General features: G+C 34.4%; 1 protein-coding gene and 2 long non-coding RNA genes across 3 annotated transcripts; 2 read left to right on the top strand and 1 right to left on the bottom strand.

The window, feature by feature from the left end:
• Nucleotides 1–6421: 6421 nt before the first annotated feature.
• On the bottom strand, nt 6422–25999 carry LOC121727183. Its single transcript, XR_006035622.1, has 3 exons — nt 25881–25999; nt 7791–7794; nt 6422–6433 (listed from the first exon to the last, which is right to left on the bottom strand). It is a non-coding gene; the product is annotated as an uncharacterized LOC121727183 (long non-coding RNA).
• A 2077-nt stretch (nt 26000–28076) lies between these two features.
• Nucleotides 28077–61920, top strand: LOC121727127 (sodium- and chloride-dependent glycine transporter 1-like). The gene is made up of 12 exons (XM_042114806.1): nt 28077–28103; nt 32480–32627; nt 33878–34156; nt 41917–42133; nt 42660–42774; nt 43871–44050; nt 44908–45097; nt 57106–57305; nt 59012–59143; nt 59467–59601; nt 60740–60892; nt 61677–61920. Exons 1-12 carry the CDS (start codon nt 28077–28079, stop codon nt 61812–61814), a joined length of 1914 nt encoding a protein of 637 aa, XP_041970740.1. The 3' UTR covers nt 61815–61920.
• Nucleotides 49031–51304, top strand: LOC121726935. The gene is made up of 3 exons (XR_006035592.1): nt 49031–49042; nt 49091–49096; nt 51245–51304. It is a non-coding gene; the product is annotated as an uncharacterized LOC121726935 (long non-coding RNA).
• Nucleotides 61921–72089: the final 10169 nt, after the last annotated feature.

The raw sequence follows: 72089 nt of genomic DNA, 5'->3' as shown, positions 1-72089 counted from the left end.
ATTCTTACGAATCTGTCAAATCCATGTAAATTTAGAAATGCATCTACGCGTCGCGTTGCGGTCTGAATCAACCCTTATGCGTGATGTCAGTTATCAGCCGCGCGCGGATTTGGTCACCAATCAGTTATAAGATAGGTCTACCAGAATCTCATGGCAAATTTGGATGGGAGATTTTCAAAAAAATATCCTTAATCATTGGGTATTTTTTTACATTTGCATGTATCACACACAGAATCAGCCGATATAAGGAAAAAAAGTATTAAACGTTTTGCTCCAATTTCCCCAGTATTAGTAGCGTCAATTTCTTTTTTCCAGTTTTTGCCATCAGATTCTGGTAGACCTATAATCACCATACACCCGTATGGTGAAAACCTTATTTTAATATTATGCTCGTGGCCACGCGCGTGTTGCCTGCATGACAGGAAAAACATCTACTAATAAAAAGTACAATGCTGCAAATAATAAATATCTTTAACTATTTGTAATTATACCTCTAATATAACACTGAATACTTGTTTTAATAATTTCACCAACACAACTTTCCGAAATCAATTTCGCCGTCAAATATGTAAGGAAGTTTCGCCGAGCATAAAATATTATAGTCGGAATTAATATTGCACTGATAAAGACATACCGAACGTTAATATTAAAGAACTTGCATCCAAAGCTCTTTGAGTCGATCGCATCCAATAATATACTACCAATAAGAACGTGTCAAAGGAAAGGACCTTTGATTTGGAAATAAAAAATACCTATCAAAGCTTATTGACGGGATTTCTATTGTTAGACTTGTGAAGGGGTGTCTGACTGATCTTTTTTAGATTTTATAAAATACCATTGTCATCTACGAAATTAAAAACTGTCGTTTACATGATGTTCATCGTTTTATAATGCATCTAAAGTATGATATTGTATTTATTATTCCAATTAAAAATTATATCAAATCATTACATTCCTACAAGGATGATTGGCGTGTAGCCGAAATCTATATATTAACTAGCTGTCCCGGCAAACGTTTCTTTGCCATATAAAGTATTTCGCCTGTTTTATTGGAGTGACTAAATAAGTATGTCACCATGGCAACGTCCATCGCTATCCCGTCGCACAAACAATGGTCGCGTTAGTCTCGAGTTGTAATAATTTACTATTATTTATTCAACAAATGCACTTATCCATATAATAAGTACCCAGTAGCCGATTCTCAGACCCACTGAATATGCATATAAAATTTGGTTAAAATCAGTAAAGCCGTTTCGGAGGAGTACGCGGCCTAACATTATGACACGAGAATTTTATAAATAAGACTAGCTGTTGCCCGCGTCTTCGTCCGCGTGGACTTCAGTTTATAGCGCGCGGTGTCAACAAAATTGTTGTTAAATTTAAAACCTTTTTAAAACCCTGGTACCCCTTAAATCAAAATACCCAAAAACAGCACATAATATTTCATTATTTTAAATTAAACTTTATTTATGCCAAATTTTAAAGCTTATTTAGCCCCCCATTACACAACTTTACCCACAAACAGCTATAATTTATCATTCATAGGTTTAAGGTTACGTCACTGCATAGTGCATACTGCATAGATAAAGTACTGAGTAGTGACTTATAGAAAATCGTGTAAAACAATCTAAAGAATCGAAAAATATAATTTGGGATGGTACCACATCTTATAGAAACTTTTAAAAGCAAGCGATAGCGCGATGTAAATTACTCTTAGCGCCATCTGTTTTGAATTTTTGGAATTAACTTAATTTAAACAAATTTACGCATTTTCACCCCCTTACAACTCTTTTTTCCAGTTAAAAAGTAGCCTATGTCCTTTCTCAGGCTTTAGACTATATGTGTGCAAAATTTCATTACAATCGGTTCAGTAGTTTTGGCGTGAAAGCCAATATATATATATATTAGTATATATTAGTATAGATTATACGCGAGCGAAAAACTTTGGATCCCTTTTGACGAAAAATACGGAAACGTAGGTGAATGAAATTTTGTACAGTTATAGTTTATATGGTGAAGGAGTGCATCGAGCTAATATTGTTTTGAAATTATGCTTTTATCATACATTTTTAGCAAAAAAAACTACAACACACACACTAGGAGATTTTGATTGACAAGCCTATACACACGAATTGTACCTACTCTTTTATTTATGGTTGAAGTCTATTGTCAAATTGACAATAGATTTACGATTTTTTAATGAATCTTAAATACTGCATTAGACAATTATTACTCGGCCAGTCTGTCATCATTTGACTTTATATCTGTCTGTCTGTCTGTCCGTCTGTCTGTCCGTCTGTCCGTCTGTCCGTCCGTCCGTCCGTCCGTCCGTCCGTCCGTCCGTATATCACAGACACTTTTCTTCGAAACTATAAGAGCTACATATATACTATTGAAACTTGGTAAGTAGATGAAGTCTGTAAACCGCTTTAAGATTTTGATACAAAAATGGAAAAATTGTTAAAAATTTTAGGGGTCCCCATAGATACAACTGAAACAAAAAAAAAATTTCATCTAACCTGTGCGTGTGGGATATTTATGGATAGGTCTTCAAAAATCATATTGAGTAACTAATATCATTTTTTTTTAACCTGAATAGTTTGCGAGAGAGACTCTTCCAAAGTGATAAAATGTGTGTGTGTAGCTGTAACTTCTAAAGTAGGGGCATGATAAGTAGGGAATGCAAATCTCGCGAGATTGGGGCTCAAGCGAGATCCCGCGAGTTTATGAATACAATACCGCGAGATCTCGCCAATTTCGAGATCTCGCGAGATTAGCAGTTTGGTGGGTTTTTTTGCAAATAATCACAATATTTGAATAAATTACGAAAAAAAAGTAATAAATATTATAAGTAGTAAACTTTGACATACGTATCTACTATCTATCAAATAACAAATGAAAGAAACAGCCAGTATTCTCTTCTAATGCGCTTTTATAATTTTTTTTGTAAGAAGCTTCATTTTGATAAGACGAACAATCTTTTTATTTGCGATAAATCTTGAAAGTCGTAGCTGGGCATTTTCAAAAAAATATGTACCCCTGGTTTTTACCTTGTCCCTTGACTTCGCTACAGATAATTTGTAAAAAATTACATACTAACATTTTGTAATTTTAATGTAGGAGCAAAAACAAGTTTTCTTTTATTAAAATACATTCACGTTTGTATAAAATTTTATTTAGTATGAGATTTATAAGGGTTTTTAAGTACCGAAAACTATTAAATTCACCTGTCCCCTTCCCAGAAGTTGTAACAAAATCTTTAATAACTATTTTTTTTCTTAAAGTAAGTTGCTTAAAAACATATTTTAGATTCCTAAATATTTAATGTATCAATTGAATGTCTTGTTATTGAAAAATCTAACATAATTTAACTACAAATTAATTAAAATTATAAACATGAAAAAACGACCCGACCGGAATGTTCTGTTTAATGACCGTTTTTTTTTTAGTTTTATAAACATACTACAAAAATATTTTCGGCATTAAATGATAGCACTATATTTCAATGTACATCGAGAAACTCCAATTTGAATTTAGTAGTTAAAAATCTGCTACAAGACGCGGACGCAGGTTGGACGGTTCTTCAGGAACGGTTTATTTGTTCAGATAAGTGACCATATTTTGTAAGCATTATTATACTTTCTCCAACTGTTTTACTGTTGACACGTTGCAAAATTAGCTTAGTATTTAGTATAAAAAATGAAATTGTGATAACTGTTATCGGTTATTTACAAACACTTTAAAAGTAAAAGAAAGTAATATTACGTGACTTCCGATTTGTGACTTTTCGTATAGTCACATATAATGGAACGGACAAGTCATAAGGCTTAGTTCACATTTTAAATAAATTATTTTTTTATTCACAGATTTTATTAAGAAAATTGGAGATTTTGAAACTGGTACGATTAAGGTACAAATATATTTTTTATTACTTATGTGTGAAGGTGATGCCGCGTTAAAGTAAAAAACCGTTTTGGATATGTTTTTGATTGCTAGTTTTCTATGAAAGGCCGGCCCGGCCTCTCACAGAAAACAAGCAATGGAACAGCAAAAAATGGAAAGGGCGTAAGTGACAAAATAGTTTTGTCGCGTAATTTAAAAACCATAAATACATTTCATATAAGCTATGGGCAAATTAAAGTGTATGTTTGAACCAATCCATGTACATTTTTGGAAGCTTAAATCACTCTCCTCTGTTGGAAAAATTGGAATCCCTTTTTTACACAGGTCTATTTGATTGATTATTCTGTGTTATAAAAGTTGACCAATACAAACACATGATAAATACTGACAATGAACTTTAATTTCTTAGCTTTAGTCATTGAAAAATCGATATCGCTACAGCCAAATTATCAAGGCGTCGCCTTTACTTAACAATAACAAATATACTATTTAAAATTTAAGTACCTAAAAGTTTATTTTTTAAATAATTTTGATTTTATTTCCACTACTTTTCTATAAGTAAAGTTGAAAATCATTTTGTGTCATTGATATTTTTAGATTTATAATAACTAGACATCGGATTATATGCATTCGCATACTTGCATATGCAAATGCATATAATGTCACTTTTTAGGCGATAGTACATATTTTGGCAATTTTTCGTTGAACATATTTCGGTAGTTTAACTTCCATGGGCATTAAATTGGCAATCGGAAAATGTTGGTAGACAATTATTATTGGCGTATAATAAATAAATAAAAACTAAAGTCTTTATTTCAAGAAATTAAAAATCCTGGATTTTATGAAATTATAAAAATTGGCGCTTTTATTAATGTCACTACCGGAAAAGTCTTCAAAAAAATAATAAATTTTAATATTAAGTGACTTTTGATTGTGCATATTTTGTGCATATTGCGACCACTTCTAGTGCATATTTGCATGCATATTTCGTCACTTTGTTCGTGTATATAATTCGATGTCTAATAATAACTTAGGAATTCGTAGACATGTGAACACATCTTTATGATTATGAGATGTTCGTCCCTCTAATTAATGAAGTTAAATCTATGAAATCAAAGAATTTTTTACTTTTATAAGTAGTGCAACAGTAAAAATGTTTAAATAAAAGTTTTTTGTGTTATAAAAACTTCTTTAAATATGTAAATATTACTTACTCATGTAAAAAAATGAAAAATAACCTAGTGGGTAGGTCACATAGTCACACTATGGATTAAAAATAATTGCTACTCTTGTTGATCCTTGAAATTATCTATATTGTTTTTAATAAACAATTAAATATGGATTTCACTAGATTAAATAAACGAAGAAATCCACTTATTGCTGTATTTTTTTGTATTAAATTATATTATTTTACATTTAGTCGCACAACGGAATCTGTTTCGTCGAAAATTCGATTTTGTTTCAATAATATCAGAATAATATAACGTTTTCGGCGTTCTTTTTAACTTATTCCATTAGTTCAATATTTTTCCTTGTATATGACATTCAAATAAAGGTAAATAAATGACCTTAAAAATATAGACATATTTTTGCAAGGGTACATGTTTTTTTGAAAACGCCCAGCTAACAGAGATAGAAAGGATTTCATACTTTGATTTGATGGTTCTAAAATATAGATTATTCTATTTGTAGGACAATATTACCTTTAAATTATATAACTATCAACTTGTAATTGTTGATGTACAATAAAGTGTATTGTGGCATGTGAAGTTATAATTTGTATCATAAACCTAATATGCTGAAGTGTAAATAAAATACAATTTGAGAATCAAATATTGTTTTATTTAAAATAAATCAGACAATCGTTTAAATCTCAAGCTACTTTTTTTAAGTACTGATTTATTTTATATTTAGGCAGACATAAATTCAGAAGAAAATAAATAGTATTTAATAAACTATATGATTTTAATTGTGAATTACCATCATTCCACTTAGAATCTGGTAAAATGTCATAAAAATCATAATGTAGCTAAAAACTGAGCTGTCAAACCATGACTGTCGCGCGTCCGGGATCGGGGTCGACATCAGGTATTTCAATGACAGATCGCACGCAAAAACGTATACAAAAAATCTGCTGGTTAGGGTTCCGTTTTAGGGTGCCATAGTAGTCCAAGTTTTGTTGATTACAGAACCCTAAAACGGAAACTATATTTTAATCTATTTTGATGAAATTTGGCATGGAGATACTAATTTGAATCTCGGGACAAGGAATGCTTTTTGTCCGGTTGTGCGGTTCCCACAGAATATACTTTTAAGATTTATCCATCTATTCAATCGATGTACGGGAACAACTATAAACTAAAGTCCACGCGGACGCAGTCGCTGGCAACAGCTAGTAACAAAATATATTTCCCGTCTGTGCCACTAGGATGGTTATGGTTTTCGAGTGTCGGCTGTCGCGCGTATATTTTAAAAGCATGGAAACCTCAGCTCTTAGGGTTGATTCAGACAGAATTATAGAGTATACCGACTTAGAACTGAGGTTTAAATTTTTAAGTTTGACATATTATGACAAAAGTCGTCGCTAGGATCGTTACCTACAAATTTAGTTGTTGTTTATATTTTGGCACATGCAAAGAAAACTGTCAGAATTCAATTTCAAAATGTTCATTTTAAAAATAAATTATATCAGCCAGCGCGTCAGCCCTTAACTTATCCTGGCGAAACCCGAAAGAAATGACAGGCATTAATACACGTCCGTCTCTTAGCAGTCGAAGTACTGGTAGTTATGTCTATTGTGGCGACGCGTAGATATCCATTTCTTTTTGGATTTGACAGACTCGCAGGACATCTCGCGCAATTGAAATCTGTCAAATCCATACAAATTTATGCCGCGCCGCGCCTCGCCTCGCCTCGTCGCGTTGCGGTCTGAATTGACCCTTAAAGTAAAGGCCTAGACAACCTGTCGTATAAATTAGCTTTTTCTAGTTTAAATTTTTAAATCTTTTTGTCTCTTTCGATTTTTTAAGAAATGGTAGTGTTTGCTTTAATTTATTGTAAATAATAATATTAAGATTAAAGAGGTTTGTATAAATGTATAACCTATTATCCTTAACGTTGGAGACCAAACCACTACTAATTAAATTTTTAATTCAGACTTAAACTAGAATGTCATGTTCACAATGGTTTTACCTTAGTAGCTATATTTTAGTAACCAAATTTCACGTCGAATGTTATAATCATTTTCAAAACAAGCCAAACATAATTATACTGCCGTTGAAATAATTATTCTAGCGCGTAGATTACACCGAAAATTTCTATGTTCGATATAATCACTGTCATGAATTACAATACAAATTGGATAAGCCGAGCTATTCAAAGGCCTTTGTAGTGACAGGTGAAGCTGAGTGCATGAAATTGATCACATCCAGAGATACTGCCAGAACGAACGTTCTGGAAAGAGAACGTTAATTTATGAGTACACAGCGCTTGATTTTTTGGTTTCCGTACCCAAAACCCTATTGCTAAGACTTCGTTGTCTGTCCGTCTGTCTGTCTGTCTCCAGGCTGTAACTCAAGAACGGTAATAGCTAGAGAGTTGAAATTTTCACAGATTATGTATATCTGTTGCCGCTATAATAACAAATACTAACAACGAAATAATATTTAAGCGGGGCTCCCATACAACAAACATGATTTTTTGGCCTTTTTTGCTCAATATCAATAATGGCAACAGGTAGGCACATGAAATTTTCACTAAAATCTTAAATATATGCGTACTTTAACAATTAATAATAATATTTAAATAAAATAAAAATTGAGGGGGGGGGGGTCTTCCATACAAAAAACACAATTTTTGGCCTATTTTTGCTCTATAAGGGTAAGGACCCTTCTTGCGCGAGTCCGACTCGCACTTGGCCAATGCTATGCGAGAATAGTTTTCGTGTGGACTCTGTGGTTGAGCGGTTGTTGTCGTAAACGCTAGCAGACACTTGTGTAAAATAAGCAACAAATTGTCAATATTTAGTAGAACTCCTGCTTATAGCCGATTTTACTCTACAGGCTAGAGTTACGGCGATGACTCGTCGTCTGTAACTGCCGTACTCAGAGACACTTAGGGCCTGTTTCACCACTTTCTGATAAAGTGCCGAATAGGCTATTCACAACTTCTTTTACAGATTCTCCATACTTCATCTGTCAAGTTAATTGGTGGATAGCCTATTCGTCACTTATCAGGAAGTGGTGAAACAGGCCCTTAATGATGCTTAGGGCCTGTTTCACCACTTCCTGATAAAGTGCCGGATAGCTGGCTATCCACAACTTATCTGACAGATACACCATACTCTATCTGTCAAAAAATATCATGCCTACCCTATCCGGCACTTATCAGGAAGTGGTGAAACAGGCCCGTAAATTTAACGAAGAGTTTCGCCGATTTGACAAATGTATGAGGCTTAGATTATCATTCAATTACAGTCAAGTAAATAATTTTCATCAATGCGGCAGTGAGTAAAATAAATATTTCAGGCGGAGTATTAGATACTTAACCCAGCAAAGAATCAATATTGTATTCAGACAGATTGTGTGATAGGAAATCTGGCCACCGTTTCTCAAAGCCAGCAACTTTAGCAAGCTGGACGCTAAGATGTCAAGTCTAAATTCACCTACTGACATATCGACATTGGTTAAAGAGTTTTATCACACCGTTCTGTAATTTATCTAAATATGAAATTATGAAATTAATGTTTAGTTTATCTACAGATTTGTTGAGTTCGTAAATATAATAATTTTGTACTTTGATTAGTAATAAACATATTTTTAACCCCCGACAAAAAAGAGGGGTGTTATAAGTTTGACGTGTCTGTCTGTCTGTCTGTCTGTTTGTCTGTGTGTGTATCTGTCCGTGGCATCGTAGCGTCCAAATAAGTGGACCGATTTCGATCTAGTTTTTTTGTTTGAAAGCTGACATGATCGAGAGTGTTCTTAGCTATAATTCATCATCATCAGCCTGCTCAGTGCTAGACAATCAGCGTTTATCTGGTTCATGAAAGGCCGTTAGCAACTTGTAGTCGTTTGATGGGTTTTATATTTCATTCTAGTTCGTGACATTTGTGAATATACCATATACGTATACACATAATAATGGAAAGTTGACCTGGTGCTGCAGCATCACCTGGTAATCAATAGGATATCCAACTCCTCGCCAACTTAGAGCAGAGGTTTCGTGTTTGGGCTCATTTTAATTGCGACAACCAGTAAGAAGTATATAAACACTAAATATTTACATGCTGCTACTGCAGCATCACCTGGATTCTATAGGAACCGAGCTTCGTATGAAACCAAAGTGGAGGTTTCATGTTTGGGCTCATATTAACGGCCTCATCGAAAAGACATTGATAAATGGTAATCATGAGAATATGATTTAGTTGATAGGAATTAATATTCTGCACTATAACCAACACACGTTTAAAAAGTATGAAATAAAATAAAATTAAGAAATTTAAAAAACCCCCGCCAAACAACTTTCAAAAATAATGAAATAACATTTACTGCCTTCAAGTTCAAATGATTCCTAACTTGTGTAAATTAATATTTTAGTCCATAATTGTTGTCAAAGTGTGTCGGGGGATTGCTAATGTAGATGTTTGATTTCACATAACAAGTTTAAGGATATTTCACAGCGAACTGAATCGAGATAATCAGCAACTTGGCGGTTGTAGGTTGTAGTTTACTTAGCGGTCCCCCAACACACCATAACATAAGAAACTAATAATGATTTGAAAGTTGTTGTTTAATAATAAATAATAATACTGAAAACATAACTAAAGCAGCAACATTATTTGAAACTCAAACTAAAAAAATAATATTAATTTAATCCAGCCAATTCCCTGCAAATCCCAGCTCAAAAATGTCTGCTAGTTCCTGAAATGATGATTCTTCGTCAGGAACGTAGGCCACTATCGATATGCTAATTTTCAGTCAAAACACTACGGTGTGACCGATGGCCAATTTAACAGGACCTGGACTATAAATTTCTGTACCTTACAATAGTTACGGAGATTGCACCTGGGAGCAGTCTCAGTGCTGTCTTATTCTATACTAAGCTTGTGGATAAATCCCCGAAGTTTACTACCTCGGACAAGAAACGACAAATTGTGTTATTAACTTAAAACTTGATAACGAACATCATTTTTCACGTCCATCCAGCTCAAGCAGCAGCTCTACGTAGCACTAATGTTGTAAAAAGTACGTTGTCACCATTATTTACTTTAATTGGGGTGGATACGCGAGATAAATGGACTTAATTTTATCTTTCTTCGCAGGTCTAGAGGAAAATATTAAACATTTTTTTATGATGAATGCAATATTTTAAAGCCGTCTACAATGTTATTACTATGTATATTATAGTGTATCTATGTATATAGATACGATGACTACTACACTGAAAACTGATTTAAAATATTCTCATCATTGTGACAACTCTAAATTACTATAGCTAACACATTAAAAGCATTGCAGCGCATTCTTATGGACAATCATTAGAATGATGATGCTATAAAACCGAAGACGTGTCAGCAAAAAAACGTTTGACACTAAGCATAATGTGATGGTAATTTGTTACTAATTCAAAAGGAGTTTGAGGACACTTAGCGACGAATCCCCCTCGTCTTATGATGCCTCGTCAAAAATCTGGCCTTGTACCATGAAACTGTTTTGAGACTCAAATAATCGGACGAAAATTCTGCGTCCTACTCTAACAAACGTGAATTGACGTTGTTAGAGCAGGATGCGGAATTCTCGTCCGATTGTTTGAGTCTCAAAACAGTTTCGTAGTAGGCCTACAGAATACAAACGAGACTCGTTATACCTTCGCTAAAAAGCCAATTGTTCATTCGTACGTACCTTATTGATATAAAATTAATTAAGTATAGTTAACGCAAAAGTAGATTGGTTTCATTAAAGTTTATTTATTTTTTCCATATTATAATAGTATATGTTTCACCCAAGAAACTAAAATGACAGTCCCAGTTAAACAACAAAATATTTAACTTACTTAAAGATTACAGTTAACGTTGACCTTCCAGTAAACTTTAAGTAAACAAAGTTGGTATGTATTCTTAAAATCGCTAGGAAATCAATATAAAAAACATTTTAAATACACACGTTTTCTGAATCATAACATACATTCTGTGTCATCGTTGTTTGTTACAGTCTCACAAAATTATTTCAAAATTAAATGTAGACAATTACAGAAGAACATTACAGTTATTAGATACTCGATGACGCCCGCAACAATAACAAGCAAAAGTGTCCTATGTCCTTTCCCGGGACCCGAAGCATCTCCATACCAAACTAGATGATGCCTGCAACTCCAAAATTCGTTTATCGCGCGGGAACCGTACATTTTTCTGGGATAAAAACTATCCTACATCCTTTCCCGGGACTCAAAGTATCTCCATACCAAATTTCAGCAAAATCGGTTCAGGAGTTTGGGCGTGAAGACAGGCAGATAGACAAATACACTTTCGCATTTTTAATGTATGGATTTTCCACGAATCGTAATTGATACACTTAAAAAGTTTTCGTTGGAGCAAGGTGCTACAAACTTTATGTTCGCGATGGCATGTTTGGTAGCTGACATCTTTTCTAATAAAATTAGTCGGTGGCAGGTGGCCTCACAAGTGTCTGTTTTATTTAAATTCAAGCACTAAAGTTTGTAGACACGATGAAAATCCGAGACGGAGACAAATTAAGAAAAATATTTTGAGGATTTTTATATTCAGTTACTTCGTATTAAGAATAGACCATTAATTTCTAATAAAATACGCGATACTATTACCTAACAATAAAGTAAAGTGGGTTTGCCATACGGACGGACAGACAGACATTCATGAAGAATCTTTAAGGTTCCGGACCCAAAGGCTTACCCTTTGGGTACGGACCGGGACCGGAACGGGACCCTATTACTGAGACTTCAATGTCTGTCCGTCTGTCTCCAGGCTGTAACTCATCACAAATTATATTGTATTACTGTTGCCGCTATAACAACAAATTCTAAAAACAAAATAAATTGAATATTATTTTAAGGGGGGCTCCCATACAACAAACGTAATTTTTCAAACATTTTTTGATACCGAGATTAATTGATACCGAGATCAATGATGACAACATTTATGATAATAAAATTTAAATAAAATAAATAATCAAGATCCCATACAAAAAACACAATTTTTTACTATTTTGGTCTATAATGGTATGGAACCCTTCGTGTGCTACGGAACCCTAATAGGCAAAAATTGTTATACAACATTAATAGAACATGACTGATTTTGTAGTGATTTCCACGAAAATAGTATTCGCTTTCTGTTCCTGGATTCTCCTCTATTCCCCAAGACTCTGAAACGTCTATTCATTATAATTAGTATAAGCTTTAATCTTCCTTTGAGTATTATCAATATTGTAGTCTTCTAGTTAAGATGACTAAATACCTACGTATACCTACATTATCTACAAAATATAAAATAAATACCGATTTCAAAATTCCCTTAAAACTGCTGAACCGACTTTGATGAAACGTGCAGTATTTCCTAAGTCGAACAATACTAAGTACAACAAAAAAAAAAGGTCCGGAGATATCCGAACACACAAACACAAACCTAAGTATATTATTATACACATACATACACTTTTAAAATTTGTTCAGACGTTAAATATTGTGGCTGGCGCAGACTAACGTATAAAAAAACTGCAGTTCTGGTTACACATAGTTACATGATACGGGTCGAATCGATAAGCTTCTTAGTTTGAAGTCGGTTAATAATTCAATCAACACCTAACATTAAATGTACGTATGTCTGACTGACCCTTGTGATAAACTCGTATCGGTAATCGGAATAAGAAAGGTGCGATCCCTCAGGGTCCAATATTCGACCCTGTACCATCAAATTGACAAGATTTACCTAACAGATCTCACCGAACTTACCCGAATGGAAATAACGTTTTCCAAACTTGATCTTTATGCCTGGCTCAGAATTTTGCTAACTGATTTTTTTTATTTGGACACAGTATTTTTAGGTCCTCAAAAACTGACATAACGTTTAAGTGGTGATGTTTAACGTTCTTTTTGGTATATTATGTTTAAATAATTTTAAAACAAAATCTTCCTTAATAAAAAGTGGCTACAAAAATTACAATACTTATCCACGCTGTAGCTACAGCTGATGAATAAAATTTAATAACCAACATTTGAAAATAACGGTCGTATTCAGAGAGATTAATTCATTATTTTGATTAAATTTAATGATTTAATGAAGAGTCTGACAGCCGTATAATATAGAGTTTATGACAAAAACTTCGTTAAATCAAGTTTAGTAATCATCAAAATAAATATTATGTCTTTGAGTGCAGCAGCCATTAGATGGGTGCTTTCGTAAACGACACTATCCTAAAATGATGAAGTTTAAATTCTTTAAAGAAGTTTAAAAACAAAGATGTCACAAACCTAGACTTCGGAAAGAACTGTCATCGTAAATCTTCATTTCAGACAAAACCTTGGAACACAATGACTTGGCAGGAATTCATTTTGAATCGACGCTTCTATTATATATACCGTATAGATATTTACAGTAAGACTTGCCAAAGCTATTCTGACTACAAAATATACTAGGTAAAAGCCGAGCTTTGTGAGGGCTCGCGTCGTCACACCTTGACTGACTGTACCACAAAAATATTATGTAAATGTTGTGGGATATACTAGGGCTCGCTTCGCTCGCTCTGATTAATACTGACTGAATACTGCATATCTTATATCTTTAAACGAGCAATTCTTGTATATATATATATATATATATATATATATATATATATATATATATATATATATATATATATATATATATATATATATATATATATATATATATATATATATATATATATATATATATATATAATTGGAATCTTGGAATCAGCTCCAACGATTTTCATGAAATTTAGTATATAGGGGGTTTCGGGGGCGATAAATCGATCTAGCTAGGAATCATTTTTATAAAATGTCATTTTATTCTTGTTTTATCGAATACCGAGCGAAGCTCGATCAAATAGCTAGTTATAATAATATGAGGAAATGCTTCTTTATTTAAAATAATTTTCATCAGTAATACATTGAAAAATTCTAATAATTAAATCATTTTTACCATTTCCAAATCATACAAAATATTATATCAAAGTAAATATTATTTTGTTTAATTTTATTGACTTTTATGTGGAAAAGAATAAACTTATTGTTGGTATATAGTCTGTGCTACGTCCAGGTTGGTATCTAATTTGTATCGCTTATCATTGCCAAGGGAACGTCAGAATCAACACCCCCCTTCCTCCCTTCTCCAACCACCACCTGTCTCGCTGAATGCAATCTGTTCATTTAATAGAAATTTCCAAGATACCTGACGTTAATTTTGTTCCCTTAAAAAGAGTGATGAAAGATCTGAGATAAAAAATTGCGGTACGCCCGTTTTGTTTGGTTTTCCAGTTTGGTAGGTATACTTACAACAACAATTTTGTTTGAAGAATATTATTTAAATGTAGAAGGTAAGTTGAAAGTAAAACTCAATAAATAACTATATATAATAATTTCAGACGTGGGAGAGCCATGCTTCGGCACGAATGGGCCGGCTCGACCGGAGAAATACCACGTCCTCACAGAAAACCGGCGTGAAACAGCGCTTGCGCTGTGTTTCGCCGAGTGAGTGAGTTTACCGGAGGCCCAATCCCCTACCCTATTCCCTTCCCTTCCCTCCCTTATTCCGTTCCCTTTCCATCCCTACCTTTCCCTATTACCCTATTCCCTCTTAATAGGCCGGCAACGCACCTGCAGCTCTTCTGATGCTGCGAGTGTCCATGGGCGACGGAAGTTGCTTTCCATCAGGTGACCCGTTTGCTCGTTTGCCCCCTTATTGCATAAAAAAAAAACTTACTATCGATTTATTAGTATTATACGTGGGAGAGCCATGCTTCAGCACGAATGGGCCGGCTCGACCGGAGAAATACCACGTTCTCACAGAAAACCGGCGTGAAACAGCGCTAGCGCTGTGTTTCGCCGAGTGAGTGAGTTTACCGGAGGCCCAATCCCCTACCCTATTCCCTTCCCTACCTTCCCCTATTCCCTTCCCTTCCCTACCCTCCCCTATTACCCTATTCCCTCTTAAAAGGCCGGCAACGCACTTGCAGCTCTTCTGATGCTGCGAGTGTCCATGGGCGACGGAAGTTGCTTTCCATTAGGTGACCCGTTTGCTCGTTTGCCCCTTATTTCATTTAAAAAAAATTATACGTAGCATGTAGAAACAATCAGCATTTTGCAATTTCGGGATTCCGATTTTAATGTTGACTCACATGTGATGTATTTTCTTGAATGAAGATGTATCCTGAATTTTAAACACTAAACCGAAACGTGGAAATCCTAAATCTTAAACAATAATGAGAGCGCAAGAAATATAAATTTATAGTTTTCTTGTTTATATTTTTACCATACATAAGAGCTTCAACACAATTATATAATAATAAAAATAATACAAAGCTATAAAAACTCAACATTTTGGTTTATCTCTTTGGTTTTACTTCAATCTATTGGTGTTTTTGAAAAGTTTCCGGATCCAATACTTTCCTCTCTAACGCTGTGATTTATACTCCAACTTCCAAACTAACCGATAATAAATTTTTATTTGAAACAAAACTACACCTTTAAGTGTAAGTAGTACGAGAAAGTTCATTGAAATGACTCGATCGTGTTACAATCGAAGACGTGAGTGGAAGAACCAGATACCTAACATATTATATTAACATATTGTCACTCATTTTTTCCCTTATAATTTGAACAAACTTTGTAACTTATCTACTTTCATTCATCACCTGGTTAATATCTGGCTACACATAAAATCCCCAGTTTTTTTTATTTCAGATCATTTTTCCGACTTAGGGTCGGAAAAATGATTTGCCTCCATTCATGAAAAAAAAAACGACATGGCAACTGCAACCTGGTTATTCCACTAACGTTTACAATAATTAATTTGTCGCTGTTTAAACGTTTCTCTCATCTTTGAAAAGATGAGAGAAACTTAAGAGGCAATTTTTTGCGACGAGGCGATACGATGCACATCAAGTGGCATTCAAATTTAAACTTGAATTATTTTACTACGAGATAAACAATTGACAAATTTTCCACCAGAGTTGTTAGGCTTATGGGCTACCTGACCCATATATGCATATTTTTAGGACCTTGGTATACCAAGAGCCAAAGCAAAGTCTTGCCCTAATTAAAAATATGCCATACATTCAGAATGGTCTACCTGATGACATATAAAACATAAAAGAACAATTTTTCTCTCACTTTTTTGGTAAAAAGTGGGACCCGTGCGAGTTTCTTACGCCGGTTCTTCTCGCCGCGGTAGTTCCCGAACCGGTGGTAGGCATCAGGTAGACCATTCTGAAAAAAATTGATTCAAATTTACTCAGAAATAAAACATTTTTCATTTTCATTTTTATTAGAACATTAAAGGATCGGACACTGGTGTTGGGACACATTGTATAAATTATTTTATGTGTTCTTAAACAATATTAATGCTATAGCTATACCAAAGAAATGGTAAGAAAACTAAGCCGATTAAATAAATCTGTTAAAATCTTTAGTGATTTTATTATTTCTTTACCTAAGCAACTTTTTTTCAGTATTTTTAATCCCAGCTTACATCTGTATTTAGATTTAGTGCTTCTAAATCAATTTTGTATTTTATTTGCCTTCAATATTTAAATTTGAAAAAAGGTCTCAAATTTCAAGGTGACTGACAGACGCCATAGCTAGCTAGTACCTAGAGTACCTAGCTACTTGGCGCATTAGTAAAATTATTAATAGTTCAGAGTTCTTGAATTACAACTTTGTTGCCCGTGGAAACTAATCCCACGGAATGTTAACTTAAATTTTTACGTTTTAAATTTATCCTCCTTGATCCTCTCCGTGGTCGACTTTTTCTTTGTATATTTTAAATTGGTACAGCAATTTTGAAGCATATTCGATGCAATCAAAGAAACCTTCCCTCTCTATTTATTGTGGATTCAAATATGTTTTAAGTTCAATATCAATTTGTAACTAAACTTTTACAATCAGAGCATAAATGATATTCAATCTCTTCATTGATAAAAAAAAGAGGAAATTGCAAAACGAAGCAAAAAATGGTCCATCAATAAATGTTATGATATATGAGTTTTGTATAATTCAATATATCGTAACGTTATCGCATTCGATCAATCACGACAGATACTAATTCTATAAACGATGTCGCTCATAACGAACAGCTGTGCCACCGATTAAAAGATGCCATATAACATTGTATGCTTGTACCGTGTACATTTACATTTTTGTACGATCAGGGGCCTCGAGGTAAAGGTATACTTTAACGCTATAAAATTTCATAACAAGCATGTTCTCTACTTATAGAAACGACCAATTTATATACGACTATTTGTTACGCGTAAAGAATTTGACCCCCACTGAATTACATTATAAGCTCATGTGCGTCAAAGAAAGCTTCGAAAATTGTTGCATTGATGCAACAAAAATTACTAATTCACTTGGTAAAAGTCGGGGGAAAAACTATTAGAGCAGCGAACCATTTTTAACTGATTCCTCTCGGAAGGAGATTAAAAACTTCTTGTTTATTTTCATCGGATTTTGAACGTAAAAAGCGGAATTTATTTTTATAATGCAAACATCAGTTCTCTCTTAGTTGTAAGATAAAGCTGCATAACATTTTTCGTGAGCTGAACTAAACTTTTAGCGCAAACGTCATCCCTTTGTAAGGAGCTTTGTAGTTTCATACATACTTGTAATTCACTCTAACACGGAACTACTGTGGACTTGAACTTATTTTAAAGACGTTAATGCCTTAATACTTTTGTGTAAAAGTGCATGTACCAAAATACGGCTGTCTTTTGTGCCTTTTTATTCAAAAATTTTGTATCTGTGGATAAAGAATAGGTATTACTTTGAAAACAGTAACGAATCACAGCAATCAGCATTCTTATGCGCGGGCTTTAAAATATTTTTTTAATGAAATAAGAGGGCAAACGAGCAAACGGGTCACCTAATGGAAAGCAACTTCCGTCGCCCATGGACACTCGCAGGATCAGAAGAGCTGCAGGTGCGTTGCCGGCCTTTAAAGAGGGAATAGGGTAATAGGGGAGGGTAGGGATGGGAAGGGAAGGGAATAGGGGAGGGTAGGGAAGGGAATAGGGTAGGGGATTGGGCCTCCGGTAAACTCACTCACTCGGCGAAACACAGCGCAAGCGCTGTTACACGCCGGTTTTCTATGAAAACGTGGTATTTTCCGGTCGAGCCGGCCCATTCGTGCCGAAGCATGGCTCTCCCACGTCAAATATTGGTGCTTTTTATATCTTTTCATATTTATAAAATTATTATCAACACGTCAATTTAATTTTTAATTTAAAACAGTGTTAGCAATTCGAAAATAAAAATACTTAAATCTAGCGTTTAATCTCAGTTTACGCTAATCGTCGATTCACGAATGCAACATGGCAATTTGCGCAAAACTGGCAACAATAAAGAAATAATCTCAACGCCCAAGACCGCTTAATTACTTAATAATATCATGACTTTTCATTACGTTCGTTTGCAGGTAACCTTAATTGTTCCAGCCATTATTTCCACGGCCTTTCTTTGAAATTCTTAGATTCAGGGTTTAATGCATTCAAATTTACTGGAAACTATGTTTGTTAATGGATTTTGCTGGAATGCGAGCTTAATTTAAATTTGACGCTAAACGATATTATTTCCATTTATTCATTTACATTGGAAATCTTACAGAGACTGAAGAACAATAATTTAAATTCAAAACTATGAGAAAGCAAGAAGGCAATAAATACCATAATTTTTTTTTAATTCTAATTTATAGAGCTAATCACAAGTCCTCACATCACAGCATTTAATGCTTCCTTTTTTTCCGTATCGTTATGAGTCATTGTCTGGTACCCGTAACACAAGTCCTTCAGGAACTTAGCACGGGGCCAGACTGACGTGGTGTGAAGCGTCCATAGATAATATACTTATATATAATATTATTATAATTAATAAGCGGATATTATATACAATTTAGTATTATTATTTTATTATCAATTATTATCCTAATTATTGGACGATGTAATATGGTTTGTTAAGGTCAAATTCAAGACGTTCTTTGCTTCACTGCCACTTCTGCATAATGTGCCATCGCCATAACAGGTTGTCGATAATTACTTAATGGAACGCAGGGAGCGTTCCATTTGATGTAAAAAACGATTAAAACTCTCAAAATAGGAGGCATTTTGATCGTTTTCGGGTATGTCTAGCTAATTGGCACCAACTACTGTCTCAAGTTTTGGAATCAAGCTATCAGACTTCCAGCACATAAAATGCACTGTATGAGCTTCAAATGGTGGCAAGGGGCCCCCAAAGTGTTTTAGCTTTGTACCCCCTAAATGTAATAACACGTAGTGGTTTGGTTTTAGGTTTTCGTTTGATGAACAAAGTCAACCGTATTTTTGATTTGAATGTCAGGCTACGAAATGTAAATGTACAAGGCTGTTTTGGAGCATGACCAAATTCTAACTAACTCCGCCATGTTGTCACAAATGTCACTTGAGGGACAATTATTTCATACTCAGCTGTCATTAATGTCATCAAAATATTTGCTTAATTTGTGGTCAAAATATAGGATTGTCCTAGTGTCATTAAAAGTGAAAGCTTATTCACACTTACGCCCCTATGACAAAGTATATTCCAGACTATCTCCAAATTCTATTTACGCACCAAAATAGCCTGGTAGGTTTGTAATTCAAAGGCGCCCCTCTTGTTTGTCACCGCTCTTTGCTATATCGGGCTGAAACAAAATGTAATCGCAAGTTCTCATCCTTTTAATCTGTGAATGATCTTCATTATAATATTCTAAAGTCGAAATACATACATTTGAAATGAAAAAAAATGTCATGCCTTTCGGCAACTTTTTTGAATACAAATGCATCATCATCATCTTCAATTCTAACACAGCTTACTTCTGCTTTCCAAATGATGTGTTTCAAATTTTAAACATAAAATAAATACAGCTAGGTAAATGTTTATTATTAAAGTTTATTTTCCAAATAAAATAAGAGTTCGATTTTTATTTTCAAGTAAATAAATAAGTCAAGGAATTTTGTGACCGTAAAAAATAAGAAAAGGCCAATATATTTTGTAGCTACAATAAATTCCCAAAAAAGACACGAAACCTTAATATCGTTTGTATTAGTTTATCGCACGGCAATAACTCTGCTATTTAATTTTGCTGCTATATTTCCTTGTAACACGAGCAAATCTCACGTGTTAGGGTCCGTAATAAATGGACTGAAATTGCTCCAATAAAGCGCGTTCTTTGGTCCCAAAATGGCAATTACTCCCTGACCGCCGGACGCTCACTAACCTACACATTCATTATTTAAATGGTTACAACTTATTTCATCTATTAACTTCCTTTCAAAAATGTTAAGGTGAAATTACATCGTGGATTGAATTTAATACTCCTTACATAATCTCCTTAAAAAGATCCACACTGTGTATGCAAAAGACTGTGTATTTTTAAACGTTTATTATATTATCATCATCATTAATAATTGATGTTTACTTAAATTTAATAAAGAGTTTTAAAGATAATGTGATTTAAGGAAGATTTTGACATAAACTTTGTTTATGCAAAAATAAAGTTTATGTATTCTTCATTAAGATTAAAGTTAAATAATCATTAAAATATATATCCGTTTACGGCCGAAAATGCTAGTTTAATGTATTAAAAAAGTGGCTTATTAGACAAGGACAAACTTTATACAACTATAACGTCTATACAGCCGCGTGTGGAATTTTTTTTTAAAGAAGGCAGGTCGCTGTACCCCTTACGTCACTGCGACCCATGAGGATCTATTGTGACTCCTTCGCACTAGAGTATCATCCCCAACCCAATACTGCTCATAAATTGAACGAAATGGTTGGGGTAGGTGCCACGAATTTCCTCTGTGGATGAGTATTCGTGGCGACCAAGGTGCCTGTTCCTGCTCTGTAGTAGAGCAGGACAGTCTAGGAGAAGGTGAATAGGTGTTTCATCCTCCTCCCCACAGAATCTGCAAGTCCTTATACTACAAATACCTATCAGTGGATCATTATGTTAGAGCTTGTTTTATTTTATTTGATTCTGTTCTAGATATCAGCCGTTTCTCAGTATTTATTAAAAAAAACAAATATTATTTTTTCCAGTCTGCTTATTTCCAGATAACGAACTATCTAATTAATGTCGAGCGTGCCCTTTTGTTCTCGACAATTCTGTTTAAACCTCTCCAGATTGTCGTATGACATTTATAAACATCGTCGATCCCATTCAAGATACTTATCTACTAATGAATCCGTGAGACGGATCACTCTTCTATCTTTTATTGTTACCATGAATTACGTTTTGATTTCAATCTCTACGTAGAGTTGTACGATCTATCGATAAACTGTAGTTGTACGATCTATCGATAAACTGTTTTTTTTTTGCGCGGCATTATAGTAAACTAGACTACGCCCGCAACTTCGTTGCGCCAAAATACGTTTATCGCGCGTGAACCGTACATTTTTTCGGGATAAGAAGTATTCTATGTCCTTTCAATCGGTTCAGAGTTGGGCATGAAGATGTAATAGACAGACAGACAGACACACTTTCGGATTTATATTATTAGTAAGAGTATATACTATATAGATTGCTTATTTGTTATTGTTATTATAATGTTCATTATAAATCAATATAATTATTTGTTACATGATAATGTAAGTTAGATATAACTTGTTTTAAGGTATCTAAATTTTAATAGGTAGGTATTTGTATTGTAAATCAAATTTTTATTCAGTGAAAAAAACAGTGTTAATTGACTAAATCTTTCCGAAAATTTAAGAAACAAAATATTTGAACACAATTTCCTCCTTGTTTACTTGCCGGTATCCTTTTTGTCAAAGAAAAGTTAATTAAATCTTAAATGAAACAATTCTCAGTTTTGAGACGCCGTTCTTCTGTGTTTATAAGCATTTTTCGTAATTTTGTTACGAAAAGCCGTTTTTTTTCGTAGACTACAAAATCACGATATACTTTTTACTTAGTGATAAAATAAATTACAGAGTAAATCCTAAAATCTTATATTATACGAGCAATTCTTGTATCTTATATCTTTAAACGAGCAATTCTTGTATATATATTATATAATTGGAATCTCAGAATCGGCTCCAACGATTTTCATTATATTTAGCATATAGGGGGTTTCGGGGGCGATAAATCGATCTAGCTAGGAATTATTTTTAGAAAATGTCATTTTATTCGTGTTATATCGTATACCGAGCAAAGCTCGGTCAAATAGCTAGTTTATATAACATATTATATAATATAATTGGAATCTCGGAATCAGCTCCAACGATTTTCATGAAATTTAGTATATAGGGGGTTTCAGGGGCGATAAATCGATCTAGCTAGGAATCATTTTCAGATAATGTCATTTTATTCGTGTTTTATCGAATACCCAGCAAAGCTCGGTCAAATAGCTAGTGGCTATTACACAAGATCCGCTTGTCTTTGTCTCACACATTGAAAAATAAGTATGACAGATAAAGACAGCGAATCTTAAATAGTTATAATAAGCAGCATAAATAAATATTAAATATTCTATAACTTAAAACTTTAAATAACTTAAGGAATTTATGATGATTAGGGAAATTAGTATTTTACGTAAATGGGAGGGAGGGAAAAACCATTTCCGTAAAATACTAAAATTATAAAGCCATCCCAGATTCACATAACGCGAAAAACTGAATAAAAGAACGTCGATATATTTTTATTTTCTTTACCAACACTAGCTAACCGTTGGAGTTGGAGCCGATACTTTCAGACAATGATAAGAGAAATAAATGATATTTCACAACGATGATACGTTGCCAGCCCCGAGCCGTTTCTATCGAGTAACAAATAAATCCGATGAGTGGGTCTCTGCTCTCAAAAGCCGAACAGTTTACTTAATTAGCTATTTATTTTTTGCACAAGGCATAAAATATAATAATTATTATAATATAATTTTTGAGTGTATCCTAGAATTTTAAGAACTACACTAAGAAAAGTTACTCAGTTTTTGTGTACATGTACGTTTTAAGTACAATACACAAAATCTACCACTTTTTTATTTTTTTCAACTTAAGGTTACCAAAAAAATATATATACATTCATATTATAAGTACATACTTATAATAATATGAATATATATATTTTTTAAAGATTTTTGAAGCTACAGGTATTATTTTGTAAATTACTATTGCATAGAGTATATCAATAACTAATAACTGCAGGTTATTCAACTCGCTTCAAGTGCAGTACTCATTTTGAAGTGCTTTAGTACATTTATTATTATTGAATGAGTTTATATCAGCTGTCTGCTGATAACATCAAGAATATTTAATTATTTTATGTAATATTTTAGGAAATTTTGCCAACGTGACAGAAATTTTAACAACATTTTTCGTATAATAAATTTGGCAGCTTTTTATTATACCGTTACATAAGTTTACTCTTTGTATCGAACATTTTCTGACAGCGAAAATACAACTAGGATTATTTGCGAAAAAGCTCTAACATTTCAATTTATTTTTCAAAAAATCCGAAACAAACAAGTACTACAAGCCTTGAAAAATGTTGGCAATCCATACAGGTATAGTATCGGATCGCAAACGGAATTTACGTAAAACTTTACTCGATCCTGCGAGGATTATTCTTTTTGAAGTCGACTCGATTGTTCAACTCTGAACTGACAATTGTGACGGGCATCGCAACGTTCAGTTGGTTCAGGTAAAGCTCGCACGTATGACAAGTTCTTCGATCTCCCAGTTTTTCCACTGTAACGTCCGTAACATAATATCGTTTGTTTTACAAAGTTATAAAGTATTTTAAATCTCTTTTGGTGACATGTTGATTTTTATTATAAACGAGTTTGTTACACATTGCTATTGCGTTGTTATCTATCATTTGGGAAACAATAACAATAAAAATACATATTTTGTGTAAAATAATGACTTAAATTAAATATTCAGTCAAATCGATGTTTTTGTTATATGAACAAAATATGAATAATAAAATTAAAAGCAAGTTTAAATAAACTCGAAGTATATACTAATGCACTTCACATGCTGACAGTTTTAGTTTTTTAAGTATACTTGTACATAAAATATGTATGTTAGTTTTAAGGTACTTATTTATTATATAATTAATATTTAATATGTTAGATTTAAGGTATTTGTTTTATGGGCCGCTGATGCCAAAAATAAAATAGGATTTGAATTATAGTTTTTCTACTTTTCATGTGCTACATATACTCGAATTCTTCAACCGATTTCGAGTTTCGGTTTCGGTTTCCTTACCACTGAAGTCTTATGTGTATGTATATTATCTCGTATTAATATCTAGTAGTAATTAGCTACAACTTAATCCTAATTATTCAGATGACTTATCAAAAGGCACGCCCATTCGTGTCATGCACACACCATAGAGGGAGGGCCTAAAATGCAATCTTAAAACAATATTAAGTATCAAAAATATATTCTGAAGCGTAAACTTTCTTAATATAAAATCGTATCTATTATTATCTGGGTCTCGAATATTTGAAAAATGTAGGAATTTAGAGGCGAGTCTGACTATATCATACGAAGCTAATAGCTAATAGCGAAGATATAACACCTCAGCTTCAAACCTCACCTTATTTTTATCAGATAAAAAATCAGTTTGCCAACCTGAACAGTTAGAACACGAAATACACTCTATACGTAACTGTGGTTTTTTATGCGACAATCCATACTATTATAAATTCGAAAGTGTGTCTGTCTACTTGTTACCTCTTCACGCCCCAACCGCTGAACCGATTTTGCTGAAATTTGGAAATACTTTGAATCCCGCAATAGGACATAGGATACTTTTCATCCCGAAAAAATGGACGGTTCCTGAACTATAAATGAATTTTGGGGCAACGGAGTTACAAGCGTCAACTATTTATTTATTATTTATTACTGTCAGAAAAATATTTTTGGAAACTCACTATAAGGGAGATCGCAGACGACAGACTTTTTGTACGATCGAGTCTGCGGCGCCCATACAGTCGGCATGGTGCGTGGCGCGGCCATGCCAACTGTATGGGCGCCACATCTCCCTTAATACAACTTATAAGTTCTAGATTGATCATAGTCTATCGAGACATATACTATGAACTTATAAGCCCATAACATTCCATTTTTTACCAAAAAGGAATATAAAGTGAATGTGGAATAGATACCACATATAATATCTCTGTGCAGTTTTTCAGTGTCCGTGTAGGTATGTTACAATAGGCACCCATGATATTTCGCGCCGAATCAAATAAATGCTGGCATCTCTGCTGGTATTTTTTACTTTACCACTGTACTATCAATCTGCCCAATCATTTATTCCACAAAAAATGTACATTTTTAATTATTTTTTACATATAGGCCCCCAACCCCCTCGTCATTTTGTCATAAAATCTGCACGTAAAAATTTTTCGTAAAAAAGTAATTATTTTGTTATAAAGTAGGATTAAATGAATACACATGCAAATTATATATTTTTTAATTTACCTCGCTGTAAAACAATTTAATTGATAAATACAATAATTATCATTTTTCTGTAATTATTTTATGTACTGATATAATAATAATATTATGCTACTATGTTGAATCACATCATGCCAATCTTATCTTAGTCTGTTGTTGGTCGATTAAAGTAACCAGCCAAAAAACAATTGATATTCTGTCACGCATAGCTTATCATGATTGCTGTTTAATGTTTAAACATTCATACTAATATAAATGCGAAAGTGTGTCTATTTGTATACCTACAAGATGTTTGTGTAAAGACCGTTATCCTTGAAACCATCAAATGAGCCCGTAAAAATGAACAACATTTTCTACGAGTATGAGAACAATGCTGGGAACTCAAAAAAAATCCGTCTTCATACGCCTTACAAATTGCCGATCCAAAATTCCGTATGGGTATGAAGACGGCTTTTTTGTTTGAGTTCCCAGCATTGTTCTCATAGAAAATGTTGTTCATTTTGACATTTTGTATAATATTGTAATAAGCGAAGTTAATGTATTAGATCAACATGACATAAGTAAGTTGGGAAACTTTGGGTAACTTATATGCGTGAACTTTAAAGATTGATAAACAAGACTTTCCAAGCTAAGTTTGACTTCGTTAACATAACATTATTAACATAAATACGTCTCACGTCTGATGTGAGGAGCTCTTACATCGTGAAAATCTTGCTTATTTGGCCTGGTGTGACCAGAGATATAGGTACAGGGTGTAACAAAACTAATTAGTGTAATCTAAGGCCCGTATAAATAGTCAGTACTTAAGACGTGGGAGAGCCATGCTTCGGCACGAATGGGCCAGCTCAACCGGAGAAATACCACGTTCTCACAGAAAACCGACGTAAAACAGCGCTTGCGCTGTGTTTCGCCGAGTGAGTGAGTTTACCGGAGGCCCAATTCTCTACCCTATTCCCTTCCCTACCCCCCCCCCATTCCTTTCCCTGCCCATCCCTACCCTACCCTATTACCCTATTCCCTCTTAAAAGGCTGGCAACGCACCTGCAGCTCTTCTGATGCTGCGAGTGTCCATGGGCGACGGAAGTTGCTTTTCATCAGGTGACCCGTTTGCTCAAAAAAAAAAAAATAGATGCGACCCGGTCCCAAGACGCGGTTCGGCTCTGTGATTGGTCCAAATTTTGACAGCCAACCAATCACATAGAGCCTGAACCGAATCTTGAGACCAAGATGCATCTTGAGTACTGACTAATATACGGGCCTAACACTTTTAGCGCTATATAGAGTTCGCTGAAAGAGTAACTTTTGTTTTTCACCTTACCTTTTTCACCTTGGTGTGGAAAAAAATATATATTATTATATAAATTTGCTTTTTCAGCGCTGCGCCTTTTACAATGAACTCTATATAAGGTACACTCACACACTCTAAAGTATTATCAATTTGTTTTGTTACACCTTGTAAAAGGGCTCAAGGAAACCTAGCTATTAACTGACTTTGTGTTTTTCTTAACACATGAGGCACGTTTGGTAACTTTTAGAAACCAACAAAGAATTCTATTTAAGTTTAAATCATAAAGTTAATATACCTGCTAGGTATATTAACTTTATGGTTTAAATAGAAGTCTTTGGTTACTAAGGGGAGTGTTGATGCTCATTAAGATTTCGTAGAGCATATGAATTATTGAGACAGCGCATTAAAACTCCCTAATAAAGTCTGGTATCTCTAATCATATATAACGTATTCAACCAGACATTCATAATAATATATATTATAGAAAACTATGAAAATAAAACTATTTTCGTTAAGTGGTTACTCCGAGAGCAATGCATAGTGCTGCATCTTTTTAAACTGGTGTTATAAAAAGTGTATTTTCTTATGTAGTTTATGATTAATTGACATGAATTGACTTTAACCTACTTTCGTCGGTGTAGATAATGAGCATTATCTTTATCAACGGGTAAAATCAAATACTTTCATGATCCGTTATTTCTTATCCTGAGTGTATTGTAAGGTACCAACAGAATCATAATACATAAGATTTTGCATAACTTTTAAACATTTTTAAAGTTAGGTAATTGTTGTAGTTGAAAATATAATATCTAGATGCTAAAATCAAAGTGGACATGTGTAATGAAAACAGCATATTTTTAAATAAGCATGATAATATTATTACTTGTAATGACAAGCATTTTTGTGGCCATGCTGTCATTAAACTATTGCATTTTGTACATAATATTGAGTTTAATTCAGTTTACTATAAACTCGTATTTTAAGGATAATAAAAACAGTATATCGAAGCGACAGTGATAATTTACTGTTATCGTTGTATCAGGTAGTTTATCTGAAGATTAATTACTTGCCTATAATATTGATAAAGATTTGGGCGGCTATCCTAGGGCCAGTTGGTGAAAGGCCGTTACCTAACGCGTGTGACATATACGTCTTTTATCCGCGCGTAATATCTAGATATACGTGTAAAATGTCTGCAGAAGATTCTGTTACAGAGGTAAATTATTTTTCTACGAGGATTTTGTTTTTCTTTTTAACAAATTTTGTATGCTTTGATATCGTATCGTGTCGGTGTGAGATTCTAACAAAGCAATCCATACTAATATTATAAATGCGTAAGTGTGTCTGTCTATCTGTCTGTCCGTCTGTCTGTCTGTCTGTCTGTCTGTCTGTTACCTCTTCACGCTCAAACCGCTGAATCGATTTTGCTGAAATTTGGCATGGAGATACTTTGAGTCCCGAGAAAGGACATAGGATAGTTTTTATCCCGAAAAAATGTACGGTTCCCGCGCGATAAACTAATTTTGGCGCAACGGAGTTGCGGGCGTCATCTAGTATTGTATATTTGTGTATAAACTAAACCCTATCTATTTCAAACTAATAATAATATACAATTCAATATTATAACTAATATGACATACGGTATATTTATACTTATTTACTTTACTTTACTAGCTGTCCCGGCAAACGTTTCTTTGCCATATCAAGTAGTTCGCCCGTATTATTTTATTGAAGTGACTTAATAAGAATGTCACCATGGCAACGTCCATCGCTATCCCGTCGCACAAACAATGGTTGCGTCAGTCTTGAGTTGTAATAATTTACTATTATTTATTCAACAAATGCACTTGTCAATATAATAATCGGCCAAGTGCGAGTCAGACTCGCGCACGAAGGGTTCCGTACCGTTATAGAGGAAAAATAGGCGAAAAATTGTGTTTTTGTATGGGAGCCTTAATAGCCCTCCTTAATAGGTCCCGTTTTCACCCTTTGCGTATGGAACCCTAAAAAATACCCAGTAGCCGATACTCAGACCCACTGAATATGCATATAGGTTAAAATCAGTAAAGCCGTTTCGGAGGAGTACGCGGCCTAACATTCTGACACAAGAATTTTATATATGAGATTGTAAAATGAATACGTTTTACTTAAAAGTTATGAAAAGCAACCGTCCATTAAAGTTTTGTCATAAAAAATCAGTGACCACGTGGTGACGACAAAATATCTTATCAATAGAATTCCTTTACGTAATAATGCAATCGATTAATAATTAACAATTTGTTTATGTCTCAATCACAAATTGCCGTTGTAAATCGTATCTAAATCCACTATGAATCAAAGTATTTTAAAGCCCGTTATTATGGAAATACCAAAGCTAATTCTTTTATAGATATTACTATTATTAGTGGTTGGTTCCCAAAAATATTTAATTTACAATTATTATTAGTCTATCCACCGCACTCAGAGACATTTAATTATGATTAACCTTCAATTGAATGAAGATTTTGACAGATATAAATGTATGAGGCTTATGTCAAAAGTTTAAATTAATTACATTTAAGTAATTATGAATGTTCTACTCTGAGTGCGGCAGGATGCGTGAAATATACAAAATATAGTTCAATTTTTTTCAATAAAAAACAAAATTAAAAATGTAGTCCTGATTTTGTAAAGCTACTTTTGTAAAACAACTCTTCCTTTTTCAACGCAATATTATTTAAAACATTACGAGGACGCGCAAAGTAAATATTTTTATAATAGCCTTTTATTTTACGAGAAAGCGAATAGACGAGTTAAAGTTATCATTAATAGTATGTCAGAGAGCAATTTTAAAGTTGGAGAATAAACTAGCAGTCGGAGACAGGTGCGTCGGCCGTAGTTTTCATAGACACCGCTGGAAACTTCTGCTCAACTCTCTGCGGGCATGTTTAAGTAGATTTCACGTGCAAGAACAATACAAGCAATAATAAACTGAGTTTCAGTTCAGCTGCGGCTATTTTTAGGGTTCCGTAGTCAACAAGGAACCCTTATAGTTTCAGTCTGTCCGTCCGTCTGTCTGTCTGTCCGTATGTCTGTCAGTCCGTCTATCTGTCCGCGGTTTTGCTCAGAGACCATTATAGGACCTATAAAGCTGTAATTCGACATGAAGGCACGCATTAATGGTGCGGACAAAATGGCATATAAATTCTTAAGAAAATATATTTTTTCATTACCATAACCTCCTCCACTACACATCAAGCGGGGATGATTTTTTTTCTCGCGCCCCACCCCACCGTGTGGGGTAAGGTTTTTAAAAAATATTAGTATTCATAGATCATTTTCCGATTAAGGGATCCGTTTGTGAAATATGAAGTTTTAAAGTGGAAGAAATCGTTAGAGTCCAGTGTCCCCCCCCCCTTCTACCAGCTAAATGGTAGCTTTTGGAAATGTGAAAAATTCACGAGAATAGGAAATATGCTGAATTTAAAAAGAAAACTATCACGGCTAAGAAGACTTCATAAGTTATTGAGTAATAGTCAATCATCTAAAAAAATGTATTCGGTGAAGTATAAAGGAACTTTTCGTTCAAATTCCTTTGAACGTAACTGAGATGATGTTGTTAGTAGAGTAAAACACGTTATAAAGGTACATTAGCGGCATTACGGAATCCAATATTGCGCGTGACCCAACACGCACTTGGCCGGTTTTTATTTATAGAGTCAGTTTCAAACGAGACGAAATTAGGCGCAACTGAAGCAATAGAAAGTTGGAATATAGTGATACTATATCGTGTCTCATTTCATTTCTGGTTGTATAAAATGACCAAGGTTCTAGGTATGGTTTCTGCTGTTCTTGCTCGCTGCTCTACTACTACTACCAAACCACTATATCCACGAAAATGCATTTAGTTTTCTTATTCTTTAGTTATCGCGTAAATAACAGTTACAAACTCTTAAGTTTGGGTCAAGAATAAGTACGGACGATTAGGTCGTTGTACGCTGATTGTTGAAAAGTAAAGTTACATAGCGCAAACATAACAATTTATTTTAATTCGGAGAAAATATTCTGCTGTCACAAACACTGTATCCCATTTAACGTCACTTCACCTTATCCAATTATAAATATATTGGAAAAAGTATACAAAGTCTTTAAAGGAGTTCATCTGAGTATTTGAATAACAAGAAAGCGAATCGCAAAACTCGACTCGCTATTGAGCAACTCGACGGAGATTTGCATTCGAATAGGAACGATTATATTGTTGTTTGAAGGAATTAAGCCGGAGATCTAAGTCCAAAGTCTACAAGCCCTGACTTACATTTGTAATTGATTTGCCATGTTTTATTCTACTCACTATCTCGAGTCCTCGCTTAAGAGCTTCTTTTGCGAAATTCGTTTTATTCAAATTTATTTACTCTGCAAATATATTTATAATGGAAATTTCTCACTCGATAGGTATTTAAATATTTGTTAGAAAGCATTTTGTTTTGTATTTAATAATTCAGGGAGTTGGCTTTTTGCTAACAGGCTATTATTAGCAAAAAGTCAAGATGTTGTGATAAGCTTGTAAGAGTATTTTGATATCGTTGCTTGTAAGCAAAAGGCCAAGATGCCGACGTTTTTGAATGAACCGTCATGTTCATCATTCAACATGTCAAGTGGTTCCGAGATTTATAAAATTTTACTCTAACACCCACAAAGACCGGATTGTACTTTTTCTTGACTAAAATCTTAGTGTGTCTCAATATCTTGAGATCGATGTACACTTATGATTACGCCTTAGCACATCCTTCGGGCACTTTTGAAATTATGTCAAATGATCTAGGAGCTGCAATGGTACAGCGTACAAATGTCTGGTAGGCCATCGCTATCTAAATTGAGTTGAAAATTTGTTATGGCTGAATTTCAATTAAGTCCATCAGCCAAACTAAATTGGCGTTATCTATGGACCATACGGTCAAAAACATTGTTTAAAATGCAGTCATCAAAACGATCTTAATTTCCGATTCACTTTAAAATTGAAAATGATTCATATCTGTTACACAAAAACGCTATAAAAACGAAATTCATATTGCATTGCGCTTATAACTTTGTTTCGAAGACTACAAACGCACTAATTAAATTTAAATAAACTTATACGGTCTTACTACAAAAGATTTAAACACCTGATGAACAGTTGATTAGAGAAAAATTCAGTACAAAATGGTATCAAAACAACTGTTCAATAGATGTCTAATCTTTTGTGGTAAGACCGATAATGTCTATAACGACAAGATTTGTATTATTTCAAACGACAAAATGTTTGAAATTACGTTAAAAGTTCAAAGTATAACCTGTTAACATATTACTTTTAAAGAGAATTGTTAATCCGCATTCAAGAAGTATTTTACACGTTGGATAGCTCACACCATACTTCGTACTTATCTCGATTGCGATTTGTCCAATAAATCAGACGAAAAATTAATATTAGCACACTAGATAACATAAACCTTGTCAAAACAATGTATGTAAGTTAACTTACTATGTCCGAATATTATTATGTGCGATAGTGAAAAAATACCTTTGGGTTATAATTGTAGACCTTAACAGCAACTGCAAAACAGAGTTTCCTTACAGGTTAAAAAGAAAAGTATCTCAATAGATGGGTCACCGGCACGAGCGTCATGGGGCAGCCCTTTGGAGTTTATCCTGGCTTGTCTGGGCTATGCCGTCGGCTTGGGCAATGTCTGGAGATTCCCGTACCTGTGCTATAGAAATGGAGGAGGTAAATGCTGATATTATAATAATTATTGTTGTTAAAATATTTTTACTAGACGTTGTTGTAAATTACCTGCGGCAAAAAAAATTCTTCCGCGACTGCAAATATATTACAACCCATCATTATAAAGTGATTCGGCGGCTTAAACATGAAGAGATAACATAAAGACAGACACATTTTTGGATTAATTGTTACATTTTTAGTAGTTCTGACAATATACTGTATCGTACATCATTTTATCATCATTGGCTGATGCCTGTTTCTAAAGCTTAGACTATAATCGATTTCGAAAAAACATCATTTAATTACTACTTCTTTAACTGCTACAACTTTTTACTACTTTTAGGGCCTGTTTCACCACTTTCTGATAAAGTGCCGAATATAATTGCCGATTCTCCGTACTTGATCTGTCAAGTTAATTGGTGGATAGCTTATTCGTCACTTCAGGAAGTGGTGAAACAGGCCCTTAAAACGCTTTCTAATTGCTATTCAATCACTAAAATCAACGGTGTAACGTTTTCACAGAAAATGTATTTTAGGCCCGATTCGACCAAACTTGAAGTTACACGAGTATAACTATCATGAGAATAATTTTACTCCTTTAATTTACTCTAGCGTATTATCGTTTGCATTTTACCAAGTTACTCAAAGAGTATGAAATAAAATGTCAATTATAGTTCACAATGACACCGACCGTGACAGTTGAACCCTGTTGTGCAACTATTCTCAGTTTAATATTTACTCCACCAAAATAGCCCGTGTAAATATTTACTCCCGTGTAATTACCTCATTCTTGGATTAGAAGTTGGAAAAACGCAAAACCAGCTTACTCTTAGATTAGGAGACAGTTATACTTGAGTAAAATTTTACTCCAGTTTGGTCGAATCCGCCCTTAGTGACATAATATTGGCAGGTAAAATGATTTAACCGGTTTCCATCAAGAATCATTAGTGATAATCCTTCTTCACTAGACTAAGCCCAAATTCCCGACCAACGGAAACTACGAATTTTGTGATACGATTTAGGTTAATAGGAGATTTGTAGCTCTAAACTAGATTTTGACAAACACTCAAAGAATGTTTGTTAGTTAAACTTAATAGGAGTATGTATCGATATTTTTTGGATATATTAACGAGATTGAGGATTAATATATGGTCAATCAATTATATTATTATTCGTTAAAATCAATGTTTTCAGAATATTATAATCTTTTAAAAGATATTATTATCTCATCGTCTCTTTTTTTTTTGTTTCAGGTGCCTTTCTCATACCATTCTTCCTCATGTTGGTACTAATTGGTCTGCCGCTTTTCTACCTAGAACTTTATATCGGCCAGTACACAGCCCTCGGTCCAATAAAAGCCTTCAGTTCCATTGCGCCGTTCTTCACTGGCGTGGGCTACTGTACTCTGGTGGTGATCAGCATTATATCAGTGTACTACATGATAATAGTCGCCTGGACGCTCTTCTATACTATCGTTTCTATCGCTGGGTTCATTGACTGGGGATCCTGTGAGAACAGCTTCAATACAGACTGTAAGTATTACTTTTGTCAGTTTCATGCCTTTTTTTTTAACGGGCAAAAAGCCCACCACACATTCCCACCAATGCAACTCCTATGTCGTCAGGATCAACAGTGGCAACCAACCACGAAAACCCTTTGATATGATCTCAGGGATGCCCGAGGGACAAGCTAAATCTGTCTTGGGACCCACAACGAAATTGATCAGAAGAAAGGTAGGAGGAGTAGGAGATATCCGATTCCCCTCCCCAAGCAAAGCGGGAGACAGCCAAATTGTAATGACAATTAATGTCCGAACAAGAGGTTCATGCCTGGTCATAAATACAAAGTGCTATGACGGGAAGAAAGCATGAACGTTCTTACTTTGCAGTACGAAAAGTATATCTAAAGTAACCATACATTTTTTGTATAATTACATTGATTTTGTGTACTTTTGTTAAGTATCGTTTCCATTTCATTTAAATACGTAAATGTAAAACCCTGAAAAAGTAGAAGCGCGCAAACAAAAAATATAGATCTAATATATAAAAATAAGTCGGGTTTTCCTCCAGAACGCACGAACCGATTTCCACGGTTTTGCATTCGTTGGAAAGTTCTCGGGCTCCGTGAGTTCTATAGAAAAAAAAACAGAAAAAACTTCAAGAGAAAAGCAGGAAAAGAGGGAAAATAATTTTACGGCAAAACAACATTTGCCGGGACAGCTAGTACGTTATAACAAAAGCCTCGAAAATATTTTCAAATAACCATTACACTATTTGTATCCAGATGTGTTTATTTTTCGAACCACCAAAATCGGTATTCACTCTAGATAACAAAATATCAAGCTACAAAATATAAACTAGCAACAGCAGTAATAAAAACTATACATCAAGCGCTCTTGGTTAAATTGCAATGTAGGGCTGTAGATTTGATTTTGAGGATGTAGCATAAATCGTTTGTAACAAGTAAGTTAGGTACTTAATTGTAAGTTTACTGTAAACTTACAATTAAGTACCTAACGTACTTGTTACAAAAGTTTACTGTAAACTTACAATTATAGTGAAGCAGAACTGAAAATGTTACAATAGAGCTAAAAGTTATTTTCTATAGTGAAAACTAAAAAGTGACACCCCTATTCCGAAAATCCAGCAGCTAGATTAGTACTAGCTTATACTACATCAACTCCGCTCCTAATGTATGGAAAGTCCGTTTTATTCAAATTTCTCGAATAAATCAGCTTCCGTTATACATATGACGCGCTCGCGATGAATCGTAACAATTTTATGCTCAGTATATTATAGTCGTAAAGGCGAATTCTGATATATCTTCGGTGATAGTGATGTATGAAACAGTTATGGGGGACATTATGTTGTCTATACTAATATTATAAAGAGGTAAACTTTGTTTGTTTGTTTGTTTAATTGTAATGAACAGGCTCAAAAACTACTGGACCGATTTTAAAAATTCTTTCACCATTCGAAAGCTACATTATTTACGAGTAACATAGGCTACTTTTTTTATTTTGGAGAATATAGGGTTCCGTAAGATATTTCAGTTTTTCGGAAACAACCAGAAAATTTACTTATTTTGCGTACGCTGCCTAAACTATAAAAGATAGAACTATACAATGTTCTAAGTAAATGTAGGTCTTATAAATATCTACAAAAATGTCCGCGACACAATATACCTATCTATGTCAAGTGAGGCACAAAAACCATTTTTTGATTTAAAAATCTTGATTTTTTTGGACTACATTTAAACGCATTTATTTTACTCATGCCAATAATCCTTATCAAAATAAATAATTTCATCACTAAGTACAGTTTATGTAGATTATATTTGCTCTCTGAATGATTAAAATTGGACGTTTGGTTTAGCAGTTATGGCTAAAATTAAAATATTGCGATTTACGCCCGTTTCGAAGTGGGCGCTACCAATGCCACAGAATAGATAATAGTACAAGTACCAATGCAGGGGTGCGCATTGTACACATTGAAAAGGTCTACAGAAAACTGCGCGATGGTATATCATTTTTTTTTATGAAATAAGGGGGCAAACGAGCAAACGGGTCACCGGGTGGAAAGCAACTTCCGTCGCCCATGGACACTCGCAGCATCAGAAGAGCTGCAGGTGCGTTCCCGGCCTTTTAAGAGGGAATAGGGTAATAGGGGAGGGCAGAGATGGGAAGGGAAGGGAAGGGAATAGGGGAGGGTAGGAAAGGGAATAGGGTAGGGGATTGGGCCTCCGGTAAACTCACTCGGCGAAACACAGCGTAAGCGCTGTTTCACGCCGGTTTTCTGTGAGAATGTGGTATTTCTCCGGTCGAGCCGGCCAATTCGTGCCGAAGCATGGCTCTCCCACGTATAAGTATATCTCTTATGGATATATCCCACAATAACATATTTTTTGTCATTTACTTTTAACTTCAAATAATGGCTAATTTTCGAAGCGATTTTAACCAATACGGCAATAATCCTTATTCAATTAAATACTTTAAATACATTATTGATTATGTCGCTTTACAGCATAATTATTACGATTTTAATTTTAAATTAATATTTTCTAAGATATTACAGATTTAAAAATTGCGGGAGGTAAGTAGCTTTTGCGGCAGTACCGACCAATGCGGGCCACGGGTAGTAATTAATATAAATTATTTAAAATCAAACTACTGAATCGATTTTAATAATTTTTTCAGTGACTTAGGCAATAATTTATTTTATACCCGTGCGAAGCCGGGGCGGGTCGCTAGTAAATAATAAAATTATAATGAACTTCGTTAGTCGTTAAGGCATATGAATGGAGCGCATAATAAACCTTTTTATACCTGCACTTATCGTTCTGAAAAATTATAAGCTTGGTGCTATTAACATGATAATATCTTATTATCCTTGTGTGTTTCGTCGCATGTACTCGGTCGTAATTTCCATTAATGTGTGCGTGAGTTTATGAAGTAAAGTGTAATTTATAAAAATATATTGATAAAAATAAATGAAGACACCTTTTATTTGTCGTGTAAAATAATAAACATTAAATAATACAATAATAACAATGACGTGTAAAAATATAATAAACAGAGTTGAGTGCGTCTAGCATGCGTACAACGAGATAATATCTCACTCTCGAGTGTAGTTAAAAACTACTCTTCTCATAATGTCAAAATCTCGACAAAACTCGATAAAAATGTGTTGTCATGTTAGGGTTCGCCTATGACGTAAAAATATTCATTGGGGTTCGTAGACAAAAACAGCACAGATTAAAAAAAATACAATTACTTATCTCTAATTTTGACGACAGATCTACACAAGAAAAAATGTATTGTGTCATATTAGGGTCAATAGAGATGAAGAGACAAACCATCAAACATCGAGAAAACATGTAAGTAGACAACATTTTCTCGTTGGCACATGCTAGGCGCACTGGCCTAAATCCGACATCTTGCACGCGTAATATCAGAATAGACGGAAAATTTATCAAACTTCAAACAAAACTATTTGTTTACTGTCTATACTAGTGCTACCTCCAGCGTAAAAACATTGCAAAAATATCCTATTGCAAAATGTGTTTGTGCACAAAAAGGCGAGAAAGTACGAAACAAATAAATTGCAAAATTACGTTCCAATGTACTGCTAAGTTTTCTAGTTGTTCCAAGTTTAAAATATAATGATTAGAAAACCGCACGATACTTATTCGTACGTTATGTGTGGGGTGAGTAATGTTGACTCTAAAAGCACTTCGCTGTTATATGGACAGACTTTACGATGCATTATAGTCTATTTTTCAACCGGCAAATAATGCAGCTACGATAAAAACAAAGCGGCTTTATTAGTGTCATTAAGCTTATTCTAATTGGAGTCTTTTACTGTCCCTCTTTACACATAAACTATTTCTCTCTTTTCGAAAATATCTTGGAAACGCACTCACCCACTTACAATAACTATGGGGGATTTCAACACCTGTATGATTAAGGATAATAGTAGGTCCAGGAAATTTAAAGCTATCATTGACTGTCTAAACTTACACTTGATACCACTTCAAGCTACCCACTGTGTGCCAGGTTGCTTACCATCTCTGCTGGATTTAATGGTGGTGTCTTCGCCGAACTATGTCACCAAAGGAGGCCAATGTTCGGCAGACATTTTCTCCTACCATGACATTATTTACTTGTCGTACAATATACGGCCACCAAAGGCCAAACCTACCATTAAATTCCAGAGAAGTTTTAAAAAATCAATTGGTCTAATATATTCGAGACTGATGATATTAACATGAAGTTTGAGCTCTTTAATGAAAAGATTGTTGAACTTTTTGACAAACATGCTCCGATTAGGCCAGTAAAAATAAAACACCTTCCTGCACCCTGGCTTACCCCAGAAATCAAAACATTATAGCACAAAAACATTCAGCTAAATCACAAAAACATTCAGCTAAATCAAAATACAAAAAAAGTGGCACAGACGAGCACCGTGAGAGGTACTTAAAATTAACAAAACGATGCAACAAGACTGTTAGAGATGCAAAAAGACGCCATATTCACTCTTCTCTTGAAAAAAGCGACCCCGCTAAAATCTGGAATTTCCTTAAGACCCTAGGTGTTGGTAGAAATAATGATTCCTCTTTAACTCTCAATAACATAGACATTAATGTTCTAAATAACCAATTCACCTCCCATTATACACCTCTCGATCCTAATTCTAAATCACAATTGATACATTTACTCTCATCTGCGCCTACACCTGACTATCCTCCCTTCTTTTTCAGCCGAGTTACTGTGGAAGAAATAAAAAAGAATATCATGGGTATTTCGTCAAATGCAGTTGGTGATGACAATATAAGCAGAAAGATAGTCACGTTAATAATAAATGAAATTGCACCTATTGTCATGCACATTTTCAATTTTTCCATCGAGAATGGTGTTTTCCCGTCTATCTGGAAAAGGGCACAAATGATTCCATTGCCTAAAAAGAGTAAGCCCACATCTTCAACAGACTTCCGTCCAATTTCGATACTGCCGTTTTTGTCCAAAGTTATTGAAAGATCAATCCAGCAGCAACTATTGTCTTTCATAAATAAAAACAGTCTTCTTAGTACCTTCCAATCAGGATTTAGACCTGGCCATAGCACTGCCACGGCACTAGTCAAGGTCACGGATGATACAAGATCTGCTATGGACAATAAATAACTCACTTTACTTGCCCTTCTAGACTTCAGTCGTGCCTTCGATTGTGTAGACCATGATATTCTTTTAAGTAGACTTAAGGCTCTTAATTTTTCGCCTACGGTCCTCGGTTGGATCCGAAGCTACCTTGGGGGGCGCCAACAGCGTGTTCGAGTAAATAACAAATTCTCTTGTTGGTCCACTAGCTTTGTTGGTGTTCCTCAAGGCGGCGTACTCTCCCCTGCTCTATTCGCTTTGTTTATAAACTCTATAACAGTCATGCTTAAGTTTTCTCTCTTTCATTTGTACGCAGACGATCTCCAAATCTACACTCAGTCTTTCTTAGAGGATCTTCCAAGTAAAGTTATCAACTTTAATAGTGACTTAAATACAATCTGTGAGTGGAGTAGGCGTAACGGCCTCACTATCAATCCCAATAAGTCGCAGATCATTGTCATTGGCAGCCGGGGATTAAGTAGTCTCAAGGATTTACTGGGTGAACCTCCCTCCGGTGCTCGTGTGTGGTACTTCTGTTGAACCTCCCTCCGGTGCTCGTGTGTGGTACTTCTGTTCCTTTTAGTAAAAAGGTGAGGAACCTGGGTGTTCTCATGGATGAACATCTTTCTTGGTCGGACCATATCTCAGTGATCAGTAGTAAGGTGTACGCGGTTTGGCGCTCACTGGGAAGGTTTAAGAACGTATTACCGATTAAAACCAAAATCACGCTTGCTGAATCCTTATTTTTATCAATTTTAGATTATGCAGATACATGCTATGTAGACCTCACTGAAGAAAAACTAAATAAGCTTGAGCGTCTCCAAAATATTGCAATTCGCTTTGTCTTTGGTCTGCGTAAATTCGACCACATATCGGATTACCGTTCTAGGCTTTCTTGGTTGCCCATACGTCTTCGTCGTAATATGCGTGTTCTATCCTCTTTGTACACCTTGCTGCATGATCCAAGGGCACCGTCGTACCTAAAGGATAGATTTAACTTCCGAACATCGGATTCCAAACAATTTCGCTCTTCGGCTAATCTCCTTCTCCAAATCCCTAACCATAAAACATTTTTTTATGGACAGTCCTTTACGGTCAGGTCGATACTTTTATGGAATTCTTTACCAACTAATATAAGGCAAGCTAAAAGCATTTCTAGTTTTAAATCGTTAGTTAAAAACCATTATTTAGATTCACTTTCAAACAATCAATAATATTATTGATAATACAATTCAGCCATCACAAAATTGAAAATACTTCATGACTTATTCCTTTTATATTATTAATATAATTATAGTATGTATTAGTTTATAATATTATAGTTATTATTTGTGTATTAGAATGTAAATTGTTGTGTAATTATTACGTATATATTAGAATATATTATATAAAATAGGTATTAAATATTGTATTATATTATATACATATTAGAATATAATTTAGTTGATAAGTTTCATTACTTCTAGTTTGTAGTGCACAGTATACCCTAAACTAATTGTTTATTGTACTCCTATACCAAAGGTTGCTTGGTAGAAATTGCTCAATAGCAATAAAGCCGCCTTTGTGTTCATGTGTCCTTGTTGAATGTATGTTTATGTTTGTACTACAACTTTTTTGAACGTAATAAAGTATATTCTATCTATTCTATCTATCTATCTATCTTAATTAGAAACTTCATTTTATAATAATTTTTATTATCAACTAGTAAAATTGCAAAAAGATTACAATATTTTTTAATTTGAAGTAAATCTTAATATATAAAAATGGATTTTCAAATGTGTTAGTCGCGCTAAAACTCGAAAACAGCTGAACGGATTGGGCTGATTATAGTCTTAAAATATTCGTAGAAGTCCAGGGAAGGTTTTAAAGTGACACAAAGTTCACCGGGACAGCTAGTCTTCTTATATATAAAAATGGATTTTCAAATGTGTTAGTCGCGCTAAAACTCGAAAACGGCTGAACGGATTGGGCTGATTTTAGTCTTAAAATATTCGCAGAAGTCCAGGGAAGGTTTTAAAGTGACACGAAGTTCACCGGGACAGCTAGTTATATATAAAAATGGATTTTCAATTACGTTAGTAACGCTAAAACTCGAAAACGGATTGGGCTACTTTTAGACATAATATATTTGTAAACGTCCAGGGAAGGTTTTAAAGTGACACGAAGTTCACCAGTAGTTACGGGACGGGACAGCTAGTTGTTATTTAAATTTTTTATCACTTAAAATTATGGTTTCAGTCTCAACGCATGTTTTGATTGTATTTGAATGCGATTAAATTCAAATACAATCAAATCGAATGTAATATCAGAGAAATTGATTCACAAGTAGATAGCGAACCAACAAATCATTTTTTTTTGTGCCTGGATTAAATGGACGGGTTCTGTCAAGCTCCGATTAAAGATTACTACTAGATTAAAGATCACGACCAACATTGACTTTACGTAATCCGACCAACTAATGTGACTTCACTCTCTACAACTCTACCTTTTGCCTGTGAAAAAATTTCTCTGGTAGATATTAGAGCCATAGCATGCTCTAATACTGGAACTCAACTGCAAATTTAATTTACCTTATACTTGCTTTTTTTTGAGGGTAAAAATCAATTCCATCTTACTAAAAATTATCCTAACCTAACTTAGTTTGTTACAGCGGTCAGTACGATGCGGATTGTCGAGAGAACAACACCGGCCTCGCTACTGACCTGACGTACTACCTCCGTCAGTGCATGCCTATTGGAGATATCTGCCAGATGAACGGATTCACACCCTACGATGCTTTATACTGCCAAGACGGTGATAACCTCATACCGTGGTACACCAATGTGACTAGGACTCTTGCTGCTGAGGAGTACTATAAGTAAGTTAACACCTCCATCGTGGGTATCGCAGACAATAGATTTTCAATTGTTATGCGTCAGCCGGCTGGTGCTTGGAGATTGATGTGTTGAAGCTATTGTTGTCCTAAGAACTATTGGAGAAATTGTTTTATTCATAGCGGCGTACCTACGTGATGTGTTCAAGTAATGTCAAGCTGTTGTGCTTTATTTATTAGTACTAACAATTACTTGGCAAAACCTGACCAAATAAAGTAGGTCATCTGCTTGTAGGTCAATTTCTCTGTAGGTGCATTATGAACTCTATATGGTTATTATCTGGGAACTAATTACTTATGTCTTGTATAATAGCATTAGATAAACGACTTATAAATTATGTTAAAGCTAATTAACGGTCATTAACTCATGGTAAAATAATTATTACTTTACTTTAATTAAATGACGATTTTGACTGAAACTCCATACACTTACTGCTAAGCTTTTCGTGAATTTAAAGATAAGTGATTGTAATAATACATATTTTGAAATATTGTACGTACTTATTTGCAGTGAAAGAGTGCTTGGTAGAGGTGACGCTACCTGGGAAAATTGGGGAAGCATACAGTGGCATCTAGTTGGATGTCTCTTTGGTTCATGGCTTATTGCATTCTTCTGCGTCATCAAGGTAAGTCTATTCTATATTTACCTGAAACAAAAACCTATAAACGTTAGAAATACCTATAGAATAGAATATCTATAGTTTTGCGGAAACCGCTGTGAATGCTTCTATTGAAAGGGTGTAGGCTTTGGACCACATAAAAACGAAGAGTACTTGACATAATATCGCAGTGAAACCTCACATTCTTTAGCTATTTAGACTCTAAGCTAACCACCCAGGAACTGATGTATTAATAGTATGTTACTCGGTTGACTAAGAGTCAATTCAGACCGAACCGCGAAACGTAGATGCATTTCTAAAGTATGGATTTAACAGACTTTAATTGCGTGAGAGGTCGTGCAAATTTGTCAATACAATATACAAATTTAGTACAAAGGAGAATGAGTATAGTAGTCCAAATTTCCACCACTAACGAGACTCATATTGACTTATTGTCCATTAAATATAGAGTAACTTTCATTATGAGACAAATTAAAAATAAGCTATCAGTAAAAAGTTATGACCGTATGAAAAAATATTTTTTGGGTGAAAATATTGATATTCATATTCATCTATTTCAGTAAAATGCCAAGCGACATGACTTAACATAGATTGAGTAGTTAAAAAGTGCAATGGATCATATTAATACTATTTTATGGAATAAAATGGTGGAAAACTTTTTCATTCCGTCATAACTTTTTACTTACAGGCATCTTACAGGATATTTTTGGTTGCGGTCCAGTTATAATGATTCCGTATTTAGCAAACCATTACGTAAGTGTTATTGGTTGTGGACATTTGCACCAAACTCATTAAATTTTTATAACATCTACAATATTTTTCATGCAAAATGGTAAAAAACACGAATTTTCATTCAGCCATAACTTTTCACTGACAGGGTATTTTCGATTGCGGTCTGGTTATAATGATTCAGTATTTAGTTGACAATTTTACTATATAGGTCTCGTTATTGGTGGAAATTTGGACCAGACTCCATACATTTTAAAACATACTCCTTTATAAATGCGAGGCATATTTACGATAATACTAAAGACGTGTAAATGCGTCGCGTTGTGGTCTGAATTGACCCTAAGGGGTTTGTGATACATATTTATCGTTTCAGGGAGTACAATCGGCGGGGAAAGTGGTATATTTCACGGCACTTTTTCCCTACGTCATGTTGACGGCGTTGTTCGTTCGGGGAATCACGCTGGAGGGAGCGGTCGACGGCATCACATTCTACCTGTCGCCTAATTGGGAAACTTTATTGGAAGCACGCGTTTGGGGCGACGCCGCCTCGCAGGTGAGAATTGAGAATTTCCACAATGAAAAGTTAAAGGAAATGCTAATTAAGTCTTTGACTCAGAGTAATTATCCTGTGTAAGAAGTGCGAAAACACAAAACCTGCCAGCAAATAGCTTTGTTAATTTTAATAACCGCAAACTAAAGTACAAGCAGGAAGAAAAGTTGTATACGGATTCGGTAGTTTAAAAAGTGGTCGCGAGGTGCTAGTAAAGTCTCGGTTTGTTTGTATAGTTGTATAGCCAGTGGGTGTTAAAAAAGCACAGTTTTAATCTTACTCTCAAAAGGCCCCTTCGGACAGTCATTTAAAGTTCGAAAGTTGAAGTTTGAAACTTGTGACAAAAATAAATCTTACGCTATCTATTCATCGCCGCCGTGTTTCATATAATGGAGCAGAAAATAAAAATGTTCTAATTAAAAGTTTGACAATTATTTAGGGGAGAAGACAAATGGGTTATTGGATGACGCTAATTGTACCATCGAGAAAATTGATTCCTAGGCAGTTGACAGACCAACGTCATTTGGTCGGATCATATCAATTCAATGTTAATTGTGATCTGTCGGCTGGGTTTGACATAACGCCACCAAACTACGTAGGTCCCCCCCATCTGCCTACTTCTCTGATAGTACATTTTTTCTTTAAAACTTTGTTGCTAATAAACTATAGATAGGAATAAAACTATATCATAATTTTGTTTTAATTAGTTAGATATTATATCATTATTATGAGGTTTGTTATTAAATGTTTTAATAAAAAATTGCATATATGCAATAATATTTTAAGGAATTCATCTTTCAAAAGATATCGTACATGATATCGCTTGTAAGTTGTAACATAATTTATAACTTTTTTTGTAGATTTTCTACTCATTCGGAGTAGCGTGCGGGTCCCTCGTGACGTTGGCGTCGTACAACAACTTCCGCAACAACTGTCACTTTGACGCGGTGTTCGTGTCGCTCGCGAACTTCATGACGTCGATCTACGCCGGGTTCGCGATCTTCTCGGTGCTCGGCTTCCAAGCGCAGCTCATGGGTGTCAGCGTTGATGGTGAGTTTTGAAATTGGAACAATTTGTGACAACGTCTTCATGTCGCTTTCAATTTTTACAGGGTATGTTCCGAAATACAATCCAGCATACTGGCCAATTTGTCATTATGTTCCGAAAATTGGTCATGATGTTCCGAAATCTAAGCCAGTGCCAGAGTAGACAGAATGATAGAGTATGCCGACTTAGAACTGATGTTGAAATTTTTAAATTTGACGTTTTATGACGAAAATCGTCGCTAGGGTTGTTAACTTGTTACCTACGAATTTAAAAATATGACATATTCGATGGACATGTTCCTCTTTGGTCGTATTGTTGTTTGTGTTTTGGCATATGCGATTAAAATTGCCAGAATCCAATTTTGAAATCTTTATTTTAAATATTTAAAAATAAATTATATCAGCCAGCGCGAGGCACATTCCGTTCATAATCCTAGTGAAACCCGACGAATTTGACAGATATTGAAACCCGTCCGTTTCTTTGCAGTCGAACTACTGGTCGTTATGTCTATTGTGCCAGTGCAGTGACGTATATGACATTTTTGCGGTGTCATTATCAACTTGTAATCGAGGTCAACCAACCTTATAGTCTATTTATATATTTTATTTTATCAAACTAAACATTAAACATTAAGCAAAGCCTTAAGCCACATTGCTAAGTTAAGTTTGTGGTGCATTGCCACAACGGCGTCATGCCACATTGGAGCGTTGTAACTTGTAACGTACTCGGTGCATTGACGTAACGACGGATACTGATATGACTGTCATATGCTGTGCGATAACTCATGACTCGTCACAAAATGGCTTTGTAGCAATTAATGCGATATTCCGTTACGACAACGAACTCACCAAGGAGATTTGGCTTCGCTCTTAATTCAGTATTTGCAAGTAGTGAATTCTTGTTATACAAATATCAATATTGTTCTAATTGAATGCGAAACCTTCGCTGAGAAGTACGGGATGAAAATAAACTTTAAACAGCATATTAAATAATGGACGCTGTTAAGCATTCGTGTACTAACCCACACAAAAATTACGTATTGAGTTATGAATGCAGTTATGTTCTGTAAATGATTTAGAACAAGACTGCATTCAAACTTTAACAACAAAAAAAATTGTGGGTTAAGACACTAATGCTTAACAGCGACCATTTATAAGTTTTAAAAGCATATTCATTTGTTCAAGTTGATTAATACAAGCGGATTGCTGCACCCGCGAGCTACGTAAACACACGTAAGTGCACTGTACTGCGAACGGACTTTATTGAGACTTGACATAATATTTACTTGTGAAATTAATGTAACAAACAATAAGGCTGTTTCACCACTTCCTGATTAGTGCCGGATAGGCTATCCACAACTTAATTTGACAGATAGAGTATGGATTTGTCAGATAAGTTGTGGACAGCCTATCCCGCATTTATCGGGAAGTGGTGAAACAGGCCCTTAGTGTGATTAATTATAACAGATTCGAGAATGGATGTGTTTCAATTTAATCATCTTTTGATACTTTCAAACAAAGCTATTACACGTGTCATTACAATCTTAGTAATTACACATAATAAGCAATGCATAGTTTTCCGGAGGAAAAATGTTCTACTTTTAGATTCGCTTATCCATACTAATATTATAAATGTGAAAGTGTATCTGTCTGTCTGTCTGTTACCTCTTCACGCGCGAACCACTGAACCGATTTTGCTGAAAGGCATGGAGATACTTTGAGTTCCGAGAAAGGACATAGGACACTTTTTATCATCCCGGAAAAATGTACGGTTCTCGCGCGATAAACGAATATTGGCGAAACGGAGTTGATGGCGTCATCTAGTATTCAATAATGTTGGAATACCAATATTTATAATTTTAGAAATAAATTATATATTTTGTAACTGGATTTTAAGGAAAGAAAACTACTTATACTGTTATGATATTACATAATTTATCAGTACTAACCTAACATAATATTCTAAGGTTTTTGTACAATGTCACGTTGCTACGCAATTTCCTAAACAATACAACAACGTGCTACGCCGCGCTACGAGTTGCTACGAAATTCCTTTATGTCACTTTTACCTGTTTCCAGGCAATTTCCATTTAAGTTAATATAATTTCAGTTGCGTATGGCTATCACATTAATTAGCATCTTTGCATAGCCCATAAAATTGTTGCAGAAATAACCGTACATTTCGTGGCAACAAAAACTATACCTTGTCATTTTCCAGGACAAATATTTCCTTACCTCGAATAAATTAAATCACATCGTAATAACAGCAGACGTCTGTTATCTCATTATTGTTAAAAAAATAATAATGATAAGGTCCAAGCTAGCCTAAACAGACCTCCGTTATAGATGTTTGAAGTCTTATATTATATTAAGATATAAGACCTCAAAGCTCAATCATATTATACGTCTTCAATTTGGTCATTGAAGAGGTATCAAAAGAGTATGGATTGTCAATTCCAAACTACCCTTCAACTCCAATTTGCTTCAATCGCAGTACACGTGGACCGCGTCAACGCAATCCTGAATGCTCTCTCCATGTTGATTCCCCTATAACAGCTGCTCGTTTGAATTTCGAACGCCAGATAATAGAACCAAAACATACCTGTGTGAAGTTTGAATGATTGAAGTTTCCTATACAGGTTTCTTGATACGTATAATATGTTGTTATAATTATACAAAACTTTATTTTATATTCCTAATATTATGAATATTCCTTAACCAACATACCTTACTTTTTATTCTAATTTTTTAAATCCAAACGTCAACAGGGCAAATAAAAACAACACAAGAATATACACAGACATCAGTTGTAACTGTAGGTATGAATTTATCCATCCTACTACTATAAATGCGAAAGTGTGTCTGTCTGTCTGTCCTCCACGTCAAAATCTCTGAACCGATTTTGATAAAATTTAGTATGGAGATACTTTAAGTCCCGGGAAAGAGCATAGGATACTTTTAATTTTATAAAAGTGTACGGTTTCCGCGTGATGAACGAATTTTGACACAGCGAACTACGGAGTTGCTAGCGTCCTAATATTCCCGTATAACCGCGCCCTAGTAGGCCCCAGCCTATTAAATAGTTGATAATAAAAGACATGCGAGTGACAGCCGGATCTGATTACCAGTTCCTGTAAACGACAACAATAGTGTAACGTGACTATTACATAGGTACCTACATAACAGAGTTCACGAGAAACGGATAACTATAATATTATATTTAGCAAGAATATTTGAGTTACGTTTTCGTAACTGTATGAAAAGACTATGAAAATTATTACATTGTGACATTAGATAACGTTATAATAATTACTAGAGATCGCCCAATGGTCGAAATTCGACCTTTGCTTCAACGACATTAGGACTACATATAGGTAATATTTTGTAAAAAATATTGACTTTATCTTTTTTTTTTTCAACTCTTGTCTCTGGGACTTAGCTGATCTCAGGCTGGCCGTGTAAGCATTGTCTAATAGTATCTTAGAATCAATAAAAAAAACTATAATCCATTTTCAATTTGTCAACTTGTTGTCAACAGACTTCAACCATAAATAAAAGAGTATAATTCGTACGTATAGGCTTGTCACTCAAAAATCTGTCATTTCTCATGTGTGTGTGTTGTAGTGTGTGTAATGTTTTATTTGTTAAAAAAATGTATGATAAAAGCATAATTTCAAAATAATATTAGTTCGATGCACTCCTTCACCATTTAAACTATAACTGTGCAAAATTTCATGCACCTACGTTTCGTTTTTCGTAAAAAGGGTTACAAAGTTTTTCGTTCACGTATTAATATTATGATTGATTTTTTTTTATGAAATAAGGGGGCAAATGAACAAACGGGTCACCTGATGGAAAGCAACTTCCGTCGCCCATGGACACTCGCAGCATCAGAAGAGCTGCAGGTGCGTTGCCGGCTTTTTAAAAGGGAATAGGGTAGTAGGGGAGGGTAGGGATGGGAAGGGAATAGGGAAGTGTAGGGATGGGAAGGGAATAGGGAAGTGTAGGGAAGGGAATAGGGTAGGGGATTAGGCCTCCGGTAAACTCACTCACTCGGCGAAACACAGCGCAAGCGCTGTTTCACGCCGGTTTTCTGTGAGAACGTGGTATTTCTCCGGTCGAGCCGGCCCATTCGTGCCGAAGCATGGCTCTCCCACGTGTGATTATCTGTCATTGAAGAAATAATGAATTCACACACATCCTAGACACGACTTCTATTATTCTTAGTGTTAGTTTATTTTGAATTTTATACTAACAATAAAATTCAAAATAAACAATATTAATATCTTCTTCTAATTATTTTTCGTTAAATAAAATACATATTTTTATTCAATAAAACAAAAAGTATTACTTAAATAAAGACTCTCTGAGGAAATAAAAAGTACTACTTAAATAAAGACTCAAACTCGAGACTCAATATACAATAAATTGTTTGCTATTATAACTTTGCCAAGTCCGTGATCTTAACGAATCTGACAAGATTAAGCTCCTTAATTAGGTTGGAAACTAGGCAGGCTTATTCCGCCCCTTTTATTTCTATAAATAGCCTAAAAAGAAAATACAAATTTAACGCCAAGGGCTGGTGCAAATGGACTTAATGCCGACTTAATGCCGTTTCATCTTTTTTAACCATTGAAGCACACTAATTACTTTTACTCATATACAGGGTGTAACACAAATAAGTGATAATACTTTAGGGTGTGTACGTGTTCCTTGTAGAGAGTTCACTGTGAAAGTAGCAGCGCTGAAAGACCAAATTTTTTTTTCACTTTTGTATGGGGAAACTCGTGACGCTCGGGCCCTTGTCCAAACAATCCAAAAAAAATCGTCTTTCAGAGCTACTACTTTCACAGTAAACTCTTTACAAGAAACACGTGTACACCCTAAGTATTATCACTTATTTTTGTTACACACTGTATATATTTGTTTAATAATCTACAGTAACCAATTTAATAAGCCTTTAAAAACTTACTTTAATTACTCAAGGAGAGATAATTTTATGCATTATGCATAATAATTTTTATAATAGAATACCATAGATTGTGCAGCATTAAATTGATAGACTTACCGCCCGTGGTGTTGGAAAAGAATTCTATTAGAAGTCTTTGGGTGTTGGGAGGTATATTTCAATTATTATGAATTAGCCATTCAAAATGCGTTGCATCTTGTTGTAAATGCTACAATTCTGTAAAGTAAGCCATACATTTTATTATACTTATATAGAAATTTTTCCTAGCTTACACGAAAATCTTGCCAATATATTCTGTTCTCGCTTCGCTGTCACTTGTTTTCTATCTGCTTCGAGCCTAAAGCGTGTTAAACAAAAAATTGTTGGTAAATACAAGGCTGGAATCGTGCCAAGGGCCAGAATTTTTATCTTTACCGGCTCTGATATAAATCATATGAACCATATGTACGAGTACGTATGTAAAAACAAAATATATTTATTTTAATTCTACTTTTAGTTTCTGAAACCAGGTTAATGCGACATGAATTGTGCATAAGGATATTAAGTTAAATCTTGGGAACTATTTGCAATTTTATGTTGCTTGAAGCTTTGTCTCTGTTTCTTTGGACCGTTATGTTCTCGTATTATATGTATTTATTCTTACAAGTATTATAAATTCGAAAGTTTGTCTTTCTATCACATATTTGTACTTAAAAAGTTGAACCAATTTAGAGGGGTATGTAGATACTTTGAGTCCCGGAAGAGAACATAGGACGATTTTTACCCAAAAAAAATTAACTCATAAAATATGAATTTCGGCGTGGTTCTGGAGCGGCAAAGTTGCGGGCAACTCATAGTATTATTAAACATAACAATAATATTTCTAATTCTCTACTTGTTAGTAGGATTGGCATCAAAGAGAAAAACAAGTATTTTATATGTGACTCCATTCAGTTTTATTTGAAAACTTCTGACTTTTTCCGCCGATAAACTTCATCATAACATCGCGTAATAAAAACAATATCGACCGCTTAATCCTTTTATATGAACACTTAGTGGCTTACTAAATCCCAACTACTCTATATAGTGGCTATCATCACTTCATAACTTTGCCAATATTGCCTACAGCTAACTATAGTATGTACCGAGTAAAAATGAGTAGGTATTATTTAGTTTAAGAAAGCGTTTCTAGTAGTAAGGGAGGCCAAGAGGAGATTTCGTGACATGCTGGAGCGTGTCAGATTGAGCTTGTATAGGCTTCCCACTTGTCAGAGACAGTCGAGTAATATGGTATAAAAATTAGAATTCTTAGTCAGTGGGTTAGAAAAAAGTTATTTTAAAATATTGAAATGTCCTCGGATCTATCAGATTAGGATAAGGGATATTAAGTATATCCCAAAGAAGCTTCCACATAAAGCACTCATCATTAAAAGGTACGGTAAGTCTGTTAGAACATTTTAAATTTTTAGAAAATAAAGCTATAGATTTTCATACCTAAGCTTCCCAGATATTTTATGTCGCACTCGATTAAAATATGTTGTCGTCTGTTGTCTTCTTAAATTACCTAAGTAAGCAACCTTTTTCTGTATTTTCTTTTTCATAACTTTAAAATTGCTGTTGCATATTATTATTTTTTTCTTCATTTTACTAAATCTACAAAACCTACTAGGTCTCCACGGCGCTCTAATAACTACAAAAATAGCACACTTGCCTCCCCTACCATAGGTAGCTCTTTCATGTTACTAGTTGGCATAACCTGTAATCGTGTATATAGTTCAATGAATCTGTAGTCTGAGGTTGTAATTAATTAATTTCCCCGTCTCCAGTTCAATTGATGTATTATGCTGATGCTATTTGAGCGTTGTGTAATCTAAATTAATAGTCATGACAGAGGCCTTGCTCCGAACTTTATGCACCAGCATTTAATCAACAAGTCAGCATAATTTATAAGATGTGTAACAGCCATAAAGTTAATATACCTAGCGGAATAGAGAAACAAAGGCCTGAGCAAGAGAGATGTCACTATCAGTAACACTGCGTGGAAAAGCAGACGCATGATACATGACAGCAGCACTCTTTTTTTGATGTCCAGTCGGCACGTGCCGCACGTTGACAATTTAATCTCATAGAAATCATGTTCAATCATGCTTGTGTATACGTACACATATTTTTACACGCAGATGAAACCAATTTCGGTTTCGTTTGACAGCTCGAGATTGTTGCTCTATTCTGCTAGGTATATTAACTTTATGGTAACAGCTTAGGTACTATATTTTTAGCTTTTGATTGTAGATTCTATTTTGGTTATGCGAGGTTAATAGCTTATTTCTTTAGTTTACACCGAAATTCAGTCTCATTTCAGTGCAAACTTCTCTGTAGAATAATTATTATAAAGATTCATGTAGAAGTATACACATATATTAAAAATAATTAATAATCTAAAACATAAATTTTTAGACGCCACTCTCACTAAGCTTGTGGGTACTACAGACGGCAAAGTTACTATAATATTTTGTTATCGTGTTATCATATAAGACATTACGCACATTTTTATGAACTATTACAGACTAGCAATATAAGTTCTGTATAATATTATACTAATAAATGCTTATAAGCTTTGAATAGTTATACAGTGTTTTGTCTTCTTTAATCCAATTAAAAATGTCACTTGTGTGACAGAAACAAAACACTGTATACTATTCAAAGCTTATACAACGTTTATTAGTAAGGGGGATTGAGTATAAAGGTATACATACCATGATATATCTAAAGATATCTTCACTACGTAGTATAAGACAAAGTCGCTTTTTTCCCTCATGTCCCTTTGTTCCCTTTAAACTTTAAAACTACGCAACGGATTTTGATGCGATTTTCTTTAATAGATAGAGTGAATAAAAAGGAAGGTTTATAAGTATAATAACATTCATTAAATAGAAGAGAAATACTGTTATTTTTGGGGTTTCTAATGTGATGTCGTAAATAATTACATTTTTTTCCGTTACATTGCAAACGCAGGCTGAACCCTACGAGATTGATCAAAATAATGTACTATGAAAAGGTCTACAGAAAACTCCACAATGGTATAATATGCCTATCTCTTATGGATATCCCACAATAACATTTTTTTGTCATTTACTTTTAACTTCAAATAATAGCTAATTTTCTAAGCGATTTTAACGTATAGGGCGATAATCCTTATTTAATTAAGTACATTAAATAGGTACTTTATTGAGTTAATATAGATTTATACGGCCCTTTACAGCCTATGACTTAAATTAATATTTTCGAAGATTAAATTTTCAATTTAATTAACAGATTAAAAAGTTGCGGAACGTAGCTTTTGCGGCGGTACCGACCTATGCGGGCCACGGGTAGTAATGAATATTATTAAAAACTACTTTATTCATTATTTTAATAATTTCTTCAGTGATTGACAAAGGCTATAATATTTTTTATATCCGTGTAAAGCCGGGGCGGGAAGAAGAATATACGACTATATGAAATATCTAAAGGTATCTTACCCAAGTAGCACACTTCAGACGCCTTAAATCTATTTATGCTTTAGGAGTACTAATCATGGCTTTTTATAGACATCATAGACATTGGCATTCTATACATGGTTTTGAATATGAACTAAGTTTCTAATAGAAAAAAATATCTAGTGTTCCTTTTTTCAAAACCTTTATTAGTTCATTACACTGAGTTAAGAGCAAATTGTTTTGTTATGCACTATATTTGCTCTGTTAAAAGCGCTGCTGTAGTTAAGTTATTCTATAGACTTATTATCACAAATACTTTTTAAGAATTGAAATTATTTGTAGAGCAATTACTCTAAAAGTAATCAAAAAGGTTTTTAGATGGACTTGTTATGCACTTTTTTAAGTCTATACTTAATAGAATCAATGATTAGATACTCAATAGTGTATACTCTAGTGAAAGTCCTGTTTCCTCCTTCATTAGGGAACTTAGACTTCAAACATTTTATTTTAAGAGTATTAAGTATATAAAGGACAGCGTTCTGCAAGCATGAAGAAAGCAGGAGATATTAAGAAGACAGGAGGCTTTCAGCTAATTGTGGAAAAGTATAAAAAAAACCGGCCAAGTGCGTTTCGGGCCACGCGCAATATTATAGGGTTCCGTAGTACCGCTAGTTTTTGATAATTTTTGTATAGTCAATTAATGTACAACTATAACGTGTTTTACTTATCTCAGTCACGTTTAAATTTGGACGAAAAGTTCCTTTATACTTCGTTCGTTCCGTTAGACAGTTACATCAACTTTCTTTGCCCTCAAAGTCATCAGTCCTCACTTCAGCAACGAATCGACATATTTTCATCATATTATCAAGCTGCGAAAAAGAAGAATTGACACCGTCTCGAAAATCGATTCTTGATGAAAACCATGGTGACTGACAATTATAGTTGAATTAGTGACGATTCTGGCGATGAAGAGTTGCCTATAATTTTCTTGCTTTAAAAATACGTGTAATAAGCAACTGCCTAATAATTTTCTTACAGACAATAAAATATTGCGAATATTTTTGACTATATGACATTAAGTAATATAAAACAGGAAGACCAGCAGAAATATTGGTTCTTTATGGTATTGCACTGAAAAATCACCAAAACGCGAATAAAACACCTTCTTCTTATGCCAGTCTCATATACTCTGGTAGATAATTACTAGAAAAAATAGTTAACAAAAATTTATTTCTATAGATTACGATAGGATAGTCTTAAAAACAATTATACTATTGAAAGATTATTTTTTCTGGTGAAAGTGCAAGTTGACTTGTCATTCTCTTAAAATTATCTTTCGCTCAATTTTAGGAGTAAATCTTCTAATCAAGACTTACTTATAGATAATTCAATCTAGAGGCCATTTTTATTAATAGAATACGACGGTAATCGCTATTTCGGTAAAAATCTAAAAATGCATATACAATAAAATACGCGATTTATTAATTGGTTAACATAAAAATACTCAAATAAATGATTTTTTTATCAAAATACATTGTTTAGGTATTTATATTAACAAAATATATTAAAAAATGTGCATCAATAATATTTTTATGAAAAAATATCATTTAAATTTACGAATATAATAAGGCCCATAAGTTTCTTAAAACTATTTCATCTACTTTTACGATAATAAAAATCGGCACGGAATTTGAGCCCACCGTTCGCGCGAAACATAAATAATATATTTACTTTTTTATTTTCATTTCGCCATTAAAGCTTTAACTTAAAATACTTTTAACTATGGTGTGCCATTAGAAAATAGGAAATGCTTTTTAAAAGAAGTAACTCTTGTTGACATTTTTATTTAGTTGATTGTGATTATTAGTGGTTTTAAAAATATTCACCACTAGAACATCAATAGAGTAATTGTGTTATCTTAATGTTGGCTACAAAACCTAATTCCTTTCTTATGTTCCTCTTATTATGTTCTTATAATAGTTTTGTAGATATTCCCTATAGATAAATATAAATTGCTCTTAACGTTATCTAATGATGAATTCTTATGCTGCTCTTGTCATTACAGTGTAGACAGGTGCCCATTTTTACTGAACTCGGTATATAGGATATCTTCAGGATATCTCCAGGGATTATTGACTCTTATGTAAGAATACCAAGTTTAATTCTATAAAATATCTAATAGTGCTTCACTAGATGTACTTGTGCTGCTTGGGTTAGAATATACTACATAATTTTCGTCTTTGACCTCCTAAAGACGGCGATTACATCAAACAGCAAGTACAGTATGGATTGTGCTTAGTTCGGCTCGTCGAAAATCCCTTTATAGCCCTTATCTCGTCACCAGGGCTTTGCTTAGCACACCTCTTAAAGTGAATGGCTTCTGACATTTCCATTATTGAAAGTGGTTAATAGAATAAGGCGTTTCTTTGCGAAGGTAAATGCCTTAAACATATTTTTTTATAGTAGGCTTTTTACAAAATGTTATTAATATTATTATTCAATACTTAATTTGACTTTGCGACATTCATATAAAATGTTTTTGATGAGAACAAATATTTTAAACCAACAACCTTTTACCGTAGACTGATTTTAGTCTACAGTAATCCTAAAACTCTTAAGTATTTCTCAAATATCTTTATATTCTCAAATGATGAAACGACCTCTACGTAACAGTTGTCGAAAGTTTCCAATCACAGGGAAAGAGTTCTCGACGATCAATCTGTGTCAACATCCGCACGTGGCGAATATACACGTGATAGACAAGTGTTGAGCAATTTTTTATCCAACTACAGCGAAACTAATAAGAGGGGTTATGATTTTGAAAATTTAAATTCCTTTATCGCGTAGGAACTGTCCGTTTTCCGTAGCAAAAACAAAAGGATGTCCTTTCCCGTCTCTGAAAGTATATATTTACTTTACTTCTGAATAAGTTCAGCCGCTTAAGCCAGAAGAAGTAAGAGACAGACTGACTATCTATGCAAATTCGCTTCTATGACGTGAGATACTATTGTTATAACTTATAATATATTATAATAGTGTTCTCATTGTAGTGCCACCAGAATTACTGTACAGTAGTTCTGTCAGTATATATATATATATATATATATATATATATATATATATATATATATATATATATATATATATACCTCTTCACGCCCAAACCGCTGGACCGATTTTGCTGAAATTTGGCATGGAGATACTTGAAGTCCCGGGAAAGGACAAAGGATACTTTTTATCCCGAAAAAATGTACGGTTCCCCCGCGATAAACGAGTTTTGGCGCAACGGAATTGCGGGCGTCATCTAGTTTAAAATATTAGTATTGGAAGAAGAGCCTGTGACGGCGACTTGCTTCAGTTTAGAAAAGCTGAAAGTTTACCTGTTTGTGACCTTTACAGAGGTTATAACAACCAGCAAACAGGTAAATTTTCAGCGTAACAACAACCAGTAAACTTTCAGCTTTTCTAAACTGAGGAAAGTCAGGCCATCGCAGGCTCTTACTCTATATTATATGGATAGATGAATGTTTTTCTCACGCAATTAAAATATTTGGCTTCAAAATTTACATTCTCATTTTTTCCCAGATGTGGCCGAACAGGGTCCCGGGCTGGCGTTCGTGGCGTACCCTGAGGCTCTGCTGCAGATGCCGATCGCGCGGTTCTGGTCCATCATGTTCTTCACCATGCTGTTCATACTGGGTCTGGGCAGCCAGTTCGCTGGTATAGAAGCTATTAACACAGCCATCGTGGATCAGTGGCCGCAGTTTAGGAACAGATACTGGATGGTTTGTGTTTATTTTAAACTCTTTTATGCTCGGGCCACACTAACGAGAAACGCCGTTAATTTAATTAATTAATTCTAAAACATGTTATAGCATTATTGCCTTTACGTGCCACTAAATGCTTTAACAAGTTTTAGCATTATCGCGATAATTAACGGCATTTCTCGTTAGTGTGGTCCGAGCTTTAATGCTATGACAAATGAAGTAAATAAATATATTATTATAATAAAGTACTTAAAGGCTTTGGTTATAATAATTTTAAAAACACTTCCCGGGTTTGATGCAAACGAAATTGTCCAAAATATTAAAGGTATAGTGATTTATAATAGTTTGTACGTTACTCATATTGCCTGCGACATCGTTGCGCAGCAATTAGGGCCTGGCCACACACATTGCGTTGCGGCGTCGTATCGCAAAAATCTACGATATCGCAGAACGCATCGTGGAAATTTGCGACGCGACAACGACGCGGATTTCCGATGACATTTTTGCGTTGTGACAACGCATCGCATTTCTGTGCGATGTTGTTTTTGCGATACGACGCCGTAGTTTTGTTGCCTGGCCCTTAGTGAATACCTTGGAAATTGCACTTTTCCCATCCAAAAACTACTCTACTCGTATGCAGTTGAATCAAAATCAGCTTAGCGGTTTCAGCGTGAACAGGTAGATAGACTGAAAAGCATTTATACTAGTAGAGTAATAAAATAGCTTTTCATAAATTTAAAGAAAAATAGCATAAAGTTTATCATAATTTAATAAACTGCAGCACAGACTATTGTACTTGGATACGAGTAAATTGAGTCTCACTCTACAAGGTGTAACAAAACTAAGTGATAATACTTTAAGGTATGTAATGTGTATATTGTGTAAGTCTCCTTAATATATAGTTCACGGTGAAACTATCAGCGCTTAAAGAATAACATTTTTTTTATCTTTGTATGTGTTGGCGACGCGACCGCCACCGTACTGCACCTTTTAGAAATGTAAAAAAAAGAAAGGAAGTTATGTTTTGTCTATGGCGAAGCGACGCCTCGAAATTCAACTGTTTTTTCGTGGTATGATATAAAAGAGAATTGTCGGCGGATTTTGTTGGAGTCAATTTTAGTTTTTTCTGAAGTGTACTTATATGTGTTCTTCCGTTAATATACAGTGACTTTACTCGTACATCCAGAATTTTTATTTTAAATTCCTCCCCCCGTAGCCTACAGTATGGAAAAATTCACGACGCGCAGTAGCTTGCCCATACAAGTCACAAAAAAATCTCTCTCAGCGCTTCTTCTTTCACAGTTAACTCTCTACAAGGAACACATACACATCCTAAAGCAGGAGTCGGCAAGTAGTTTCAGTTGGGGTCCGGGTACTGTAGGAAAATTTTAACGAGGACCACTAAAAACACAGTAATTGTCCTGGGTAGCTTAAAAATATTATTTTAATAAATGAAGGTATACAATATACGTATTACTTATACCTTATCTTAGATGTATTAATTGATACTTGCTATGAAATACGTTACAATAATTCGCGGTCCGCGAGATTCGACCTTTCGCGGTCCGCAAGATTCGACCTTTCGCGGTCCGCAAACGAACCGCGGTCCGCCTGTTGCTGACCGCTGCCCTAAAGTATTATAACTTAGTTTTATGACACCTTGTAGAGTGAGACTCAATTTACTCGCCTTGTAGATATTTTCCTCAACGATCACTGGTTTGCAGGTGACGGGGTTCACGTGTACCACGTGTTTCGTGCTGGGGCTGCCGATGTGCTTCAGCGGTGGCGTGTACCTCTTCACCCTGCTGGACTGGAACACCGCCTCCTGGGCTATACTGCTTATTGGTATCGCTGAGGTAAGTTGACTCTTAAGTGCTTCAGAAAACATAACGTGTCTATTTTATTTTGACACATAAGCAATCAATCCAAAAGCGGCACCCGGCTATTTGACCGAACTTTGCTCGGTATTCGATAAAAGACGAATAAAATGACATTTTCTAATAATGATTCCAAGCTAGATCGATTTATCGCCTCCGAAACCCCCTATAATATACTAAATTTCATGAAAATCGTCGGAGCCGATTCCGAGATTCCAAATATTTATATATATATACAAGAATTGCTCGTTTAAAGATATAAGATTATTCCTATTAACAAACGATATACAATACGATTCTAGGCCACAGCTGTCTCCTGGAGTTATGGCATCAACAGAGCGATTAAGGACCTGGAGTCGATGGACATGAAGTTCAACAAGGTGCTGCGGTTCTACTGGAAGGCCGTGTGGACCGTCACCGTGCCTGTAGCTAGTCTCGTAAGTAGTTTACTATTTAACTTACATTGTGGCGTGAAATCCATCGCCACAATCCTGCATCACGCTATCGTTGTTTCTAATATTTGCGGTTCCGACGACGGCTAAAATCAATATGGATTCTGGCCTGGTCGAGTTAGTATTTAAAATAATGTGTCCATTCTTATAAATCTTTTGTTAAAATTAATTACTTAAATAAAATATATCAAAGTTTCAAATTCACATACTCCAAAGCTTAAAATCATCGATATTAGTGGCGATATTTCTTTCCACACTGTACACAGTTTGTGTACCGTATGTAAATAATGAATTTGTTTGTATGCCCATCATGCATCTACTGTGCTAAATTTAACGTAATCGTTCAATTGTGTGCATCGAAATTTAATGCGGGTTTACCGACGAGCATCGGGGGGACGTACAGGTTGCATTTCTGTATTGAGATATTCAATTTTGCCGCATTATTACATCAAAAATACCCAAAATTTCATATTATTAATTAAAATATTATATATTTAGTTTAACCATTAATAATTCGATCGTGGATTCTTGGAAATCTATTGTTATTCTATTGTGTCTCACTCACCGGTGAGCTTATGGGGCTTGATAGGTTAGATCGACCATTTCGGTCTATCGATAAACTGGTCCGAAGTCGTTTCATAACAAGCAATTAAAAAGAAATCCCTAATTCTTTTAACCAGTTTATTTGCAACGGATCGAAGCGTATAATGGCAAATTAGTGGTAACCCTGAGACATAATTATTATTATTAGAGACATTATTATTAGATAACACATTATTATTATTATGTAACCTGAGACATTATTATTAGATAACACTCGGAAGGATGCGTGCCCTTAATTGTTAAATGGGATTATTCAAAATTCAATAATCAAAAATTGATGCAAATATTTATATCTATCAATACCAAACATATTTTATAAGTATCATCGGGTGTTATACCATAAGAACCAATTAGACAAGGGTGCGAAACGCAAATAGTGATGACACCAATTTGAAACATTTTTAATCACCCATATCCGATAACCGTTTTTCCGAATTTCGCTGTATATTCGGACTCGTTTCGAAATGGACAATCTTTTTATTTGATCATCAGTTATTTACGTCGATGTTTTACTCAACAGGGAATTTTAATATTTGTGTTGGCTGATTGGACGGCGCCGGCATACGAGGATTATGTTTTCCCACTGTTTGCGGATATACTGGGCTGGCTCGTCGGCTTCTCCACTCTGATATGCTTCCCGCTCGGCCTGTGCTGGGTCTGGTACCATGGCTATGTAAGTATAATATTCCAAGTTCGAAATGTAAGCTAAACGTTATTTGTTCTGTCGGAGAAATCGATTTCTAGGCAGATGGCGCGGAGGCGGACCTACGTTTTTTGGTTGGATTATGTCCACTGTCCAGTTAAGGTTAGTTGTGATCAGCGTAGTTCGACCAAATAATGTCACTCCGTCTTAATAATGTTGCCTTTGAATCAATTTCTACCTTAGCAGTATTGTTACTCATAATATTTCTAATATTGTTTTACAATATTTTCTTGAAGTCGTTTATTTACGCATGATTTCATTTGTTTCGATTGAATAGTCTTGATGTTTGTGCAATTTGCTGTGTAGCAAATAAAAGATATGAAATTGACTGAGTACACAATATTTGAATGCATATATCAGCAGTGCTGATATTTCATGCAGATCTGGGCGTGACGTACAATCGAGGGAACATCCCTCGAGAGCCGAGACCGAAGTATAATAATTTACCAATAAATATTTCCAAGTTCTGCTTGTTTATGACTAGATCGTATAGCATTTATTATAATCTGCAATTAAAATTTGTGTGAAGAAGAATCGATCACTTTCAAATATTTTAATGTGAAAAATATATTTATTTATGATTTGGGTTGAAAAATAAGATCTTTGTTCCTCTTATTGTTTTATTGTATAAAAAGTGGTTAATTTATTTAATTTCAAAACTTGGTTAGGAAATAATAATTATTATTTCAAATTCATAAATTTAAAAGAAAGATCCTGGAATATTTGGAAACCAATGTTTTTTTTTTTTTTGCAGAGAGGCAAAAGCCTATTTTCCCCGCTAGCACTATGGAAACCGGCAGACAAGACGGTGCACGGCCCTCGCTCTGACTCCGTGGTGTCAATGAACCCCGCTCATGAAGGAGAATACGACAATTTGGGCTATATCATGTAATATAAGTTATAGGAAGATAGCGCTTAGCAGCTAATAAATAGACGCCAATATTGTAAACAGACTTTACAAATACCGTAGACATGGAATGGACTGAGAAGGACGGAAAAGTTAAATGCAAAACAAAAATGAATAGATTCTTGGCTGATTTCATTATAATAATTAATTTAGAGACAGGTTCTTGTATACCCGAGGAAATCGATTCCTAGTCTGTTTGGTTGGCTTATGTCAATAATTCAATGTTTACTGTGATCGGTCGGATGAGTTTGACTTAACGCGCCTTAGGTCTTACTTACTTAGGTCCACCATCTGCCTAGGAATCAACTTCTCTGATAGTACATAAGGAAAAGATAAGATGTGTTCATAACAAATTCTTTAATCTCTCTTATGTTTGAGAATATTTAGAATCCCACCAAAAGCATTTCTTGTAAAATGTTGCCGAGGCCCGAGATGATCACATAAGGTTTAGGTACCTTGGGAAAAAGATATGAGAGATATAGAGCCAAGGTTCTGAATCTGCATGGCCTAAATCTACTGACCCTAACTCAAACAAATATATACTTACCAGTAAATATGTATGGCTTCGCCGTTTCGCTACCGTCGTGGAGGTGATGCGGATATTTAGTTTATGATCTGAGGGCCTAGACAAGCGGCAAGCGATTATCGTAAACACCAACGCCACAAAATCTATAGGATTTGACATTAGTATTCGCTAGCAAAGCGATGACTTATGTCAAATCGCATACATTTTGGTAGCGTTTACGATAATCGCTTGCCACTTGTCTACTAGGGCTAGGAGACAAGTGGCAAGAGATTGGTGCATCTATATACATTTATTGTGATTATAAGAAATTAAGAAATAATTTATTTAATAAAATACTATTGTTATAACATTATTGTAAATATAAAATATATTACAAAGACTTTTGTTTTTGTCATTTCATGAATTTGCTTAAATTATTAATATCCAATTTTTTAACAACATTATTTTTCCAAAAGTATTTTTGGAATGCTTTGAAACTCAATGTAAAAATTGAAGGATAAAAATGTCGCTTTCAATTACGTTTGAAGTAAATGATTATCTTAAAAATCATACGAAACTAAGTGTGCATTAAAATCACAAGGAATAATCCTAGCTTTTGAAAAACAACTTTTCCTGGAAGTAATAATAACTTAAATCCGTTGGGATTCAGAGTCGCGCGAAACTTTTCTACATTTTGCTGTCGAAATCCCTTTTTAAATAGAACTAATTGAATGCAGATTTTATCTCGAAATTCTTATAAAGCGACGTTTTCTTAATTGAATTTTTACAATATCTTGTTAACTCCGCCAACTTAAATGACCGGATTAGGCTCGTTGAGGTGGATCAACACTTTCGCAGACTTTCGGAGAAGAATCTGGGAAGTTATTAAATAGACGCCGCATTTAGAAACATGGGTACACTTATGTTTATTCTCACAAAATATTGTGATAATACTTTTTAAAACGTCGTAGAACGAAATCGTCTCGAAATCGAAAAATAGAACTCTACGAAAAGGCGTAGACATTTCGTAGAGCATGTTCTACGATCTGTATGCTTTTATAAGTTGAGACACTTACTTTCATCAATTTTACCATCGCCTATCCTGATTTTTACGTCCTATTCTTTACGTATTATGATACGAGTAATAAAATAAAAAATTGCATCGTACTGTTCCGTTAATACAAAATCCTGATATGGAAATACACCAGAAATTACGTAATCGCACAAACAAATTACACAAACAGCACTAAACAATAAAGTACAAATTAGTGAAACAAGAAGTTGTTGGAACAGTTGGAAAAACATTAAAAATAAATCCCCCGGCCCCAACTTCGCCCTGCACGTTCGCACCTGGAACTTGGGTCTTTCATTATAAACTTGAGCAGTATTTACATGCTACTGCAAATCGCAACTTTAAATCCATACTTCCATACTTACTAATCTACGGAGAGCTGGCGACCAAATCGATCATGTGGCTTCAGCTGTATTAAAACTCCGTAAGCTACTTCCCTGAACAAACCTTTCTGATAATCTGCGTGCTGATAAACGTGATGACGCTCGCAACACCATTGCAAAAAAAAAATCGTCTATAGCGTGGGACCGTACATTTTTGCGAGTTGAAAAGTATCCTATGTCCTTTCTCCTAAGACTCAGTACGAGTATCTCCATGCATAGACAGATACACATTCGCATTTTAGGAGCTGGCGAACAAAACAGGACAAGTCCACCAGAGTGCGAAAGTATTTTTTTTGAATCATCTTCTATTGACCCATCTGCGTATTAACGCATTACTTACCGATTTTGATTGAAAATATTAACAGAGATTGCCCTGTTAATATTTTCAATCAAAACTGGTTTTTTTTTTTTTTTTTTTTATTATAAAATTGGGGCCGTCTATAGACTGTTCGTCCATATCCTTTTTTTGTTATTTTATTATTTAGATTTTTCGCACCAAGGATAATTGAAATAATATTATGAATTTTAATTAATTGTGGTCCATCACGCCATGGACACTTTTTTTTTTTTTTTTTTTTTATATATATGTGTATATGTATATTTAATAGAATAGAGTATAATATGTTATACATATAATAAATAAATATATACATTTATTGTTTTATAAATTGCATAATAATAATATTAATGTTTTGAACGGTGAGGTCCCAGTCGGTGTGGCGGCCAGTAGATCCGACATTTTCCGATTTCCTTAGATTTTATGCTGCTCCACCCTTTGCCTTTAGATGTTGTGACATTGGCTTGGTGGAGAGGGGTCACTCAAGCTGGGTGGAGTTTCTAGGTTGTTAAAAAGATATCGTTCTGTGTCGAATCTACCCGCCATGTGGCTTAGGACTTTATCGTTCCTGTCTTTTATAGCCATTTTTATATTATAATCTTTTATGTGTTCGTGTGTTTTATGTATAATCAAAACTGGTTAGGAAGGCTTTAAAAAGTCAATTTTCAAACAAAACCGGATTAGTTCAGTAGTAGTAATAGTAGTTGACACTAGTTTTTTAGCCACTGTGTAATTTTTTTCTCGCGGACCAATCCGGTTCCGTTCGCCAGTTCCTCATTATTAATATTTGTATGGATGCGAAAGTGTGTCTGTTTGTCGGTTTGTCTGTCTATTAACTCTTCAAGCCCAAACCGCTGATCTGATTTTGCTGTTTGGTACGAAGATACTTTGACTTGAGTGAAGTGTGATACTTAAGAAAAATGTATGGCGCGATAAAAAATTTAGGCACAACGGAGTTGCAGGCCTTATCTTGTATTAGGATAGTGCTTAAATATTATAAGTTTTTAGTTTATTCACACTACAATTAGGTACACTTGTTTGTCATCAACATTACAATATTTGAGCATGGCTAATAATAAGTACCTGGATGACCAAGCTTTGCTCGGTATAGCAAACACTCATTGACTTCGTGTTACTTAATAACGCCATCTGCTGGTCGTTAAAACAATTAGTTGCTCACAAAACAGTATTATTATTCGCCAATAGATGTCAGGAAGAGTCATATTTTTCAGTTTATCGACTATCGATAAAACACGAATAAAAATACATTTTCTGAAAATGATTCCTAGCTAGATCGATTTATCGCGCCCGAAACCCCCTATAAACTAAATTTCATGAAAATTGTTGGAGCCGATTCTGAGTATATACTTATATATATATATATATATATATATATATATATATATATATATATATATATATATATATATATATATATATATATATATATATATATATATATATATATATATATATATATATATATATATATATATATACAAGAATTGCTCGTTTAAAGAGATAAGATAAGGGCCTGTTTCACCACTTCCTAATAAGGCTATCCACCAATCAACTTGACAGATCAAGTATGGAGAATCTGTCAAAAAAGTTGTGAATAGCCTATTAGGCACTTTATCAGAAAGTAGTGAAACAGGTCTTTAGTCTACTTAAACTTTAACTGCTAATTAGAGTAAACATTTTGCAAAGGTAGTGGAAAATAATATTATAAATTATTTTATACTGTGTTTTTAAAAGAACACAGTTATAAATATTGAATAAATTATCGCTCGGACTAGACAGTCATATTTAATTGAGAATGAGGAAAGAAAATGAGAGATTTATGCTCTAAAAAAGGGGCAGAAACAAGACGTGTAAGAATTTTGTTATTGAGAAATAAACAATATACACAAAATAAAAATCCGTTCATTTTACCTCACCTTTACAATACTTCACACAGAACACGATACTGAAAGAGTTTGTTTCGACGAAACATGACAAAGCAATAAAATTAATTAAACAAAATATATAACTTGTTTTTGAGTCACGTTTATTGTATTTTATACAAAGTTTTGCGAACCAATTACAATTAATAACATGAAACCGAACCAATTGTTCAACTTGTGAGTTTCATTTTAAATTTTGGTACCTATATAGAGTTCAGTTTTAATTAATTTATAACTAGTATTTATATTCTACTATTTTTATCCGACTTCCAAAAAGGTTCTATAATCTAAGTGACTGTATGTCTTCTGAGAATAAATTCTTTAAACCTAAACCTATATTCGGCTATATACTTATATTTTTTGCAGCTTCGTTTCTTATTCGATTCGGTCTAGACTCTAGTGTCTGTTTCCTTCAAATAGCAAAAATTATTCTCATCCTGTTTATAGTTATTCGTCTTACGTTCCTGCTTAATACCAAGATAGGTATAATATTTTTGTGAATGAATTATTATATATTGTAGAGTCATAGAAAACTGACATAATTTAAAAAGGAATGAAGCAGCATGAATGTTTTATTAATATTACAATCAGGGTATAATTAAAAATCACGAAGTCAATAATATTGTTTGACTAACTACTGAAAACTCACGAGACCTTATTGATTCTGTGTCTAAAGTATAAGTGAGCCCGTCGACGTTCAATTTTATTGTGCAATAGCATTGAACGATATAATTAAACAATTTATTTGATAATAAGATTGAAAGGGGGGGCGCATTCAATATCAACTCTAGTCGGTCAACAGTATTGCACAATACGTGATAATGCACAATAAAATTTATCGTCGGGGTTCCTCTAGCGGGGTTCATCTGCATAGTGCATATTATACATGTATAGCTTCTTTTTTTTCATTGGCATTAAAAGAAATTTTTACTTTTAACTCTGAATAACATAAAAAGTAAAGTCCAATAAACTGTAGAGATAGAAATGAATCAGCAAAGAAACTGGTCGTGATTTTTGTCGGTGCCAACTCAGGCAAAGCAAAAAGCTGCTAAAATACCGGACTGATAAAGTTCTAGGAAAATTAAAGTAGGTGCAGTTTTAAAAAATATGTAAGTAACGGAGTTACTTTTTTTTCTTTAATTTACTAAATGTTTATTGCAACCGTTCAGCCCTGACATTGTTTGTTTGTAGATGGTAGCTTTATCTTGGCTACTAAATGAAATAATTTGTCTTTGTACGCGAACAAATCTATATATTAATACGGGAGCCAAAAACTTTGTATCCATTTTGGCGAAAAATGGGTAAACGTAGGTGAATAAAATTTTGCACAGTGGCTGGCTTTATCGCCGCTTTTCCGCTAGGTATATTAACTTTATGCTTTGTTATTAAAAATGACAGTTGGCGTTGCTTTCGTTGACGCATTCAATTATTGAATGCGCCAAAACGAAAGTTGAATGCAAGAAGATGACGAAAATTGAAGACAAAAGCGCATAGTGTGGAACTGTGGACATAGGTAATAACCTAAAGACGACTCAAACTATTAAATTAAAAAAATGGCACGTCTTTATTATTATTTGGATACTTACCTTACTCTCCTATTTACTACTACTACTACATCGCTACTATCATTTATTCAAGTCTAAAATTAGAGCTGGCACAGCCTTCGCAGACTCCTCCGGGAAGTCTCCAACTTTAATTAAAGACGTACCTAGACAAAACCGAACGTTTGCTTTTAATCCAGTAGTTTCCCCGCAACCCCGTTATTGGTTTCCTTTGAAAAATTGAAGCGATTAATTCTAAATGCTTATGGCAGCCACAAATGTATTGAAAATGTCCTTCGGTACCAGATGAAATATTTCAGCTTTTATATAAATAGAATTTAATTTGTTACGTCGTCTGAGCATTGTTTCAGCTTTGTACTAACTATACTGCGTTTATTTGACAGACACAGCACGGAAATTATTGTCATTAAAATCATCAGTATTTAAAGTGGAATGTTTGAACTTTAATGTAACCACCAAAATATTTGTCAACGTACATTTGGTGTGTTCGAGCATAATTATATTATTGTAATACAGGCTAGGCAAAGTATAATAGTCAGGCCTACTATAACTTTTTTTATTACTATCAAGCTATTTTTTTGTGAGGAGCTTCATTTTGATAAGACGAATAGACTGTGAAATATCTCGAAAGTGGTAGGGATTTCATACTTTGATTTGATGGTCCTAAAATATGAATTGTTCTATTTGTAGGGCAATGTTACTCTCAAATTATTTAACTATTAACTTATCAATATCCAAAAAAATTAGCTGGTTAGGGTTCCATTCTAGGGTTCCGTAGTCAACCAAGTTTTGTTGATTACAGAATCCTAAAATGGAACTTTTTTTATATTTTTTTGTATTTTGATAGGTTATTAGTTATATAATATTTTAAGAGTAACATTGTCCTACTAATAGAACAATCCATACCATCAAATCAAAGTATGAAATCCTTTATATTTCTGATAACTACCACTTTCAAGATTTTTCGCAGATAAAAATGTTGTTCGTCTTAACATCAAAATGAAGCTACTCACAAAAATTTGATTGATAGTAATGAAAAAAAAATGTTCTTGGGAACCCTGACTAAGATGTCAAATTTTTAAGAAAAAACATTAGACATAATTCTATACTAACACCAAAGTTGAACTAATAATTTTGGTTGCATATTTGTCTCGGCTTTTGGCTATAACTATTATAAACAAATAGTCGAACACATCAGAAAAAAGTATGGAGTGTAGATGGAGGAGAACTATCTCTGTATGTAAAAAGTGTCCGCTGAAATGCATTAAATTAGGGTGGCGCTACAGTAGCAACAGGGTAAATTTTAAATCATTTAGCAGCTTTTATTTCAGCTATTTTAGGTTATATTTTTCAAAATATATTGATATTAACCCAGTAATTCTGTGACTCGGCTATTCCATATTCAGCTAACTTCAATTTATATTTTGTCACCAACGGCTACATTCATTCCATACCCTTTGCTGCAGGGTTACTGCAGGCCACTCTTGGAGGAGTTTTCTCCATAAAAAAAGAAAAGAAATTATATGAAATGAGTCTCATGATAAATGTTAGTGTAAGTGAGTCGTAAGTCGCGGTCGTTCATCAGGTCAGCTGACATTGTCATCCCTCATGTTCGTTACCTTAATGATCATGTATCGGGATTCTTTTGTTACGTATTATGTTCATTAATATTACGGTTACGGTTCCCCTATAAGAATTAAGATCCACGTTATATTGTGCCTTAATAACCTAACTAAAACTTACAAGATTTAGTATATTTCTTTATCGTATGTTGCCTGCAACTTTGTTCCATTTAAATTGGTTTATCGTATAGTAAACTGTACCTTTGCAGCAATAAAACTTATCCTACATAATCCTTTCCCGGGACCTAAAGTATCACTATACAGAGTGTAACAAAAATAAGACGTGATAATACCTTAGGGTGTGTACGTGTTCCTTGTAAAGAGTTCACTGTAAAAGTAGCAGCGCTGAAAGACGAAGTTTTTTTTTCACTTTTGTATGGGCAAGGGCCCGAGCGTCACAAGTTTCCCCATACAAAAGTGAAAAAAAATTTTGGTCTTTCAGCGCTGCTACTTTCACAGTGAACTCTCTACAAGGAACACGTACACACCCTAAGGTATTATCACTTATTTTTGTTACACACTGTATAGTCCGCGCAATCCACGAAGACGCGCCCCACTACTCCTCCTAATCGTTTATAGTATAATTATGTGTGCAAGCTTTCGCCAATGTTTGAGTGTTATCAGTACACACCTATGAGTGCACGCGCACACTACAATAAATAGACCATTTAAGAAAAAGCGTCACGGTCAAAGGGAAAAATGCTCACCCAAAAAGTAGTGGGGCGCGTCTTCGTGGATTGCACGGACTATACTATACTTATATAAATCAAGGCAGCGGTATAAGCGAACTTAAACTATTTTGAAATTTTTGACGTGGGAGAGCTATGTTTTGGCACGATTGGCTCACAGAAAACTGGGGTGAAACAGCGCTTGCGCTGTGTTTCGCCGAGTGAGTGAGTTTACCGGAGGCCCAATCCCCTACCCTTTTCCCTTCTCTAACCTCTCCTATTTCCTTCCCTACCCTCCCTTTTCCCTTCCCTACCCTCCCCTATTACCCTATTCCCTCATAAAAGGCCGGCAACACACCTGCAGCTCTTCTGGTGCTGCGAGTATCCATGGATGACAGAAATTGCTTTCCATCAGGTGACCAGTTTGCTCATTTGCCCCCTTGTTTGATTAAAAAAATATATGTACGTCTATAATAGAACTTTTTTAGCCTAACGCCTTTTACCTATTACAACCATTAATTCTAAAAGTGTTTTGACTTTCATTTAATATCAAAGGTGATGGAAAATTAGAAACCTAGATAAATATAATTGCTGTTAGACTGGGACTGGGACTCATTTTCGCTGAGTCACATCGATCAATCAAGGTACGCGAAAGAAAACGCGGTGGCCATGGTTTTTGTAATAACTAATAACATGTAGTACTTTTTTTATTTTATTGATGGCTGGCAAAGTAGTAGTATCTACAATTATTATCATAGTTTACTTAAAAGTTGAAGTTAGTATCAAAAGCTATGCATAAATCATTGTTAATTTTATTCTAGTTTCACACTACGAATTATAAAAACTATATTATTCGTAGGTTTCACACAAGTAATATTATGTACCTACAGTCAAATACTGATTTAAAAGAAAGAATTGTGAAGTATTGACTAGTAGTGTACCGTTCCACCGTATAAAAGAATATACTTCCTTGTGAGAAAAAAATTAATGCAAGTACAAAGCATTTTTTAAGTTGCTACTTTGTCCAAAATCTTTGGATATCCCAAAGACTTAGTATTTTCTAGAAAAATGTTCGTAAGTCGTAAGGCATGATTATATCATTATTAAGAAATCCCATAATAAACAAAATCATGGTGTCTGTAGTTATGGGGATGTTGCGTGCCGACCTTGCCCCGAGCCAGTCAGCGTTACACTCAGCGCATACATATTTTTCATTAAAGAAATATTTATCGCCCTGTAGACAGATTTTATATCAGATTACTGAGTTTTTTCGGGCACTTTTTCTTAATAAAGAATCTGCGCAAGGTATTTTTGAAATTCAATGATTAGTCTTTATATAATTAAGCTACTGCCCCTCGTTTTATTATTTACTCCGAAAACATAATATACGTGCATTACTTTATCCACTCTACTTACCAAAGTAATAATAATAATTCCCACACTGGTTTCGGTGACGGTGGCCAGTTTCATTGAAACCAGGCCTGTTACGCAGGAGTAGTTTTATAGTGCCCAAGTGTGTGCGCGTGTTAAGTTGATTTGTAAACAAAATGGGATTGACATAGCCACTATGTGTGCTAAAATCCCTTAATAAAAAAAGAAAAAAAAAAAAAAAAAAAAAGTGTGTGCGCGTGTGTGTGTACTTGGAAATAACATGTTTCCAACGTGGGATTCGAACCCACGACCTCCGGAGTCGTGAGCCGCGCTCTAGCCACTAGACCATGGAGGCGTTACTCATCAAAGTATAACTGAAAGGAAAATGTTACAAATAACCAACTTGCCTTTGTTTACACTTCAAGGCAAATTATTCGAATTTATTTTAGTGTCATAAAGTTACCACTTTACAGCTGTTGGGTTTTTTCGAGAAAGAATGTTACCATTAAAGTTTTTAAAAACACAATATCTCACAGATAGAATTACTTAATCACCCACGAAATAAAAACAAACCTCACGTTTTAAATACATTATATTATACTTTTGCTTTTAAACCTCCATCGTGGGTGTCGCAGACACAATAGATTTTCAATTGTTATGCGCCAGTCGGCTGCCGCTTGGGGTTTGATGGGTTAAAACATTTCCGGTCCATTTCCAATCGCATAACAAAAATATCGCACTGATGATATTTAGCGGTATAGATTACGGGGGTACAATCGTTATTCGGTTTGACGTGT

The sequence above is a fragment of the Aricia agestis genome, chromosome 5, assembly GCF_905147365.1.
Source record: "Aricia agestis chromosome 5, ilAriAges1.1, whole genome shotgun sequence".
NCBI lineage: Eukaryota > Metazoa > Arthropoda > Insecta > Lepidoptera > Lycaenidae > Aricia > Aricia agestis.
This window is presented reverse-complemented; position numbering and strand designations above follow the sequence as displayed.

What these genes read in the sequence shown, in the direction of transcription:
- LOC121727127 (XM_042114806.1), top strand. Translation starts at nt 28,077, where the DNA reads ATGTCTGCAGAAGATTCTGTTACAGAG. An exon ending in TGCTTATTGGTATCGCTGAG is followed by an intron (nt 59,144 to 59,466) that starts GTAAGTTGACTC and finishes ATACGATTCTAG; the next exon opens with GCCACAGCTGTCTCCTGGAG. An exon ending in CCGTGCCTGTAGCTAGTCTC is followed by an intron (nt 59,602 to 60,739) that starts GTAAGTAGTTTA and finishes TTTACTCAACAG; the next exon opens with GGAATTTTAATATTTGTGTT.